The following is a 72,089-nucleotide window of genomic DNA, read 5'->3' as shown; positions in this document are numbered from 1 at the left end:
AATGTATCTTAGAAATGACTGAAAATTTATTTTTTTAAAAAGTGGAATGTTCCAGTAATGGTACAATTGTTTATATTGAATGAACTCTACTGCAGATAACAATTATATACTGGAAGGCCTCCAAAAGGCGGTAGAAACTGGGGATTTAGAATTTGAGAGAGGGAAACTACATTAGGTAAGATATATGACTCATAGGCTTTGCCCCTGAGGGTATTACTGTATCTTTGCAGTACCTGGAGACCAGAACTGAAAGTGGAAAGCTATGTCTTACTGACCCAAATAGTCAAAAAAGGAATTTGGGACTACCAGTGGTTGGAAATTGAGGAGGGAAAGAAATTCTACAAAAGAGTGAGCTATGAAAGGTGAAAGCCCGAATCTGCATAAAAAAATGCCTCTTACATCCATGGCTCACTCTTTTAAATTTTATTTTTATTTATTTAATTTTTTCCAGTTTTATTGAGATGTATTGAGATGTTTATTGAGATATATAAACTTGTATAGTTTAAGGTGTACAACGTAATGATTTGAAGTATACATTGCAAAATGATTGCCACAATAAGTTTAGTTACTGTCCATCACCTCACAGTTACAATATTTTTCGTGATTAAAACTTTTAAGATATACTCTTACCAACATTTAAATATACAGTAAATACAGTATTGTTAACTAAAGTCACCATGCTATACATTACACCCCCAGAACATTTTATAATTGGAAATTTTTACCTTTGATCACCCTCACCTTCTTCCCTCACCCCCCACCCCTTGCCTCTGGCAACCACCCACCAACCAATCCGTTCTGTTTCTATGAGTTCTTTTTTTTAAAATTCTGCATATAAGTCAGATCATGCAGTATTTGTCTTTCTCTTATTTCACTTAGTATAACACCTTCAAGTTCCATTCATGTTGTCACAAATAACAAGATTTCCTTCTTTATTAATGGCTGAATAATATTCCATTTATATATACTACGTTTTATTTACCCATTAATCTGGCAATGAACACTTAGATTGTATCCATGCATTGGCTATTGTAAATACTGCTACAGTGACCATGGGGGTGCAGATATCTCTTCGAAATAGTGATTTCATTTCCTTCAGATATATACCCAGAACGGAGTTGCTGGGTCATATGGTATATCTATTTTTACATTTTTGAGGAAATGTCATACTGTTTTCCATAGTGGCTGAGCCAATTTACATTCCCACCAACAGTGCACAACTTGTCAACTTGCATAGTCGGTGAAATCTCAGATCCTTCTCAGACCCTGAAAGTAAAATTATTTTAGACTGGTGTAATTTCATGTGTACTGATCATTGGGCTTTTCAAAGAGAACAATGTATACACCTATGATATAGAGTAACATTGTAATAGACAAGTAAATGTATTAAGTTTTGAATAGATTCAATTTATTATATCATTATAGTATAACAATTACTTTATAGGCATAGGTGTCTTTATTTCTCATTTGTAATGATAAGACTTTGGTTAGGTTGCTTTGGTTATAGTAATAGAAACAAAACTCCTACTAGTTTATTCAGATAGGAGAATTCATTGTAAAATTACAAGAGTACCTTACCAAAGCCAAGAACAGTTAAAAAGAGGCCTCAGGGATGGTGGCCAGTAGTGGAAATCAAATCTCACTATCCTAAGCAAAAAGGAGAGTTTATGATTAGCATACCAGGGTATCTTACCAAGCCAAGGGCAGGCTTCATGAAGCGCTTGGAACAAGGGAATAGAGAGCACTGTTAGAAAGCCAAGAATCACGTTCTCCTGATCTCTCATCTCTGCTTTTCATTTTACAAATGCTTCATTGCTCTCATTGCAGATTTCCTGGTTTTTTCTTCCCAAATCACAGGGTGGAACATGGCAGTCCATGCGTCCCCAGTTTATGGTTCCTCTATTCCAGCAACTAGTCAGACCACAATTACTCTCATCTCTAACCCCATATTCCTAGGGAAATTTTAATATCCTATTAAAATTAGAGATGATTTCATTCACTGAGATGGGCAGTAAAACAAGTTATAGAACACTAAGAGACAGAGACCAGTTAATTTTTTTTTTTTACTGCTCCTTACTTGAGGTGAAATAGCTTTCTTAGATTTAAGGGTGGATGTAAAGAGATGTCCTCACAACCCATAATCACACTATGGAGAAATGACCAAGTGCTTCGAGAGAGAGATGTACTAATCCTTGTTAATATTTCTCTTGGGACAGAAATGATAGGCCTGGATAATGCTACTATCTTATTTGAGACAAGTTTTTTTATTTATTGTTATAAGTATGATTTAACTCTTGGGAAGACATGCACAGGTCTTGTTTTGAGTAATTTAAGCACAGAAGATAACACTATACTTGTTAATAATTGTTTTTCCTAAGAAAGAAAAAAAGGGATTAATTACATGGAGAGTATTTAGGAGAAAGGTGAAAAAAAAGATTAGGTGGTGGGTGTCAGAAATCCCTGAAGAACCATAAGTAGAAATTTGGCCAAGGGTTTCTCAGATTGGAGAGGAACTCTGATTCATCTAGCTTGAGTCAGCTGCCTGTGAACATAGCTGCTCCCATTTTCATCATAGTGGAGTGAGGTGTGAGGGGCTATTCTGAGAAACAGACACAGGACAGGGGAAAGAATATTATTTTCTGGATTCTTCAGAGTGTTCCAGGCTCCCCTAGAGAAGTAAAATTATATTATTTACCAAAATCATGACATAATAAGATTTAAATGGTAGATGATTTATGTATTTAAAATTCAGAAAAGCTGAGAGAGGTATTCTACCCAGCCCTATCCACATTGAAATAAAACTGAAAATATCAAAAGCATAAGGAAATGCTGTAATGTTTTATTTAAAAATATATTTGTGCTGAAGATTTCTTAAAGTATTTCTCCTGTATGTTGAAATACATTTGTATTATTTTTTATGTCCTTTGATGAGATACAAGGAGTTGAGCTTAATTAACATTCATGATATCATTTTAGTTCTTTCTGTAATTTTGTTTCTACAAATAAGAATCAGCAAGGGAAGTAGGACCACTCTATGGTAAAGAACAAAAAAAGCAATATTAGCATGGACATGTTAAGAAACTCAGAAGCTGGTGATTTCAGTTTTAACTTTACATGATTTCAGTGTATACAAAGTTTTTTTGTTTTTGCTTGTCTGTTTGTTTGTATATACAAAGTTTTAAAAGAAAAAAGTCATTCCATATCATGTTGAAGGTTTTGTATTTCAACCTCTGTATTTCTTCCTGAAAATATTTCCTTAATGCTATCATCTGTTTTATCATCATTAAGAGTCACATTCAGTACAGTTTCAGTACATTCTTCTAATGGAATGGTTGACAGGTATGAAAATACTTTTTCAATTAGAGGTTCCCTGAGAAAAGACATTGGAGAGCTCCTTTTCACTAGAGAATCATCAGAAAACCAGCCATCAGCTGCTTCAATACTTTGGCTGTAGCAAGAATCAGATGGTAATGTTGATGAGCTTAAGATAACACTGGTGGGATTGATTGCTGAGCTAGTTTCTGAAGGGTCACAAACGACCTTTTTTGTTGCAAGGCTGAATTCATCTTTAGAATGATCTTTAATTGCTGTAAAAGAAAATTAGATTTACTATGAATATTACATATTCATGAGCCAAATCTTAATTATAAGGACAAGGTTTCATTTTAAAATTTAGATTCCTTTTTAGGGTTATAGTGCACAGGATGACGATAGAGTGAAAATTCTGAGTTGCTATCATCATCTGTACAATGTTAAATATGTTAAATTAGCAATATTTTCATGATAATCAAGAGTAGAAAAGTCTATTCTAAATAAAATTCTATGATTTTAAAAGCAGAAGAGTCTAAACAGCTAGAAATCTCATTTACTGAATGTCCTTTCAAATCAGAAAAGGCAGATAGTTTAACTATTTGTAACTAAATATTGCCTTGTTTAAAAATAAATTTTTAAAAATACATGCCTCCTTGAGTAGGCAGATTGCAAAATGTTTGGTCCATAGGGGGAAGAGCCTATGGGTTGGCTTTATACAAATAAAAGTAACAACTAACATTCCTATAGTGCCTTAACATTTACAAAGCAGTTTGATAGATTTCAATATCTCATTTATCCTCTCAGTAATTTGTCAAGGTAGTTATATGCACTACTTTACAAAAGACAAGACTGAGAATTAGAGAAATGACTCACCACAGATTAAATACAAAATAGACTTCAATCTAGATTTTTGTTACTCTAAGTCTCATGCTTCTCCCATTATATTACTTATGCTGACTGTTGATATTAAAAAATGTTAAGTTTTAGAAAACATCGTATATTCACATATAATATCCTAAAATATATTTTATAATATTTTACATATTAACTTTCAATATTAAAGTGTAACATTAATTTTTAAAACTATTTTAAATACCTTATTACATTTTATACTCAGTATTTCTAAAATTATGTAGGAGGATGTTTTGGATTACTAAGACATATTATGCACTATCTAAAGGGTTACAAATCACTCAGATTTTTTGACCCTCCGGCATTACTATATGGCATTGACTATGACACCTTTGGGTATAAATAAGGGACAAAAACTAAAATTTCACATTTTAATTTATGATACTACAAATTTGTTTTTTAAAAATATATGCCCATTCACATGCTAGTAAATTAATGTTTCCCTTGAATTTTCATGGTTTTAAAAATACTTAGATAACATTTAGGAAAGCCTCTTGATTTGGTAAGATACAAATTGCTATAAGTTGATTACAATTTCTTCTAATAAATGGTTGAGAAAAAGTACCTTTTATATATGCTGTTTTCTTTTTTCTCTGCTCCTATATAAAAAAAGTTATTTGTATTTAAAAAACTGAATAGTTTGTATATAATTTCTTTAATATATTTGACTTATATATTTGTATAAGAATAATACATTTCAACATAATAAAATTTGATAGAATAATGTTTTTTTCCACAATATGAATTTATTTCCTCAAAATATATTGACAAAGGAAAAAAATGTTGAGGCATCATCTGAAAAGAAAGTGGACTGATTCAAGAAGGCAGTCTCCAGGACAGGGAGTGAAAGGGTAAACAGAGTTCAACAGGATTACTTCTCTCCATCCTCACTTAGTGTCACTTGGTGAGAACAAAAGTAAGGTAAAAGCCTTACTCATTTCATTAACCAATGACAACAACAAAATGAACTTTGGCCTAAGTCTTTTATAAAAATATGACTATTCTTTTGAAGCAAACAAAACATTTGCTGAAACAATTCCAGATGTGTTGTGGGAAGTGTGGTGTAGTAGTTTTCAAACTTCAGGGTATCGCAATCACCTGGTGTGCTTGTTTAAATGATGCTTCTTGGGCATAATACAGACCCTACTGAAACATTATCTGGGAGTGGAAAGTATGCATTATAACACACTGCAAGTAGTTCTGATTCAGAACCACTACAGACCACTACAGAAACACTGAGTCAGTGAACAGAGTGTTTGGGATGGAGCGGGTGAAGATGAGGCTGGAGAGATAGTAACATTTTTTCTTGTGTTCTGGGGGATCAATGTTAGTCCTCTGTGCTGATCTGCATTGTCCTGTTTCCCCTAAAAGACTTGCTTAGGGTATGCATATACATAGGATAACATATAAGCACTTTCTTCATAACCAACTTTACTTCGTCACTTCCACCTTTTGTTAATATAAATGCCAGTATAGGCTGCTGAACTCACCTTGCCTGGATTTAGACCCAATTCGATTTGTGACTCCTATATAAATTACATTAGAATATTACTTCTCAGACATCAGTGTGCCTATGTATTATCTGGGGGAGCTTGTTAAAAATGCATATTCTGATTCATTAGGTCTGGGATGGGGTCTGAGGTTCTGCATTTCTGTCTTACAGGCTGCCAGGTAATGTTGATATTGCTAGTCTGGGAACCACAGAATAAAGCCCTAGACTGATTAAAATTCTACCAAACTAAGAGAATGACAAAATGGGCATTCTTGTATATTACTACATATAAGTAGGTAGAATTTTTCTGGAGGGCAATTCAACAAATCTACTTTTAGAATTTATTATGCCAAGTAAACAATTTTAGATTTGTGTAAGTATTCAGTTAGTAGTATGCTCATCACAACATTGTTTAACATTTTTAAAAGTTGTAAACTTAAAATTCTAAAAGTAAGGAAACAGTTAAATGTATTTCAATACATAGATATTAGTACAATGGATATTCTTTGAACTATTAAAAATGATGCAATAGTATCAGAAGTAAGGACTCCAAAAATACGGGACATATTAAAAGACAGAGGAACAATCTTGAAGGGGTCCACTCTGGTTAAATTTGGAGAAATTTAAGCATCAAAATAATTACAGTAATGGACTATAATCTGTTGAATAAAATAGAAATCCAGGAGTCTACACTGATAGTAAATAAATTTAAAAAGGAAGAAGGGAGAGTGTCTTCTTTACAGTAGAAGCCAAATGGCAAATGTGGATGGGAGTGGTAGAATTGGGAAAAAAAATCACAGTTTTTGCTATAGTTTTGTAAAGATTGGCTCAGGCAAGGATAATTTCTATAGTTAGTAAGTAGAGTTTGATGAAAAGAAGGATATTAACATGGTTTGATAGGTTCACCACAGATTATTTACTAATTGCTAGGGTAAAAATAGGAATAATATAACGGGGGAAGAACAGACATCATCTTGTGCGATTAAATAAACTCAGTGGTGAAGAGTAGAGAAAAACTGTATGCCTTTATTTTATTTTATTTTATTCTGTCTATAATTTTTTTAAATTAAATTTATTGGGCTGACCTTGGGCATTTTTCTTATAAAGTTATGCATATGTCTACCCAAGCCCCACTAATTTCATACTAAGGTATTTTGCCAAGAAAAATGAAAACGTGTTCATTAAGAGCACCTGACTATTTAGAGCAGTCTTATTCATACTAGTCCAAAGTGGAAAACAACTCAAATGTCCATCAACAAGAGAATACATAAACTAAACTAATTGTTGTATATTCATACATTGAAATACTATTTAGCGAGAAAGAGGGAGAAAGAATGAATCCCGAAAACTTGTGTTAAGTGAAAGAAGCGAGTTATAAAAGATATATATTATATGCTTCCATTTGTATGAAATCTAGGACTAGATAAAAACTAAACTTTATTGACGGAAATCAGGAAGGGCTTAACTGGGAAGGGTAGAGGAATTGACTGGAAGGGGACATGCGGGAACTTTTTCAGATGATAAAAATGTTCTGTATCTTGTTTTGGATATTGGTGGAATGTATATACAATTATCAATGTTCATTGGGTGGAACATCTAAGGTCTTTCTAATATGGATAATTATACATCAATAAAATATTTAAAAACACATGTACATTTCACTTCAGCGGTATTAATTCTCCAAATCCCAAATCCATAATCCCAATATAATAATGTAAAAAACATCAGCAAACACAAATTGAGGGAAATTTTACAAAATACATGACCAGCACTCCTCAAGACTGTCAAGGTCAGGTAAAACAAGGAAAGATAGTCACAGAGCAAAGAAAATTAAAAAGACAAATGCAATGTGGCATCTTGGATTAGGTCTTCTTTCTAAGATTTTTATTAAAAATATGGCTAACACCCATTATTATATTAGCTTCAAGGGTACACCATAGTTATTCAACATTCATATACCTAAACAAGTGATCATCACAATATATCCAGCAACCATCTGATACCATACTATGCTATCACAATGTTATTGACTGTATTCCCTGTGCTGTATATTATATTTCCATGACTTATTTGTTTTATACCTGGAAATTTGTACTTCTTATTCCCCTTCACCTTTCCCCCCTTTTATAATTTTTCAATTACATTGACATTCAATATTATTTTGTATTAATTTCAGATGTATAGTGTAGTGGTTAGACATTTATATAATTTACAAAGTGATCCCCTGACTAGTACCCACCTGGCACTATACATAGTTATTACTATATCATCGACTATATTCCCTATGCTTTATTTTACATCCCCATGAGTATTTTGTAACTATCAATTTGTGCTTCTTAATCCCTTTACCTTTTTCACTGTCCCCCAAACCCCGCCCATCTATCACCCCAACAAATCTAGTACCCATCTGATACCATACATAGTTATTACAGTATCATTGACTGTTGGATCAGGTCTTGAAGGAACAAAGTATATTCCTGTAAAAACTGGTGAAATCTGAATAAAGTCTGGAATTTAGTTATTAGTAATGTACCAATGTTGGTTTCTTAGTTTTGACAAATGTACCATGGTAATTTAAGATTCTAACACTGGGGAGACTAGGTGTAAGAGAACTCTAGTATCTTTGTAACTTTCCTAAAAATCTAAAATTATTCCAAAATAAAAAGTTTACTTAAAAAATCACATTGCAAAAGCATAAACATATAAATTTTTCTGTAATAAAAGTTAATATAAGATGTACAAGGCTTTTAATGAAGGTAATTATAAAGCTCTATTGAAAGATGTTAAAGATAACATATATAAATACAGAGAAATATCATGTTCATGGATTAGAAACTTAATATAGTAAAGAATCAGTTTTTCCCAAATTGATCTAAAACTACACTGCAGTTTCCCCTCAAAATCCCAAAAGAATATTAGGAAATGCTTCTAGACAGTTGCGCAAACATATGGAAAAAAGTGAAACTGGATTCTTATTTATACCAAACACAGAAATCAATTCCAGATTGATTAAACACCGATGTAGTCAAAACTATAAAACTCTTAGAAACAGTATAGAAGGGTATCTTTATGACTTTGGAGTAGGGAAGGAAATAATGAATCATAAAAGAAAGGACTGAGATATTATGTTCCATTAAAAATAAGAGAATTTTTGGTTCATCAAAACACCATAAAAATAGTGAAAAGGGAAGCCACAAAATAGATGAAGATATCAAAATTAACATAACTGATGAAGGATTAGTTATCCAGAATAAATAACTCTTATTTAAAGTTTTATAATAAAAAAAAACTAATAGAAAAAGAGGTGATATTTGAAGACACATTTTATGTAAGAGAAAATCATAATGGCCAATAAACTTTAGAAAAGACAGTCACCTCATTTTTTAGCCAGAAGATACAAATTAAAACTATAGTGAGATATCAAGAGAATGAGAAGACTAGTCACAGATTGGATAACAATGTTTGCAAAAGACATATCTGATAAAAGACTTTATTAAAAATATACAAAGAATTCTTAAAACTCAACAACAAGAAAATGAACAACCTCAATTGAAAATGAGTCAAAAAAAAAAAAAGATTTGAACACCTCACCAAAGAAGATATACAGATGGCAAATAAACATGATAAAATGTCCAACATCATATATCATTAAAGAAAAGCAAATAAAAAAAATACCACTATATTCTTATTATAATGGTAAAAATCCAAAATATTGACCTCAAATGCTGGTGAGGAAGTGAAGCCACAGGAACTCTCATGCATTGCTGGTGTGGATGCAAAATGATATAGCCACTTTGGCATAGTTTGGAAGTTTCTTACAAAACTAAACACCTCTTATTGTTCCATCCAGAAATTATGATCATTTACCCAAAGGAGTTGAAAACACATGTCCACAGAAACCTGAATTTTATAGCAGCTTTATTCATAATTGCCAAAACTTGAAAGTAACCAAGATGTCCTTCAGTAAGTGAATGGATAAATAAACTGTTATGTCCATACAATGGAATATTATTCAACGCTAAAAACAAATGTGCTATTGAGTCTTGAAAAGTCAGGGAGAACCTTAAATGCATAATACTAAGTGAAAGAAGCCAATCTGAAAAGACTACATACTATATGATTCCAACTATATGATATTCTGAAAAAGGCAAAACTATAGACACAGTAAAATTTTCAATACTTGCCAGGGGTTAGAGGGGAGAGAGGGATGAGCAGGCAGAGAACAAGATTTTTAAGGTAGAGAAACTATCCTGTATGATACCATAATAGCGGATCTCTCTCTCTCTCTCTCTCAGTTCTATGGGTTTTGACAAATATATATATTAATATTTTGACTATGTACAGAGGGTGCCAAAAAATGTATACACATTTTAAGAAAGTAAAAAATTTGTATTAAAATTGTAATAATATATACCGATAACAAAAGATGAATACAAATCACGTTTTACTTTTGTAATTACAAGAGGTGCTCAAAGTAGTTACCATCAGCATAATTTTAATACAGCTTTTTCCTTTCTTAAAATGTGTGTACATTTTTTTGGCACCCTCCGTATGTGATATATATACATTCCCCCCACCAAAACCCTTAGAAAATGTATAACACCAAGAGTGAATCCTAATGTAAACTATGAACTTTGAGTGATAATGATGTATCAATACAGGTTCATCAATTGTAGCAAATATACAACTTTGGATGTTGACAGTCGGGGAGGATATGGGGGGCATGCGTATGTGGGAACTCTATACTTTCTGTTCAATTTTGCTGTGAACCTAAAACTACTAAAAGAATAAAATAAAATCTATTAAGGAAAAACTATAGTGAGATACTATTACACATGTATTAGATTGTCAAAAATTTAGAAACCTAAAAATATCAATATTTTTTGAAGATGTGGAACAATCCTAGCACTTATGTGTGCCTTAGGTAAATGTATGTTGATACAGTTATTTTATAAGACAATTCGAAATTATCTAATAATATTGAACATGCCCCTAAGTCAGCAATTCCACTGTTAGGTATATTCCCCATAAAAATAACTGAAAACAATCCAAATGTCCATAATATAAAATTTGACATATTCATACAATGAAATGCCATTTGAGTATATGCCAACTTGGATTAGTCTCTGAAATGTAATATTGTAAAAAAGGGAAAAGTATATTAGACATGGAGCCTCAAAACATATAACATTTAATAATATATTGTTCAAGGATCTATGACATTTGTGGTAAAACCATAAAAAAAAGCAAGGAAATGGTTAATTGCAATGACAGGATAGTGAGTCCTTCAGTGAAGGGTGAGAGGGTGGGATATAAGAGATGAAGACTCAGGATACCTCAAAGGTACTGGTAATATTCTATTTCTTATTTGGGGGTGGGTATAAAAATTCCATTTATTCTTTAAACTGTGGTGTGTGTGTTCTTTTGTATATGTATTGTATTTCACAATAAAACTTTTTTTAGAAACCAAACTCTAGATCTATATTATATTAAACCATATTTTTGTTATAATTTTCATCCTCCTGTTCTACTTCTTTAAAAATCACACTCCCTGACTTTAACTTGTGCTACAAAATGACAATAATCAAAACAGCATGGTATTAGCAAAAAGACACACAGACCAATGGAATAGAATTGAAAACCCAGAAATAAACCCACATACATATGGCCAGATAATTTTTGACAAAGGAGCCAAAAACATACAATGGAGAAAACAAAGTCTCTTCAGTAAATGTTGGGAAGATTGGAAAGCCATGTGCAAAAGACTGAAACTAGACTGCTATCTATCACCATATTCCAAAATTAACTCAAAATGGATCAAAGACCTAAACATAAGACCTGAAACAATAAACTGCATAGAAGAAAGCATAGGTACTAAACTTATGGACCTTGGGTTCAAAGAGCATTTTATGAATTTTATTCTAAAGGCAAGGGAAATAAAAGCTAAAATAAATGAATGGGACTATATTAAACTTAAAAGCTTCTGCACAGCAAAGGAAATCATCAACAAAACAAAAAGGCAACCAACCAAATGGGAGAAGATATTTGCAAACAACACCTCCAATAAGGGGCCAATAGCCAAAATATATAAAGAACTCATACAACTCAATAGCGAAAAAACAAACCATCCAATTAAAAAATGGAGAGAAGACCTGAAGACACTTCTCCCAAAAAGACATACAAATGGCCAACAGCTATATGAAAAAATGCTCAACTTCACTAGCTATTAGGGAAATGCAAATCAAAACCACAATGAGATACCACCTCACACCTGTTACAATGGCTATCATCAAGACAAATAATAAATGTTGGAGAGGTTGTGGAGAAAAAGGAAACCTAATACACTGCTGGTGGGAAAGTAAATTGGTACGGCCACTATGGAAAACAGTGTGGAGGTTCCTCAAAAAATTAAGAATAAAATTACCATATGATCCAAAAATCCTCCTGGTTATCTACCCAAAAAATCTGAAAACATTTATCTGTAAAGATATATGTATCCCAATGTTCATTGCAGCATTATTTACGGTGGCCATGACCATAAATAAACAACCAACGTGTCTTTTGGTAGATGATTGGATAAAGAAGATGTGGTATATATACACAATAAAATACTACTCAGCTATAAGAAAAGATGAAATACTGCCATTTGTGACAACATGGATGGATCTTGACATTATTATGCTAAGCAAAATAAGTCAGACAGAAAAAGTCAAGAACCATATGATTTCACTGATATGTGGGATATAAAACTGAAAGTAACAAAGGAATAAGACAAACAAAGAAAAATTCATAGATGCAAACAACAGTTTAGTGGTTACCGGAGGGTAGGGAAGGTGGGGGTGCTGGAAGAGGAAAAGGGGGATCAAATATATGGTGATGGAAGGAGAACTGACTCCGGGTGGTGAATACACAATGTGATATATAGATGATGTAGTATAGAAATGTACACTTGAAACCTATATAATTTTATTAACCATTTTCACCTCAATTAATGTAATTTAGAAAAAGAAAAAAAGAAAAATTTTCATCCTCCTGCTTGTCTGTTGGCATAGGAGAGAAAGAGGCCAATACCCAGTCAGAAATTGAGATAAGAAAAAGAGGGACAATATGAGTCCTTTATGTACTGAAACTGATTGTGGCTGAGGTCAACACTATCTTATTCTTTTATACTATGTTTTCATACTATGTTTTATACTATCTTTTCTTCTGAATTAAGTTCCTTTCACTGACTATCAAGAGTCCTAAATAATGATTTGTGTTTACTTGTACATTATTTCTCTCTCCAACTAGACTATAATTCTTGTGAGCACAGAAGCTTCTGGTCTATCTCATTAACTACCACATTTCCAATTGCCTCAAACAGTGCCTGGGACATAAGCACTTATTGCATATTTGTTGAGTGAATAATAAACAACCTAATTAAAATCGAGTGCTCCTATATTTGTACTTCTTCCATGATAGCACTCAGGACATTTTTGTAATTATCTCTTTGTATGTATCCACCATCAGATATGAAGACACCATTATACTGATAGTACCTAGCAAAACTCCGTGTGCTAGGTCCTCAGTAAATTCAATTAATATTAAATGCATACATAGAAACAATTTTTTCTGCAATGCAACCTCTATTTCTAACTATTCTTCATTTTTGCAAGTCACAACTATTAATAATAATCTTTAGAATTAATTTGATCATTAAAGCTGCCTGCTTAAAACCCTCCAGTAATAATAACAGTATACTTCTTTGGTGCTCATTATGTGGCCAGGCACTATTCTGAGTGTTTTTTATATATTAATTAATTTAATTCCCATAACAATTCTATGGAGATGAAATCATCTTCATTTTGCAGATGAGGAAATTGGGACACAGAGAAGTTAAGTAACTTGCCTAAAATTACTCAGCTAATACCGTGTTTCCCCGAAAATAAGACCGGGTCTTATATTAATTTTTGCTCCAAAAGACACATTAGGACTTATGTTGAGGGGATGTCATCCTGAAAAATCATGCTAGGGCTTATTTTCCGGTTAGGTCTTATTTTCAGGGAAACACGGTAGCAGTAGTGCCAGGATTCTAACCTCTGCATCTTGACCATAATCCCATAATGCCTCGAGTGGGTCTGTAGAGCCTATTGAGTAAAATCCAAAATCCTTAAACTGCAAATGAGGCTGCTCACAATGTCACCTCCGGGATCTTTTCCCACACCACTTCCTTCTGCAAGCCCTAGGCTCCAAACATTATAACATTTTTCTGAACACATTATAACACTTGCAGTTACTTCCTTTCATAGCTGCAAGGCTTTGAACATAGACTGTCTTTTGTTCTCTTTCCTCCTGGCAAACTTCTATTCATTTCTCAAAACCCTGCTAAAAATGTCTTCTCTGCAAAGCCTTTTTAATTTATGCTCCCTTGTCTGCATTTCTTCAATTTTGTGGCTTTTATCATACTATGTTATAATGTTTAGTATATATGTTTTTCTTCTCTACTAATTTCGGGATCATCTAGTTCCAGACTCATGTCTTATTTGTTTATGTAGCCTCCGTGCCAAAACTAGTGCTGCTATACTTAAGGCACTCAAAAAATGTGTGTTAAACAGATGAATAAACACTAAGTTTAACATTCAAGATATAAAATGAAACTTTGGCATTCTATCACTTTGTCACTATTTATTTATTAATGTTATAAGACCACGAAAGTATTTGTTTTGTTTAGCCATCATAGTTTTAAGTTTTACTGGTCTCTCCCTTGTTTTGCTTTGTCTATGTAGCACTGCTTTGATACTTACATAACAAAAAGTTAATTATGTGTCTGCCTTGCCCACTTGTACTACAGTTAGCACCTTGAACATAGGGTTCATATCTTACTATTCTCAATGGAGGGGCCCAAAGCTTGGAATATAATAAAGGTTGAATAAACCCTTGTTAAATTGTATTTAATTTCAATTTGTTGGCTTGGTTAGGTTATCTGGTTATCTGAGTATCCTCTTATCTCTAAATCTCTTTCCTCTGATATGTCTGGCAATTCTATTTTGTTTCTCTTATGTCATTCATCTTCATCCCTGTGACAATCCCAATATGAGGAATGTAGGTTCTAAGGCTAGAGATACTGCAAAGTAAATGTTGAAGGAGACATTTTCACTTAATTTTTCAGTTTCTTAAAGTATAAACTCTAACAAGTTTGGGTAATTTAAATTTAGCTCATGTTATTGTCCCTCAGATTTAAAAATAACAATGGATACTCTTTCAAATTGAAAGACGACAATGCAAATGATATGGTGTCATAAGAAATTATTTCAAAAGATTGCTATAAAATATTGCACTCTAATACCTGTAATTGGAATCTTCCAGTATGAAAATTTCGAGAAATAAAAACACACTGAGAATGAGATTTAATCTTCTCCTTTGATGGTCTTCGCCTGCATCTCTCATCAGTTGATTTAAATTTGGAATTTTGAAATATTTTTCTGAAAAATATTTTATGAATATTATTACACATGAATTATAAACAAATACAATTACTTTGTTTCCAATAGTTACACATAAGTGTTTAAAAATCAGAATAAATATATTACATACTTATTTTTAAAAGCACAAATCAACATATATTTCCTTCTCATGTTACTGATTTCATTATACCTATTTTATTCATAGAATGTAAATAAAGCTATTTCTTATGCAGGGTTAATATTTCCAGTTTGAAGATTAACCATGAGTTTTTTGATACCCTTCTTTCTGGTTGTGAGATAATTAATCAACTTTAATATTAATTAGGTTTTTCATAAATTTGCCTTTAATGGCAAAGGAAATTAAATGAAACGAAACTCAATGGTCATGTTTATGTTTAATAATATCTCTGGCAAAAGTAAGTGGAAGAAAACTGAATTGAAACTAATGACTTGTAAAGAAAGAGTACCTGTGATCTTTATCCATGCAACCACAAACAATTTTGAAAGAAAATTTAAAATAATAGAGTAGCAAGTAAAACCCCAGATGACAAAAGACAGTTAAGCATAAGAAAATGTAGTTTCTAGGTCATTCTAAACTTAATGATTTAAATATTAATGCTAATTGCCATTTCTTCTTTCAGAGGTGCTAAAAATTTTCCAAATTAATTCAAGAGTTCATGTTATATTACCTAATGAGGTATTAAAAATTAGGATTCATTTATTCACTAAATTGAATTCACTTAATGAATATTTATTGAGTACATACTATGTGTCAGGCATTGCACTGGGTGTGGTATATATAGTGGCAAAGGAAAGAAAAGCACAGCCACTACCCTTATAAAACTGTCATTGCTCTCATGGAGCTTAAATACTAGTAAGGTAGACAGTAATAAAATAATCTCGAGAAAATGAAAAATTACAAGTGTGGAAAGTGTTATCAAGGAAAACTACCTGGTACTATGTGAGTACTATATAACAAAGGGAATTGATCTGGTTAGAGAAATCAGGGAAGGCTTTTCTGAGGCAGGGGTGATTGAATTGGATATCTGCAGACACAGTACCATATTTCCCCGAAAATAACACTGGGTCTTACATTAATTTTTGCTCAAAAAGACGCATTAGGGCTTACGTTCAGGTGATCTCATTTTTTTCATGTACAACAATCTACATTTATTCATGTACAAAAATCTACATTTATTCAAATATAGTCATGTCATCATCTTCTGGAACAGCATCATAACCCTCCAAACCCTGAATTCCAGCTTGTATTTCTTGCAACTCCATTTCCTGTAGAACCATTGGCCCCAATCTCTCATGTCCAGCAATAGAGCTCTCCTTAAATGAGCACTTCTTGTCCATGTAGCCTGCTCATGGTGCACTGGCAACACAGCTGTCACTGATTTTATCCTATGAATTCTTCACCCAAGTCCCGACCTCTTGCAAGCTAGGCTTCACAAAGTTTCTACGCTGATTTCTCTCCATTCTATTTTCAATGTAGTCATTGATTTCCATGTGCAAATGGTCCTTGAAGGGTTTGTTTATTGCAATATCAAGAGTCTGGAGATAGGCAGTCATTCCTGCGGGAATCATTATTTTATCTATTTTTCTCTCTGCTAGGAAGTTCCTCATGTCTAGCATGGTGAGTGCTGGCTGAATCCCAGACTAGCAGACCTCTTTGGCCACCTTGCAAAACAAGTGGCAGCATTAAATCGACCCACTTCCTTATAACTACTTGTGTGCACCAGACTCTTTCGGTTTCAAGAACATAAATGCCTGGAACACGGTCAACCTTATCTTTCTTGCCGTTACTGATGGTTAGAGCTGGGGCTTTTTTTCCATCCAGATGACTTGCCAAAATACAGGTAACTTTTGTAACCAGTGGAGGGAATGTAGATTGACGAGTCACCCCTCTGATCAATTGTCATTTGAGATCCTTGGCCCATAAACACTGCAGTTTCATCCATAGCAATCATGTTGGAGAGTTGGTATTTTAAAAAGTCAATGCCATCAACAAAGGACTTGAATGCAAGTGCACATTTAATAACTTCAGTATCTTCCAGCTAGAACAGTGTTGTCGATCTTCTTAGAGGCAGTTCATGTCGCTGAAGGAAGCCATCCAGCCAGTGTTGTGATGCTTTGAATTCTTCTAGGGATATTTCAAACTGTGGTGCCATTGCAAGGGCAAATCCTTGAATATCTGCCCTGCAAACAACCAAAGCCTTTGTTCTGCTGTCAGCAATCCATTCACAGATGATGTTTTCCAGCTCAGGAAATAATGGTTGCCGACCTGATCCACACTTGCGCTTCTTAGCAGTCCCTCGTCCACCTATTGGCTGAAGTTATTATACTCTGCTCGCCATTTTTGGACCATTCAGAGATCCAACTTCTCTTTGCAGAAAGCTGTAAGATTCTTGGCCTGGGAGTCCTCCATGATTCCTTTCTTGTACTCGACAGAATAGCTCTTTCTTTTTTCACTCATCTTGTCTGGGGGTCAACATATTATTCCCTTTAAATCTACCATTAAATCAAGTGTTAAGTGAAGACTTATGAGACAGGAGTGGCAACAAAAATGATAACAGTTAAGAATGAAGGTCCACACAAAAGCGACAAAAAATTGCAGACACCAAAATTCAGAAAACGTTTCTTTATTTCACATGAGTGCATTAAGTACGTCTGTTACAACACACAACATATTGAATTATGAAGATTCGTATTAGACACAACCATGTCCATTTGTTATCAAGTGTGCATGTTATTTGTGCATTGTGTCTGTACTCTGGTCATTCGGCAATGTCTCGAGTTCATCTGTTTACATAGGCGTCCAAAGGTGCCTGCCTGAGTATTTACAAATACTTAATTATAATTTATATTATCATTTATTTTAAGTATTAATGTCAATATTATTTATTTGTATTTAATTATATATTAATATCATTACTTTATAATTCAATAAGTCTGTCATGTGTTGCAATGGACATACTAAATGCATCCATCTGGCTGCCAATCTTAACTGGGGCTTATTTTTGGGGTAGGGCTTATATTACAAGCATCCTGAAAAATCATGCTAGGGCCTATTTTCTGGTTAGGTCTTATTTTCAGGGAAATACGGTAGTAGTTTTAGGTAGAGTGTGGTGGAGGAGGAGAGATGTGGGTGTATGTATATTCTTGTCAGAGAGAATATCAAGTCCAAAGACCTAGTGACCAGATTAGAGCCATGCAGCAGAAGCACAGAAAGCAAGAGGGAAAGTGGGAGATGAAATTGGGGAATATGCATGGTCAGACCATGTGGGGACTTAAAAGTCATGTCGTTTTGTCTTTATCCTAAAGCTATGGGAAATCCTTTATAATATACTGGGGATGGGGTGCAAGGGTGGGTGACTTAATTAGATTTGCGTTTGGAAAATGTCTGGCTGAAGTGTGAAGAAGAGATTAAACGAGGGCAATAGTGAAGGTAGCAGGTCAGTTATAACTCCTACTGCAGCGGTCTGTGTGGGATAATGATTACTTAGATGAGGTCATGGCAGTGCTGATGGAGAGAAATGAATAGAGTTGAGCAATTTATGAGATAAAATAAATAAAACTTGAGGATGGTTCAAAATTAGTAGGGATGGGAAAGAGAAAAGGAAGTATCAAGTAGGTCTTCCATCTTTAGATGAAAAAAAAATCCTTCCTTGACCCCACATTCTCCATTTATCAGCTCCCCCTCACACACACTCACAAACAGCTTCTTGAAAGAGCTGTCTATACTTGTCTCAATTTTCTCCCCTCTTGTGTTTCATTCAAAGGTAACCCATCCCTCCACCAAAACTCTTTAAGGCCACCAATAACTTCCATGTTGCCGAATCCAAAAATGATTTCTCTATCACCTTTCTCAACTTCTTAAGCACCTTGAACATAACTGGTCATTGCCTCCTTCTTGAAACATTTTCATAATGTCATAATTTTGACTTCTTTGACACATTTCCCAGATGTTGTTGATTCTTCCTACTCTTTCACTAGATTTTTAAATGTTGGTAGGCTGAAAGGCACAGTCCTAGGTTCTCCTCTTTCAATCTTAGGTTCTTCTCTTTCAGCAATCACTCGCTGGTCGATCTCATCCAGTTCTGTGACTTTACATGACCTAAATCGTCAGCCCTGACTTCTCTCCTGAAGTTCATACATGTATATCCAACTACCTATTTGAAATTTCCTTTTGGGTTTCTGTCTAACAGGCTTTCAAAATTACATCCAAAATACAACTTCTAGTTTATCACCATTCCTTCAATTTGTTCCCTCCTCTAATCATCTCATCTCAGTAAATAGCTTGATTAACTACTTCATTGCTCATGGTAAAAATGGAGGTGATAGCATTAATTCTGTCATTTCGCTTATCTTTCCTTACCTCATCCAATTCATCAACAAGTCCTGCTAACTTTACTTGCTAAGCATATCCCCAATCCAATCCCTTCTTTTCATCCCTTCTACTTCCATATAAGTCCAAGACACTATCACCTCTCACTGGGATTGTGCAAAACCTCATAACTTGTCTCTGCTTTCACCCTGGCTCCATTAAAATTCAGGCTTCACAGAGAAGAAAAATCTTTTAAAAATATGTAAATCAGAACTCTCATACATTGCTGGTTAGGGGGGAGTACACCCACTTTGGAAAACTGGCAGTTTCATTTTTTCATTCTGGAATATAAAGTTCTTTTTAATTAAAGTATAACTGACATACAATATTACATTAGTTTCAGCTGTACAACATAGTGATTTGACATTTATAAACTTTACGAAGTGATCACCACAGAAATCTAGAAACCACCTGTCACCACACGAAGTTATTGTGATGTTGACTGTATCCCCTGTGCTGTACATTACGTCCCTGTTGACTTAATTTATAACTATAACTTTATATCTCTTAAACCCCCCTTCACCTTTTCTGCCCAATCCTCTGGCAGCTATCAGTTTGTTCTCTGTATCTATGAGCCTGTTTGTTTTGTTTTGTTTGTTTGTTTGTTTAGTTTTTTAGATTCCACATATAAGTGAAATGATACAGTATTTGTCTTTCTCTGACTTATTTCGCTTAGCATAATACTCTCTAGGTCCATCCATGTTGTCGCAAATGACAAGGTTTTATTCTTCTTTGGCTGAGTAATATTCGTGTGTGTGTGTGTGTGTGTGTGTGTGTGTGTGTGTGTGTGTGAGATCTTCTTTATCCAAAGTTAATCATATGTTCCAGCAATTTCACTCTTAGGTATTTACCCAAGAGAAGTGAAAGCATACATACAAAAATATTTATACAAGAATGTTCACAGCAGCTTTATTCCTAATAGTTAAAAACTGGAAATGACCCAAATGTCCATTAACAGAAGAATAACCAACAAACAAACTCGGATATATTCATACAATGGAATATTACTCATCAATAAAAAGAACGAACTACAGATAAATGCAACAACATAAATAAACCTCAAAAATATTATGTGAAAAAAAAAGACATAAAGTCCATATAGTTACATTTATGTGAAGTTCAAGAATAGGAAAATTAATCTATGGTGATAAAAATTAGAATAATTGCCTCTGGGTGGGAGGTGGGGAGTAATGCCTGGAAAGGAGCGTGAGGGAACTTTACAGGGTGATGGGAAAGTTCTGTATCTTGACTGGGATTGTGGTTACATGGGCACGTGTTTGTTGAAATTCATCATCATACATTTAAAATCTACACACTTTTTTGTATGGAAATTATACCTCAAATTTTAAGAAGTGTTATAAAAATGTAATTCATCTATAGGTGACATTATTGAGTTTTTAAAATGGGGATAATATTACTGCTATCTTATGGGGCTATTATGAAGTCTAAATGAGATAATATATAAAGCACTTAGAATAGTGCCTAGTACGTAGTAAGCACTAATTGTTAGCTAGTATGATGATGATAGTGTTTCATTCCTCTGCTTAAATTCTGATAACACAAATAATAAAATCCAAACTCCATATTCTAGCCTTCAAACTCCTCTGTGATCTGGCCCCCACCTACCTCTTTAATCTCATCATTATTTTCCTCTCAGTACAGTCTATTCACACTGGCCTTTCTATTTACTGAACAATGCTAACATCATTTCCACTTGGGGTCTTTGAACTTACTATCTCTTTGAAAGCTCTTCCACAAGGTCTTCACATATCTGTCTCCTTCTTTTCACTCAGGTGTCAGAATAAATACTGCCCACTTGAAGAGGCATTCCCTGACCACTTTATCTATTTGTTCGTTATCTGTCTCCTCCCAGTGTCACTGCAAGTGAATGAGACAGAAACCTTGTCTGATTTGTTCACAGAACAATGGCAGGCACCCAACAAATATTTGTTGAAAAAATGAACAAGTGAATAATTTCTAGTTTCTGACTTGTGCAAGTGGATAGATAGTATGTATTCATTTGCTGAGAAAAGGAGCACAGGAAGAGTGTGTGGGAAGATCATGTTACAATTTGTATATTTTTAACACCCAATAAAGCAAATGATTAAATAATTAAAAACACCAAATTTTAGGATTGAAAGGAACTGAGATGCCAAGTATCTTTTCTTCTGTGTCTGGCAAAAGACAACATTTACATCATACCAAAACATTCTGTCAGCTCTTTCCTTAAGCATCTTCTCAACAAAGGGAATCTTCCTGTCAGTAATGTTTTTAACCTCTAAATTAGTAGTGAAAATTTTAAAAAATTTCTAGCTTTATATTATCATTCAAATGTATGTCTTCTAGAGAACACAACAGATCTCATTATTTTTTAAAATGTTAATATATGAAGATTGCTATTATACTACTTGGACAATTATACTACCAGGACTTCTATTTTCAGGCTACTTTAATCATGTAAAGCTTTCCCTCCCCAATCAAAGGGTCTATATCCACATCCAAAATTACAGAATCAATACTATTTTAGTTATTTAAGTTTAATACCATTTGAAAAAGTCTTTCATTGGATTTTTAAAAGAAAAAAAGTAAAATATTCTAATATACCTTACCTTCGTTTGCAAATCAGGAACCACAAAGCTGATGCCAAAGCAAAGAAGCCAATTCCCAAAGTAACAGCACCAGCAGCCAGAAAATAAGTTAAGTGATTAAAAAAACCTATACAAATAAATTAAACAAGAATATTTCATGCATGTATCTTAATTCTCTAGGTAAAATTAAATGATATAATATTTCAAATGACGCTACATAGAGTAGTGTTAAGACATTAAGTAGGAAGTTGGGAGACCTGAATTCTGCTCCTGTGCATTTCTAATAAAGTTCAAGACCCTGAGTTTGAGAATTACACAGGGCCTCATGCTGATTGGGGCCCAGGGTGCATTTCTCTGACCCTACCAGGATTTGAGACCTAGATTTTTTTGTTTTTATACAGCTGTCACCTCCTTTTTCTTATCTAGTTTTCTCCTTTCCCAGTTTAGCTGTGAATTTTTGTTACTTTTCCAGTATCATTCCAGTATCATTCTTTGCAGTCCTCCAACATAAGACACTATCCATTTTAAGGTTTTGATTATCAGTCACTACAAGGAGGTAGATGAGGGCAATAAAGAACAAGTAGGAGGAATTAAAAAAAATCTTAGGAATCTTGAAATGTTTTATCTATACTTAAGAACAGTGAAAGATCATAGCCAAAGCTAAATAAAAGCAATATCAAATAATAGCATATCACAGCTTTATAATTGGAAAAGCCTATAGGAATTATATGGTATAACTCCTTCATTTTAAAGATGTTAAAATTGAGACTCAGGTAAGAGAATAACTGAACTAAGTAAGGTTAGGTAGCATATTAAGGCCAGTCTCCTGTTTTTTTCTATTATCTTAATACCAATCATCTTTTTTTAGTTTCAGGTGTACAAAGCAATGTAATAGTTGGACATTTACACCCCTCACAAAGTGATAACACCTCCAATTTACTACCCCTCTGACATTGTATATAGCTGTCAATATACTATTGACTATATTCCCTATGCTGTAAGTGGACACTTCGGTCAACGTTGCTCAAGCACTAGTTTGCTATATTCAGAAGTGTCTGGATGCTGATGGTAACCACTTTGAGCACCTCTTGTAACTGCAGAAGTCAAACGTGACTTGTATTCATCTTTTGTTATCGGTATATATTGAGTATTACAATTTTAATACAGTTTTCCTTTCTTAAAATGTGTATACATTTTTTTGCACTATATATATATATATTTTAAATTATATTTGGCATTCAATATTGTTCAACTTTAGCTTCCAGAGCATAGTGCAGTGGTCAGGCATCTACTCAGTCCATGAAGTGATCTCCCCTGATAAGTCCAGTGCCCATCTGGCACCCCACATAATCTTTACAACATCACTGATTATATTTCCCATACTGTTAATACCAATAATCTTAATACTGGTATGTATTTTTAAAAATTAGGAATAAAGAAAGGAAATTACAATCAGATTGGTCAAGTACTCATTAAGATTCTGAAATCTGCTACTTAAGCATAATGCGAGCTGTAGAAAGCCTTTGCAGAAGGGTGTACAAGAACTTGAAAGGCCTTAAGAAAACTTAGAAGTATATTATTTGGGAAAAAAGCGTTTAAAAGTATAAAACTAATGGAAGGTCTTTATGTGTAAACATATTATAAGTTCCACTAAGGATATGACATGATAAAGAGTTCTCATACTTTTGTTGTTTCCTAAGTAATTTTGAGCTTCCAAGACAGTGCTTCTCAAATCTTTGTTTTCTTTGGGTTCAGAAATGTTTACATTTGGGAATTAATTAATGGTACCTGTTATATAAGGCTATTTATCAAATTGATACTCATAATACAAAAAAACCCACAATAAACAAAAAAACCCTACAAAACCTCTAAATGCCCCACATTAGGAAGTCAATTAAATAGGCTATGGGGATATTATAATTGAAAAATATAGTATTCTTTTACTATTTAGTGCAGGGTTTCTTAACATCAATACTAGTGATCTTTTGAACCAGGTAATTTGTTGCTGGGATGCTCCTGTGCATTGTACTAAAGATGTCTCCAGGTATTAACAAATGTATTCTGGGGGGTGGGTAAAATTGCCCCCAGTTGAGAATCACTGGCATAGTGGTATAAGGAAATGTCAGATAGTGTCAAATGATAAAAGCAAGACAGATAAAACCTATATTTCAAAAAATGTAAAAGACATAGTTGTACTCAAATATTAAGGGTTTCTATAGACAAAAGAAGAAAAGCAACACAAAGAAGTAAGTAGGGGCTACTGAGATCTGGAAGCAGGAATTATTAATAGCTAGAAGAAGCAAAGAAAATCATTGAGACAAGGCCTCAATCCATCCTCTGGCGCAGTGAATGACTCTGCATTACCAAAATCTCTGAGACAAAAAAGTACTGAGCCACCAATAAAAGACCAATTCAAATGGACTGAGGAGGAATCTTGGAACTAAAAAATTAAAAAATTTTAAGATGGAGTAAACTCTTTCTTGAACATAATTAATGAAATGAAAGATAATACTGAGAAATTCACCAAATTACATAAGGAAATAAATTTATGATAAATAGTGATACTTGAAAAAGATTAAGAGTATATAACATAAAACTAACAGAGGTTCCAAAAGTGAAGATAGAGAAATAACAGAGAAACAATATTCAGAGATACAACCTAAGGTTTTTACTTTAAAACAGTTTTAAATTCATACATAGTAAAATTTATTTTGTGCACATGTTTGCAGTGCTATAAGTTTGACAAATACAAAGAGTTCGTAATCACCACCACAATCAACTTACAGAACACTTCCCTCCCCGCCAAAAAAATTCCTTGCCCTGCCTTTAAGAGGCCAAGCACCAACTGCGGGCAACCACTGATTATTTTTGATCCTTCTTCTTCAACCTTATACTTTAGTCTTTCTAGAATTTCATATAAATGGTATCATATAACATGTGGCCTTCTGAGTTTGGCTTTTTTCACCTAGCATGATGCAGTTGAGATTCATCCATGTAGTTTGTATCTTTTTATTGTTGAGTAACAGTCCATTTTATAAATGTACCATTTTGTTTATTCCCCAGCTGAGAGACATTTGGTTGTTTTCAGTTTGGGGTTGTTAGGAATAAAGCTACTATACACTTGCATACAGGTATTTGTTTATACGTAAGTTCTTTTCAGTAGAATCAGGTAGCAAGTGTATATTTAAATTGATAAGAAACTGCCAAACTGCTTTCCATAATGGCTGTGTGTCTTGCTCTCCCACCGGCAGTGTATGATCGTGCCAGCTGCTTGGTGTCATCACCACCACTTGGTATTGTCAGTGTTATTTCAGCCATCCTAATAGATGTGCAGCGGTATTTCATTGTGGTTTAAATTTTCATTCCCTTAATGAATAATGATGTTGAGCATCTTGTCATGTGCTTACTTGCCATCTGTATACCTTCTTCAGTGAAGTATTTGTCTAAATCTTTGCTAATTTTTTAGGATTCTTTATACATTCTGGATACAAGACATTGGTCAGATATGCGATTTGGAAATATTTTCTACCAGTCCATGCCTTGTCTTTTCAATTCTCTTAATAGTGTTTTTCACAGGGTAAAACATTTTAATTTCAGTGATGTCCAATTTATCAATTTTTTCTCTTATGGATTGTGCTGTGGGTCCTATATGAGAACTCCTTGCCTAACCCAGATCACGAAGATTTTCTCCTATAAAAGATTTATAGTTCAATACACAATGTGATATATATAGATGATGTATTACATAATTGTACATAATTGTATATGCAATGGTTCCAACACCGTCTGTTGGAAAGAATATCCTTTCTTATTTAAGTTGCCTTACCATCTGTGGTGGCATGGGTGGACCTAGAGGGTATTGTGCTGAGTGGAGTATGACAGAGAAAGACAGATGCAATATGATTTCACTTATATGTGGAATCTAAAGTATAAAATAAACAAAACAGGAATAAACTCATAGATACAGAAAACATTTTGATGATTGCTAGATGGGAGGGAGGTTAAAGGGTAGGTGAAAGAGGGGAAGGAATTAAAAAGTACAAATTGGTTGTTACAATGTCGTCATGGGATTGTAGGGTATAGCATAAGGAATATAGTCAGAATATTGTAATAACTACGTAAGGTGTCAGATGGATACTACACTAATCAGGGGGATCACTTCTTAAATTACCTGCCCTACCACTATGCTGTATTCCTGAAATTAATATAAAACAATATTGAATATCAACTGTAATTGAAAAACTTTAAAAGGGGTTTAAAATTGAAGGGGAGTAAAAAGTTCAAATTTCCAGGTATAAAACAAATAAGTCATGGGGATGGAATGTACAACATGAGAAATATAGTCAATAATATTGTGATAGCGTGGTAGTGTCAGATAGTTACTGGACTTATCATGGTGATCACTTTTTTGGGTATATAAATGTTGAATAACTATGGTCTACATCTGAAACTCAGATAATATTGTATGTTAGCTATATTCCAATAAAAATCTTAAAAAAATAAAATTTTAAAAATCAATTAGCTATATTTGTGTCAGTCAATTTCTGAACATTTCTATTTACAAATGAGGAAACAGATGAGGCAAAATGAGGTTAAGTAACCTGCTTAAAGGCACACAACTGTTAACTGACAGAACAGTAATAATTTTAAAGTTGCTAAGGTTCTTCCTTATCTAGATTGGGTGAAGAATAGAGACACTGAATATCTTTAGATTTGTTAGAAAAAAACTGTTAAGTATGAATGCTAAATATATAAGGGTTTCATAAAAGAAAATATCTAAGTGGCCAATAAACATAAAGAAAACTTCACTGATAATCAGGAAAGTGCAAATTAAACCACAATGAAATAATACAACAACTCTATATGATGCCTAAAATGAAAAAGATAGAAAATATCAAGTGTTGCCAAGGAGGCAGAGTAACCTGAATTCTCATTCACTGGTGGGAAGATAATTTTGTACAGTGCTTTGGAAAACTGTTTGGCTCTATTAGTAAAGCTGAACATATGCATGTCCTATGACCCAGCAATTCTTAGACACATACCTAACTGAAGTGCATCCATACAAGTATGTTCACAAAAATATGTACTAGAATGTTTATGCATCACTATTTGAGAAAGCCACATATTAGAAACTGACCAGTTGCCCATCAGTAGTTGAATGGATAAATTTAAAAAGTTAAATTTCTGAAAACAAAGTATTCTATAACAATGGGAAAGAATAATTACAACTATGCACAACAATATGGAAAAATTTCATAAATGGTGTTCTGCAAAAGAAGGCAGACATAAAGTTCAAACACAGACATCAGGGGGAGTTCAAAGAAGCTGATAATGTTCTGTTTCTTAAACTGGGTGCTGGTTACACAGGTGTGTTCTGTGCAAATTCATCAAGCTTAGCAATTATGACTTATGAATAAACTAGATCTACACGTCCCAGCATGAATAGAACTGCAAAACCAATTTTCAGTGAAAAGCAATTTCCATAAATTTATATTCAATTATTCCAATTACGTACTGATTCTATTTATGCACATTAAAAAAAAAACACAAAATAATATCATTTAAAAAACATTAATGTAAAAGAAGTATTAAAATACACCAAATACATATTAGTTGTATCTGGGGAGGAAATGAGGGGAATGGGATTATGGATGGAACACAACCTTAGACTTTATCTGTAATATTTTATTGCTTTAAGAAATTAAAGATCCGAAACTTATAAGACCAAAAAATATTTATTTAGTAGGTGATACATGGGTGTTTTTTTATTCTTTGTCCTTTTTTATTTTCACTTTTCTGATTTTCTTAAATATTTAAAAAATATAAAAACAATATGATCTCAATTTTATAAAAAAAGAAAAAGGGAGAAACATATTTGTATAAGGAAAATAATCAATATTAGTTACACCTGGGGTAAGGATTTAGAGTTATAATTTTCTACTGCAGAGTTTTCTGTTATGTCCAAATTTTCTACCATGAGAATCTTAGAAAAATTAGAAACAAAAATTTTGAAGCTTCATATGCAATCCTTGACTGCTTCCTTAGATGCTACAGATCTCCTTGCAGCACCTTCTTTGTTGTTATCACTCTGTTTACAGCCCATCAAGTTTTCTCCTCCTGAAGTTCTCTGTCTCTGTCCACCTCTTTATCCTTTTTTTTTTTTTTTTTTTTTTTAAATTCTCCATTAGAGAAGAAAATAGGTGTGATTAGAAAATCATTTCAGTCCCTGGTTTAAATGGGTCATTTACATCTCAGGGGAATTCCAGTGAGGTATAAAGAATCTGAAAGTTTCCAAAGCACTTTACCAAGAGAAAGACAAATTACATATTTGTTAAATACCTTCAACAAGTTGCACTTTCTCTCTAAGTCAAAATGAAAAGGCTTACCTTTGAGATCATTAAAATCTCTCATTTTGATGTTTTAATCTATATATATTATAAAGAAACACTATATACAATGGTAGCATTTTTACTTCCTTGACTATGCCCTTAAGTATCCTATCCAAAGTAATGATTACTCTTCACTTTCAAAAGGCTCTATCATCTCCCCCTGTTTCTTTGTTTTTAATTACTATCATAAATAATCTTTACTTATTGGTTTATTGTATAGTATCTCTTCCCTTAACTAGAAGATAAGTCATTTTCACCATGGTATTCTCAGAGTTTAGAATGACTGGTTACTCAAGAAATGATTGAATAATCAATGAATGAATGATAGGCACTGTGCTAGATGCTAGCATCACAAAAATGAATAATGTAAGTATTTTGTTTAGTAGTTAGGTCATAAACGTGAAAAAGAATAAATGCAATTAAAAAGTGTTATAGGTGTTATAAGGGAAGAAATAAGTACAAAATGCAGACATGGGAAGATCTATAAAAAGACAGGGAAAAGTTAAAAAAAAAAAAAGGCTTCATAGTTTAGTTGAACATTGTTTGAGAACTTTGTATTGCCAAACCCCTGCCAAGAATTCAAAGATAAGTAACACATGATCATGGAGTTTACATTCTGGAGGGGATAAAACATTTAAATGGATATATTCATTAAAATATTCTGAGTTCTATGATAATGACCTGTTGACAATGCTAAGACAACAGAGGCAGTTTGACCAAGTGCAGGAAGTTTCCTAAAGATAACACCTAAGCTGAATCTTACAGAATGAGTAAGAGATAGCTAGCCAAAGACATTAAGTCTTAAACCAGGTTATGACTCTTCGATCTTAAAATAGACAAAATTCTCTTTTACTCACAACACTCTCCAGCTTACAATTGATCCTTTTCTTAACATTTGCAGCCAAACTCTTAAAATGAGAGTTTCTACTTCTTCACAACTTCTATTTCCAAGGTCATTAATAAATTAATTAGCACAAAATCAAATGGTCACTATTGATCACTCTCCCACCTTGGCATCAGTAACCTAAATTTACCAGGTTTTCTTCCTTTTTCTCTAGCTATATCTTTATTTCCTTTGTAGGTACCTTTTCCTTTGCCCCTCTATACTTTAACATCTAGATTAGATACAGATATATCCTTTAATCTAGATCTAGGTAGGTGTGTTAAAGAATATATGGATAGACATATAGATACACAAAGAATATACATATAAATAGAGATGATTATATATAACTTTAACCAGAATTACTAAGTATTTGTACCAGGAATGTTTTCAGGCTATTTTTTGCAATTATCACAGAACTACAAGTCCTGTTTTATTTTTTGAGTGTTCACAAATTACTTGTTTATTATACTTCTAGGGTTTTGCCAGATTTCAGTCTCAGGTTTACTCCAATTCAACAAACATCTAGTGAACACCAAATATGTGTGAGATACTGTTTTAGGCACCAGATGAGAATAAATAAAAATAAATCTAAAAATAAATAAAAATCTATTTAAATAAGAATGAATCCTTGCCCTGAAGGTTTAAATATCTATAATGAAATGTAAGCAAGGCTCATATGTAACCAGTATAAAAAGTTGACCATAATGATTTTTTTGTTTGTGTCTGAGCTGATTGGATATAAGACTAAATCTGTAAACTTGAAATAGTTACTTATTATGTTGATTGGATTTTAATGTTCTTATTTGAAAAACAGGAGTCATATTATCTATCTTGTAGAATTAGAATAAGAAATAAATAAGATAATGTTGAAGGGAATTAATAACATAAATAGGAAGACACCTCAAACTTATGAGGCTATAATGCAAGATTCAACAGCTTTATATAATCATTATTAAACATACTGCATTCTCTGACAATAATGCAATTAATTTTGGAATGAATAATCTAATATATACTCTAAAGCTCCCATACTTGTGGAAATTTAAAAATCACTCTATAAATAACTCATGCATTAAAGAGGAAATCAATGGAAATTTGAAAATACACAGAAGTAACCAATAATGAGAGCATTCTGTATAAATACTTGCAGCAACAAAGCTGGAGCCAAATTCAAGGGAAAGATATGGTCCTAAATACAGATATTAGAAAATAAATCTGAAAAATAATGAGTTTGGCATTCAAATTACAAATTGAAAAGGATGAGCAAAATAAGCCCAAATAATGTTGAGGAAAGAAAGAAGTAAGGAAATTAATAGAATAAAAATTAAGATTTTTGGTAAAGACTGATAAGATTGACAAATTGTTAGCAAGATTAGCCAAATAAAAAAAAGAAGGCACAAGTAAACAATATTAAAATGAAGAATGAACATAATTACAGTTATAGCAGAGATTAAAATAGGAAAATACTTTCAACAACTTCATGCTACTGTTTTAAAACTTATACTAAATTATATACACCTAAAAAATGACTTACAAAAAGTGACTCAAGAAGTAACAGAAAACCTAAATGAATATGTATTCATTAAATTTAATCTGCAGTTACAAAATTTCCCCAAAAGAAAACAGCAGGCCCCCATAACTTTACAATTTCTACTATATACCCATGATTCAAGTATTTCTTATCTTATACAAGCTCTTGCTGTTTGTTCAAATACATTTTCCTCTTCTTCCCAGGCAAAAAGCTATAGTACATGTCCGAGCTTCCCATACCATGAGGTGAAGCCCTATGACTGAGTTCTAACCAATGGAATTTGAGTGAAAGTGATGTCACAAAAAAAAGCTCCCAAGCACCTTTCTCCATGTTCTTTCTCCCTTTAGGCTTGACTGGGATGGAGATGATCCCTAGGGAACTTTGGAAACCATGTATCATCATAAATATAATTGACATTTATAGAAAATTCAACCCAAATAAAATGAAAACACAACACATCAGAATTTGTGGGTTGCCACTGAAGCAGGGGCAAAAATCTATACCAAAACTGCCATAGTAGAAAAAAATGTGTGAATGATCATAAAAACTAGAATAAGTAGAGCAAATTAAGCCCAAAGTAAATAAAAGAAAAAAATATTAAAAACCAAAGTTAAAACCAGTGAAATAGAAAAGAGAAAAACAATAGACAAAAATCAATAAAAGCAAAAGTTGGTTCTTTGAGATTTATAAAATTGATAATCTTCTGGCTAGACTGATCAATAAAAAGAAAAAAGGCACAAATTACCAAAATCAGAAGTTATAGAAGTGACATTACTACAGATTCTACAGATATTAAAAGAATAGTAAGGCAATATTATGAACAATTTTATGCTAGTAAATTTAACAAGTTACATGAAACGGAAAAATTCCTTAAAAGACATAAATTTCCAAAGCTTATTTAAGAAGAAATGGGTAACATAGACACATATCTACTAAAGAAATTGAAATTGTAGTTAAAATTCTTCCTACAATGAAAATTCCACGTCCGGATGGCTTCACTGGTAAATTCTACCAAATATTTAAGGAGAAAAATAATATTAATTCTACATAAATGCTTCCAAAAATCTGAAGAAAAATACTTTTCAATTCATCCTATGAAGCCAGCATTACCCTGATACCAAAACCAAACAAGAGTAAGAGTGAGAGGAGAGAAAAAATTATAAATTGAATCATGAACATAGATGCAAAAATTTTAAACAATATTTTAGCAAATTGAATACATTATATTAAAAGGATAATATTTCATGACCAAGTAATGTTTATCCCAAGAATACAGGGTTGGTTTACCATTTTAAAATCAATCAATGCAATTCACCATATTAACAAGTTTGAAATGAAAACCCATGTGATCGATATGGATCTATACCAGTAGACATGAAAAAATTTGATAAAATCCAACATCCATTCCTGATTTAAAAAACAAAAACAAAAAACTGTCAGCAAACTAGGGTTGAAGGGAACTCTATTCTACTTATCAGGTTCTTCACCCTGATATGGGCCATTTACAAAAAAAAAAAAAAAAAATCAGACTTGATGGTGAAAGACTGAATGCTTTCCTCCTACAATCAGGAACAATACAGGGATGTGCACTCTCATAACTTCTATTCAATTCAACACTGCACTGAAGTTCTAGCCAGTGCAACCAGCCATGGGAAAAAACCCCACAAAAAACGGCATCTAGATTAAAAAAGAATAAATGTTTATATTCTAAGCATTACTGTCTGAATGCTTTTGTGCCTCCCCAATTCATGTGTTGAAATCCTAATGTCCAATGCAATATTGATGTCCAATGAGTTTTAGAAGGCGAGGCCTTCGAGAGGTATTTAAGGTCATGAGAGTGGAGCCCCCATGAATGGTATTAGTGTTCTTATGAAAAAGACCCAGCAGAGCTCCCTAGCCCCTTCCACTATCTGAGGACACAGCAAGAAACAAGAAGAGATCTCTTCTGACACAATACTTGACCATGCTGGCACCCTGATCTCAGACTTCCAGCCACCAGAACTGTGAGAAATACATTTCTGTTGTTTATAAGCCACCAAGTTGGTGGTATTTGATTATAGCAGCTTGAATGTACAAAGCCCACAGAGTACAGGATCATCTATGTAGAAAAACCTGTGAAACTTTAAATAAATTAGTAGAACAATTGAGTTTATCAAGATTGCAGGATACAAGATCAATGTACAAAAAGACAATTTTCTTCTGAAACTATAAAACTCCTAAAAGAAAACAGCTTTATGATATTACTCTTGGATATTATTTTATGAATGTGACACTGAGAGCAAAAATAGACCAGTGGAACTATATCCAACTAAAAAGCTTCTGTGCAGCACACAAACAAACAAAAAAACATCAACAGAGTAAAAAAGGAACATACAAAATGGAAAAAAACATATGCAAACCATAAAAGGTTAATTTCCAAAATATAAAGGCTAAACCCAATAGTAAAGAAAACTAATAACCCAATTTAAAAATGGGTTAAAGATGTGAATAGACATTTTTCCAAAGAAGCCATTACATACAAATGGCCAATAGGCATATGAAATAATGTTCCACATCACTATCCATTAGGGAAATGTAAATGAAAACCACAACTCAGACCTGTTAGGATGGCCACTGAAAAAAAGACTGTGTTAGTGAGAATGTGGAGAAACTGGAATTCTTGTACACTGTAGGTGGGAATGCAAAATGGTGCAGCTACTATGGAAACCAATACGGAGATCCTCAAAAAACAAAAATTAGAACTACCCTATGATCCACCAATCCCACTACATCTACCCCTTGGGGGTTTGGAATGATTAAACTAATTAATGAATGAAAAAACATATTAAAAGCTGGAAAAAGTTATCAAATATGTTATTAATCTTGTGAGAGTAAAAGTTAACCTCCTTAATTTTCAAAACAGATCCTATACTTTATTATTTGTATACCTATCTTCTGAAATATACTGTTTTTCCTTTAATAAATAATAAATGACTTTGTATCCTTGTCAGATAGTTATCTTGAACTGATTACTATCAGGCTCCTCACAAAGTCAATGCAAGCAAATGACACTTGAAACAGTAAGAAAAACTTGAAATAGTAAGACTATATAATCAAATATTACTTGTAATAAGTGATACTATTAGAAAATATATCTAAGCTACAATAGATTAATATTTCTACAAAAATGCTTTTAATTTAATGTTATATTTTAATATTATGTCTTTATCTTTTAGCAAGAATATATAAAGAAATGATTATATAGGGAAATAATCACCTAAACATTAACTATATTATCCATCATATAGTTTAAAGTGTCCTTTATGTAAGAATTCTGTGGTAAGTTCTCTTTGAATTCAATATCAAGAAACATTCTTTTTACACCAACTGACAATGTGTTCATTTGTCAGGTAGGAATTATATATCCAGTGTTTCTTTGCCTTGAATATTATAAAGTTCAAACTAAAGTTCATGCTTGATTATGGGATTATGGGATTATGGGATTATGGAATTATGTTAACTCCAATTTTAAATTTATGACGTTTCCATTTTTCTTTCCTACGTTTTAGCTTTTATATTTTTATCAGTTCTATTATATGTGACTTTTACTGAAAGCTATTGGAAATCCTTTCTGAAAGTAAGAAAGGTATACGTTTTAAAAATTAGCTGGAACTTTGTTAGTCCTCCAAAGAAAAGGGCCACATATTATTCACTCTTGTGTCCCTTGACACTTTTAGACTTATCCCTAAATTTTGCTTGTAGCATATTACACAGTAGGGATTTAACTATAAATGGCTCATACTACCATCTGAAGAATTGCTATTTAATGAGTCAGATTAATTAATTCCAGGGTTATTTACTGAGCACTTATCATGTGCCAGACACTGTCCTGAAGACAGTGATACTTCCCCTCTTAAGAAGAGAGTCCTGGGACTCATATTTTAGTGGGAGGGGACAAATAATAAACACATAAGCAAATAAGATACATATAGCAAATAACAATAAGACAAGCAAATAAACACTTCAGCAAATAAGATAGGGTGATGAAGGTCTTGAAGAAATCACCTAATTACCAGGTGGAAGCTGAAAAGGATACCTCAAGATAATGTGTATTTTCATACTATCAACCATAAAAAGATCTGAATTGTCCATTTGAAAGGGATACTGCTTATATTTGTCACCAATTCAATCACTGGGAGCATTTTTTTTTTTTTTTTTTTACAGTGCAAGGAGGTCTTGTTTAAGAATGTAGAAGCGCCTCCATACTGTGGCATATAAAACTGAAAGCAACAAACAAACAAGACAAACAAAAAAACAAAAGATCATGGACACAGACAACCATTTAGTGGTTACCAGAGGGTTTGGGGAGAAGTGGGTGGTAGAAGAGGGAAAAGGGGTGGTGTATGGTGATGGAAGGAGAACTGACTCTGGGTGGTGAACACATAATACAACATATAGATGATGTATGATAGCAATGTACATTTGAGACCTATATCATTTTGCTAATCAATGTCACCCCAATAAATTTAATAAAAACTAAAAAAAGAAGGTAGAATCAGATGATGTTGAATATTATACTACTAGAGCATAATAACATAAAAAATTATGTTATTAAACTCATTGTACCAACAACAAAATAGTCTTTTGACTTTCACTAAAGTAGTCTTCTAGTTTAATCCCTTAAATTTCCTCTGCATTTTCCTAGATTCTCGTCATTGTAACCTTCCCTCCAAAAGGTAAGAGGGTTGTAGGCAAAAAGATAAACGTGCATCACCAGCTAGGATAAGTACTTAAGTATTAGTTTCCCTGGCTAGAATTAGACAAGTTGTGATATCATTGAGGCCATTGTTTGCTTTTCTTCATGCAGTTGCAGCATTCTCTGGTGGGCACTAATTTATTTAACAGCTTTGGAGTAAAGCTTTTATAGTTTTTTGAGAAACAGCATTTAGCACAGGAATAAAATGTATGGTGCTTCATTATTTTCATTGAATGTCAACTTCACAGAGCATTATGTTAATGTTTATCTTCAGATTTAAACAAACATCTGAAAGATATGCAACTACAAAAGTACAAATAATACTGACACTACTACTAATAGATGGTAATACATTATTCTGGAAAGTCTTCAATTTGAATTTTAAGAGGAAAACAGAAATTTCTCATGCAATTTAAATTCTCTAATTGTGTCTATCCTTTTGTATGTTTTGACTTCCATGTACATTTATTATCCACTCAAAAAAATTAAAAAGCCAACTGGAAAAAGTAAAATGAGTTATTTAAATATTTTTTCTCCAAAGGGACAAAAACTTATTTTTCTAATGAGTGATACAAAATTGATGAAATACTATAATTTATGAAGCAAATAGCAAAGATCCTTAGTTCTTATAGGATACTTTGCAACCCAATCACATAAGTACATATTGACAATGTACAGAACATATAAGAAAAAACTGGAGATGAGTGTTATTTCTGAAATCTATTCCCTTCTAATTATACATGTTGCTGCTTCCCAAGGAGACCTGTAATGAGTGAAAGGGTCTCAAGAGAACAAAGACAAAGTCACGATAATGGGATTAAGTGGAAACCCCAAAGCCCTGAGATTCCAAATCAAATAGGGAATGTTTGTCGGGGAGTAAATTACACGTGGCTATCACATCAAGAATGCTTATTATACCAAAGAACTGAAGAGGGGGTGGGACTTAAGTCAGAACTTAATGGATTCGTAAGCTACGGGTAAATATAAAGGAGGGAATCAAATGCTTATGAACCAAGAAGGGGACTCTAGTTACTAAGTTCCTACCAGAGGAGTAATTACAGCTGCTGTCAAGCATAAGGTAAGTGCTTAGCCAGCCAAGGAGAGAGTCAGTCACCAAGGCATTTTTACGCTACTTTAAGATCTCTTGAGTAGCTGCTACTGTTTGGCAGTTTCAAGTTTGTAAATCTCTTTTATCCTAATTTAACATTTTATCTAAAACTGGTGCTCCGATTACCATCTAAACTGTGTACTTTCCTGAAGTTTCCATGGTAAACTGTTTACTGAGTTGACCGAACTCCACTTTACATCACCATGAAATATCGTCACTGTAAGTACTGCTACTTTTGTATTCCATTCCTTTCTAATCCTGATAAGAAACTCTAAAATGGAATACGTAATAATGTTATTTAAGCTCATTATACATTCTGAAATGATCAAATATGACAACAAATTAATTTAACCTCTTAAAAATGGGCAGAAGAACAAAAGGGAAAAATAGACTAATCTGTTCAACAACAATCTGAAACTTCAAGCCTTAGAGAATCAGATCAATACAATTAGCACAGCTTATTACAAGCAACCTTATAGGTATGTCTGTATACATGAAATATGTTTTATATAATTCCATTCACAAAACTACATATGTGAAAGATTTTCTTATATTCAGTGTTGTGATACAGTTTTTATAAATGCTGTCTGATCCAGTGTTGAGGCGCTAGCTAGAGCCTGATCAGTTCCCTTTCTTGAGCAGCCAATTAAGTCCTTATTTCCAGCCACATCCTTTATAGGGCTTTTATACTGCAGGCCACTCTGCACTCACCCTAATTGCCCAGGGCCAGGTCTGAGACAACCATGGACAATCTCTATGTAAGAGAGAGAGATTCACACCCTGCTGAAATTATTCCAATCTTAAACCTGCTTACCATGCCCCACCCCCATTCCTTTCCAAAGAAACCAAAACAGAGGCCCATGATTCCCCTCTCTCCCTCTGCCTCTTGACCAAACCTAGTGCTTGCTCTAAGTGGGTCTGTGTGGCATGCTGTTTCTCTCCAAGGAACTCTAAGTATAACAAACTGTAAAACTCTTTCTGGTTTCTCTCTTTTTATCTGCATCTGGCCTCACCATATTTTGTTCAAAGTAATATGGTTAAAACAAGCATCAATAATAGTTGTCAATGGGCTCTGTATTCTATCATAGACAACTATTTTCTTTTTTTTTAATTAAAGTTTATTGGGGTGACAATTGTTAGTAAAGTTACTTAGGTTTCAGGTGTACAATTCTGTAATGCATCATCTATGTATCACATTGTGTGTTCACCACACAGAGTCAGTTCTCCTTCTATCACCATATATTTGATCCCTTTTACCTCCATCAACCATCCCCCCGCAACCCTCTGGTAACCACTAAACTATTGTCTGTGTCTATGAGTTTTTGTTTCTTCATTTGTTTGGATAGACAACTATTTTCTATTACTTTGGAGCTGTCACAGTCAGCAAAAGCTACGGGTATGTAACCCCAACTACAGTTTTATTACAGCACAGTTCCAATGAGACATTTATTCAGCCAATATGTCCACGTATGTGGACCTGAAACTTACCATCTGATATTTTATTATCAACAAAATTCTATTCTTAAGGTTGATTTTTTTTAAATGAAACTATTAATAAAGAAAAACCTTTCAAATAATTTAAATTACCTTTGAAGAGATTATTTCAAAGGAGTAACCATGCTGGATAAGCAAGGCAATAAGGTAGAAATACTAACTGAAATCTAACACTTTTAAAAGTATACACACATGAAGAAAAACACTTTCCTTGCTTGCTACCATCTTTTGCACTCTGCTAAAAACTTTTGGCATTGAGAGATGACTATAAGGAGATTACACAAAAAATGACCTATATGCAAGAAAACTTGATACATTGCGTACGTCAAGCCAGGAAATGTTAAATTAAACAATTTAATAAATGAAACTGCCAGCATAGTTATAATACTTGATTTTTATTTTTTTGGTTATACTGTGATCCCCATCAGGAAGTATAATAGTTTATTAGCTGAGATAGTGTTGGGGTTACTTTTTAAATATGCTATTTTCACAAGTATCCTATTATTTGTACTAGAAGTAAATCTAGGGTAACATAGTAAAAACAGTCTAAGAAACACTAAATATGAGGGTTGGTGACATACTCATTTAATGGATTCCACTTTGCCTTTGTTGATGTTTCCTATCTTACCCCCAAGGAAGAGCTCCAAAATCATTACAACTTGAAAGGGGAGAGGTTTTACCCATTATCTTTTTAATGTTAATATTCCAATGATATCACACCTTATCTTAGATGTAAAATAAATCCAAGATTGATAGTAAATTAGGGTGTACTTCTTACTAAGAGCATTAAGTATCTATAACTAGACTAAGTTTTCATCATAAAATATGATGGGCGTAAAGAATCAGGCTAGGAATTTCTTCTAGGTAATGGGACAGTTGACAGCTAGGCATCTAATTAAGCATGAATAGAAGTAGAATAGAGGAAACAGGCATGTGTTCCACAGTTAGACTGGCACCACAATCAAATATTAATGCATGCTAAAAAAAATGTAAAAAGGGGTGTCTAATTATTATTGCACATTATCACATTAACATTAAAATAATATTTTTTATTGGCTAGGGACTTAACATCAGTCTAGCTATAATCTCTGATTATTATTTCTAGTTTACAAAGAAACTAAGACGTAATGAATGTATTAGACATCATCAGTGCCCTGCCCATATCCCCCTGACCCACCAGGCTACCTGCAGCTTCAATGGCAATTCCCATTCATGCAACGCCAATGGCTTCCTATTTCAACCATTTGTCTTTCTGCCTGAGAGTTTTCTCTAGCAGCAGGAGCATACTACTCTAGGGAAGGCCTACCAAGGGAAGTAGCAGAGAGTTAACACTCCCGAGTATCCCTCAACCACCGAGGGAAGGGAATTAGTAGATAAATATCCCAGTTTTTAAATAACTCACTGGAATAAGTCTGAGTGCTAGTCTATGTAGTCTCTCAGAGGTTCACCAGTAGAATTAGGTTCCCATGGCCCTCAGTGGTAACCTGCTCAACTAACACACTTTTTATTGGCTTTCTTCCCTTCCTTGTCTCACTTCATCACCATGCTTCACAAAGAATCTCACAAAGAACGAAGTAATTGGGTTCTTTGTAACCCAATCTTTGTCTCCAGGTCTTAGTTGTGGGGGAACCCAATTTAAGATAAAGAAGTTGCTTTAAGTCATATATAGCTAATAAATAGTGAGCTTAGGTCCATTTGACTATACATAACTCACATTCTATTATGAGTGTATTTATACTACATCCTAACTTGAGAGTATACCACATCCTAACTTGTTTTGAACTTTCTTTTTTTTATTCATTAGGCACATTAGATCATTAGATAGGCTCACAATAAAATTTATGTGCTGCATAAACTCAGAGAAGAGTGGGGATATAGAGGTTCAAGAGTAGAATATTAATTTTGAATACACATTCTTGATAGTGAAAAAAATGAATTGCATTTGGAAAAACATTTGATTTTTTAATATGTAATATGTAGAATTGGTTGCTTTTGTACATGTTGTATGCTTTATTCTTTTGTAGGGTTCAGGAATAGATATTACTTTGTATCCCGAAAGTGTTTACACTTCATTACCATTACAGCTCCTGCAAAAATAAGGTCCTACATGAAGGAGAGGCTCTTGACCTTTACCTTAATTAGCACGTGGTAGGAAATTTTCTTTCCAGAAACTGTTCAGATATAAGGAATGGGGAAAAGGGTTGCCTCCTTTTTCAAAAGGCCATTTTGGAAGGCCCAGAATAGAGCAACTTTTTCAATTTAGAGTTACCACTTTCTTCATCCTTTTAAGAAAATTCAGGCCCTTTCTTACAAACAGGGCGAGGGGCTCCTCCCTGCAAGCCAGGGGAGTCAACTAAAGCACAGGCTCTTCCAGGAATTCTAGGTCAGAGAGGGAAGTCATTGACTCGCAATCTCCAAAGCCCAGTGGGTGCCAAAGAAGCGCGAGAAAATGGGTGACACGTCACTAACTCAGACCTCCAGCAGGAGACTACCAAAGCCGCCAATCTCCAAAGAAGCGAGAGGAGCAGGGACATTTTTTCCCAGAGGATTTGAAGCTTGCTGGAGCCGCAGGAAGGATGGAAGACAGACAATCTGGCAAAGGCAAGTGAGGAGCAGGAGACCGACAAGGCCAGCTGCCGCAGAGGTGCCGCTCTTCGGACAGCCTGGTGGTCAGGCACACGCTCAGTGCTTCTGCGACTGGAAACAGGAGCCGGGCAGCTGGAAAGGGGAGACTCGCAGGTGGAAGTTGGGCCTAGCAGGCACCTAGAAACCAGCCCCTGGGCGGTAAGCTGTGCGCTATGGCGTTAGAAGCTGCATCCTCATCCGGAATGGTGGCTCAAGTTGGCCCCAGCCCCTGGGCTGATGTAATCTGAGGGAAGGGGACCAAGCTTTCTGCTGTGCTTCCGGCGGGCCTCTTCAAGTCAGTTGCTGCAGTTCCTGTTCTGGCTTCTTTCTTTTCAGGTAACCCTCTTCCACAGCACGCCACACCCCACAGTGTGCCAACCTCTTCCAAGTCCCTGTTTTGGGGAGCTTGGCCTTTGTCCTCCACTCCTACCTACCACCACTACCACCACCACCACCACCACCACCACCCTGGTGAGAATGAATAGCCCTAACCTGGGTTTCCCCAGGGCACACAGTATATTTTAGTCACTTACTATTAGCGTTTAATTCAGCAATGTGTAGTAGGTTTATTTGTGCATCCAAGTCCTGAAAGAAATTAAAGATCAAAAGTTTGATTTTGGTTTTTGCCAACTTTGGCATATTAATTTTAAGTAATTTTTTTCAAGCAACACGTGGCAATGAGCAGCTGTATGTCAAATACTGTGGAAATGAAATACGTTTTTTGCTCTCAAGGAGCTTCCAAGATAGGTAAAAATACTCGATTCAAATATATCAATACTTCATATATATTCAATTCAATGAGTACTTATTAAACATCTATTATGTATTAAGCTCTGTTCTAGGTTTTGGTCATAGGAAGTTGAATCAATCTTCCTCCTAGAGATTTGAGCTCACAGTCTTGGTGGGGGATAGGGACAGAGCACAAAACAATTATCTTTAAGGGTATAAGATAAACACTGGTAAATGCTACTACACAGATTCAGAACAAGTGGGAGTGTAGGAGACCATTTTATGTATAGAGGGAACTGGAAAGGCTTTGTAGAAGAGGCAATATGTGAAGTACACCCTGAAAAAGGAGGGGTTATGTTTATAGGTGGAGTTCTGGCTTAAGGTTTGTACATTCCAACAGATCTCACATGAGGGCTTTGCCCCATTTTTCTCTTACTTTCTCTTGCTTTCCAATCCACTTTGCCTTCAACCCACCTAGTCCTTGTTCTGTATTCTTGGAAATAGCCTAGGTCAGGGTATATACACTTACAAATGATAATTACCTCTTACTAAACTTATTTCAAGACAATACTTGTCAAGAAAGAATTTTCATTTTTTTAGAATTTGTTTTAGTCAAGTCAACAAAGCACAGTCCCTGTGGCCCATGTGCTAGAACACAGAATTAGCCTCACTATGTAGAAACAGATGTTTAAAATTGTATTCATTAAAAAGAAGATTCCACCTGTAATAGAAAACAGAAAGTGGATGCAAAAGGAATGTTGTAAGCTGATGGTAATTGCTGTTGCTTTCCATTCCTTTGGGAATGTATATTTGTGGGTAAATTCTCGCTAACAGGAATATGCTTCTGGTTTTCGTCTCTACTGATATGGGTTACTAGTTATACGGAAACACAATCAGTCTAGCCTCAGTAGGAGGGTAGCAGCCATGAAAAAAAAAAGAAAACCTCTAGGATGGGTACCTTCTTACGAGTATCAATAAACAAATTTATCTGGGGCAGAAAATTGATGACTAGCCTATATTAGTAACAGAAATGAACATTTACTGGTTACCTTCTATGTCAGGTGCTTTACTGTACGTCAATATATCTATGAAGAAGATATTGTCCTCATTTTATAGATGAGGAAATTGAGACTGAATGATATATTAAATAACATGCCCAAAGTCGCAACTACATTGGAACCCAAGTCTCTTAGGTTCCTAAGCCAACATACATTTTCCACTACTGTCTTTACAACAGCGGAGGCACATAGAGGTTAAAAATCCTGCTATCAAGTAGAATATCTGGGATGTAAATCCAGGTTTGTCTGATTTCAGAGCCTATGCATGTCTATATACTTTGGACCTTTGCTTCCAACTTCATTTAGCCCCATTTATGGCATGGAGGAAAAGAAGAGAACATCTAGTGAAATATGCAGAGTTCTAAGTTATAATTAGCAAGCCCAGGCTAGCATTTAGTAACTATAAACAGTTCAGAAAAGTATTATACAGACTGGCTAAAATAAATGAATCATTTTAGCATATATGTGAAATGTAGATTAACTTCTTTATTACTTCTTAAACCATATTTTCGTTAATCCAATAAATATTTGATTACTTTGTGTGAGACATAGGCTCAATCAGAAAAAAGTTCCTATCTGCATGGAGTTTACATAGTGGTTGGAGATGGGGGCAATAAACAAGATAAATATAAATCAAAATACGTTGCACATTAGGTTATAAATATTAAATAAAAAAGTAAAATAGAGAATGAGGATAAGAAATGTGTGGCAGGAATTGTTGCAATTTTAGGTAGGGTGGCCAATGAGGACCTTACCTGAAGATAGATAAAAGAAAGGAGCCAACCCAATATCTGAGAGGAGTGCATTCCAAGTATATTCCAAGAGATGGAATATCAAGTATAGAGGCCCTGAAGCCAGTGACGCAAGAACAGAAAATGGGAGAGGTAGATAGCATTGAGGTTGGAATGATAAAGAGAGGGAGTTCAAATCATGAAGGGCCTTGTTGATGATGTAAGAAACGTCCAAATCTGTAAAGAATTTTTATGAGAGTTTATTTGAGCCCAAACTGACAATTGCCGGAAAGCAAGAGCTAAAATACTCCAGAGAATAATAGTTTTTCTGTTTCTTTTATGCATTTGAAATTAAGGAAGATTACATGAAGGTGGGAGAAAGCAAGGCAGAGATTGAATTACAAGATTATGTGCTTTCTTAAGGGTGGTTACCCCTTCAAGGGATATTAGTTTTGGCATTTCAAAGGTGTGTTAATGTAGATGCACAAGAACAAGGCCAGAACTTGCTAAAAACCTTTCACTAAACAAGTTATAGGCCTGGGATGTGACTACCCACCTTGACCTGTCCAGTTAGGAATTTATAATTTATTACAACACCCCTTTTTCATCCATAGCCTTGTGGTCATAATAAAGACTTTGACTTTTTTGAATAAGATGGGAACTGTTGAAGGATATTGAACTGATGATGAGTAATTGATCTATCTTTTGTGTGTGTATGTGGTAAAATACATATAACATAAAATTTACCATCTTTACCGGTTTTAAGTGCACAGTTCAGTAATATTAAATAAATTCACATTGTTGTGCAGCTATTGCCACCATCACTCCCATAACTCTTTTTATCTTGTAAAACTGAAACTGTACACCTATTATACAATAACTACCCATTTTCTCCACCCCCTAACTCCTGGCAACCACCATTATACTTTCCCTTTTTATGATTTTGACTAAGTACCTCACATAAGTAGAAACATATAGTATTTCTTTTTTTGTGACTGGCTTGTTTCACTTAGCATAATATCTCCAAGGTTCATCCATGTTGCAATATATTGCAAAATTTTCTTCCTTCTTAAGGCTGAATAATACTCCATTATGTGCGTATACCACAGTATCTTTACTCTTTCATCTATTGATAGACACTTAGGTTGTTTCTGTATCTTGGCTATTGTCAATTATGCTGCCATGACAATGGGTTTACAGACATCTCTTTGAGATCCCGCTGTCAAATCTTTGGGATATATACCCAGAAATGGAATTGCTGAGTCATGTTGTAATTCTATTTTTAATTTTTTGAGGAAACTTCATACTGTTTTTCACAATGTCTGTGTCATTTTATATTCCCACCAACAGTGCACAAGTGTTCCAGTTTTTCTACATCCTTGTTAACACATATTTTCTGTATTTTTGATATTATCCATCACTGGGTGTGAAGTAGTATCTCATTGTACTATGATTTGCATTTCCCTAATGGTCAGTGATGTTGAGTTCTTTTCATGTGTTTATTGGCCATTTGTATATCTTCTTTGGAGAAATGTCTGTTCAACTGCTTTGCTCATTTTTGTACTGAGTTGTTTGTTTTTTGTTGTGGTTGAGTTTTAGGAATTCTCTATGTATCCTGGATATTAATCCTTTATCAGATATATTATTTGTAAATATTTACTCCTATTCTATGGGTTGCTTTTTTACTCTGTGAATATTATCTTTTGATGTACAAGAAGGATTTGATGTACAAAAGGATTGGTTTTAATTCTTCCTTAAATGTTTGGTAGAATTTATCAGTGAAGCCATAAGGTTCAGGGCTTTTCTATATTGGGAGATTCTATTTTGATTACAAATTCAATCTCCTTACTATTTATAGATCTGTTCAAATTATCTGTTTCTTCATGATTTAATCTGGGTAGGTTGTGTGTTTTTAGGAATTGTCCATTTCATCTAGGTTATCCAAAATTTTGAGGTACAATTGTTCATAGTACTACCTTACAATCCTTTTTATTTCTGTAGAATCAATAATAATATTCCCACTTTCATTTTTTTATTTTAGTAATTTGCGTCTTCTTTATTTTTTCTTAGTACATCCACCAAAAACTTTGTCAATTTTATTGATGCTTTTCAAAGAACCAACTTTTGGCTTCGTTGATTTTTTTAAAATTAACTTTATTGGGGTGACAATGGTTAGTTGAATTACATAGGTTTCAAGTATACAATTCTATAATATATCATCTATATATCACATTGTGTATTCACCACACAGAGTCAGTTCTCCTTCCTTCACCATATATTTAACCCCTCTTACCCTCTTTTACTATCCTCCCTCCCCCCTTACCCTCTGGTAACCACTGAAGCATTGTCTGTGTCTGAGTTTTTGTTCCTTTGTCTTGTTCCTTTGTTGCTTTCAGTTTTATATCCCACATCAGTGAAGTCATATGGTTCTCGACTTTTTCTGTCTTATTTCACTTAGCATAATAATATCAAGATCTATTCATGTTGTTGCAAATGGCACTATTTAATCGTTTATTTTGGCAGAGTAGAGAAGTTACCATGGATGCCACAGAAATACAAAGGATCATCCAAGAATACTATGAGGATTATATGCCACCAAATTCAATAACCTAGAAGAAATGAAGTTCTTAGAAACATATAGTCTTCCTAGACAGAATCATGAAGAACTAGAAAAATCTAAATAGACCAATCAACAGTAAGGAAATTGAATCAGTCATCCAAAACCTTCCCAAAAGCAAAAATCCAGGACCAGATGGCTTCACTAGTGAATTCTACCAAACATCAAAGAGGATTTAACACCTGTCCTCCTCGAACTCTTTCAAAAAATTGAAGAAGAGACAGTACTCTCTAACTCATTTTATGGGGCCATCATTACCCTGATACCAAAACCTGGTAAGGATAACTCGAAAAAAGAAAATTATAGACCAATATCTCTGATGAATACAGATGCAAAAATCCTAAACAAAATTTTAGCAAATAGAATGCAACAATGCATTTAAAAGATTATACATCATGATCAAGTGTGGCACATCCCAAGGGCACAAGGATGATTCAATATACACAAATTGATCAATGTGATACACCTCATAAACAAAAGACAAAAATCACACAATTATATCAATAGAGGCAGAAAAAGCATTTGACAAAATATGACATTCATTTATGATTAAAGCACTTAATGAACTGGGTATAGAAGGAAAATACCTTAACATAATAAAGGCCATATATGACAAATCCTAAGCTAATATCATAACTAATGGTGAGAAACTGAATCCCTTTGCTCTAGGTTCAGGAACACGACAGGGTTGTCCCCTGTCACCACTGCTATTCAACATAGTATTGGAAGTCCTAGCCAGAGCAATCAGACAAGGGAAAGAAATAAAAGGCATCTGAATTTGGAATGAAGAAGTTCAGTTGTCACTTTTTGCAGATGACATGGTGCTTTATATACTTTTTGATTTGATATTGTGAGAGCTTGATGTGTTTTAGTATGTCTCTTCTAATATTTGAAAATTACCGTTATGTTTCATTTTACCTCAGAAAAATTAGATTCAAAATAAGTGGTTCATAATCATTGAGTAATTAAACTTAAATTTCTTAAACATTTTTTGCTTTAAAAAAAATCTACCCTGTATCAATCCCCATCTTTTAACAGACCTTGACATTAAATCAGTTTAAAATTACAGTAGCATACACACACATTTATATATATGTAAGTATACATATACATACACTATAAATAATAAAACATATCAGACTGAAATATTTGGTGTATTCACAATCTCCTGGCCAGTTTGAACTTTTATGTAAACAGTTAATGCAGAAATATTTTAAAAAGGAAAAATAATCATGCTGGAGCTGGTTCAAGACTTTACTGATATAGTTGAAGCATTTTGAAAAAGAATGAGGGAGATTACTTGCTAACATTTTATTTTATTTACTCAAACTTCATGTTAAAACTTTCACTTACTTTTTGTTTTCCCACAAATACATTCACTTTCCCAGTTTCCATATAAATGTTTGCACAGATCAGCTATTTGCTAAAATATCCACAAGATGGTGCCATGGTTAACATGTTAACATGGAAATTTGAGAACTAGAAGGGGAAGTTTTTGACACACCATTATAGATGAGAAAATTACCATCAAATTTTCATTTATTTGCTATAATAACACTCATTTATGCATTTCAGATGTTCGAATTATTACATTTTAATATCAAAATTTCTTATTCTTTGTAAACATATTTCTTCAAAGGGAATATTAAACAATAAAATGATATTCAAAGTTGCAAATAAGGACATTACAAATTAATGGATATGTTTTTAATGATCTCTTGTTCACTCTTTACTGCCAAGATGAAGAATATCCAAATGGCATCCCATTAACGAGCATAAGTTAAATTTATATGCAGGTCAGGTCTTTGCTATGGACTGAATTGTGTCATCCCCCCTCCAAATTCATATATTGATGACTTAACCTTCAATGTGTTGGTATTTGGAGATGGGACTATGGGGTGTAATTAGGTTTAGATGAGATTATGAGGGTGGGGCCCTCATGATGGGATTAATACCCTCAAGAGACACCAGAGATCTCTCCCTCCCTCGCTCCCCCACCTTTCTCTCTTCACCATGTGAGGACACAGCCAGAAGGTGGCTGTCTGCAAGTCAGTAAGAGTTCTTACCAGAAACTGTACTAACATCCTGATTTTGGACTTCCAGCCTCTCGAACTGTGAGAAAATAAATGTCTGTTGTTTAAGCCACCCAGTCTATGGTACTTTGTTATGGTAGGCTGAGCAGACTAAAATAGTCCTTAACAAAGATAATTACCAAAATTAAAATTACAGAAAACAATTATTAAAAAATAAAGCCTATTTACACAGTAGATGGAAATTGATATAGCTAGTAATAATTAACTATTATTTATAGTTAACTATATATAATTGTTAATATTTAAGGCAATTGAAATTCACCATAGCTGTAGTAATAATGGTTATGTTGATGAAATATCTAATATAATCAGTTGAAGGGAGTGGTCTGAAGGAAGAATTTAGAGGAGAACTTGATGAATGGTGGAGAGGATTTCCAAAATAGCCACATGTGTACAGCAAGAATACATTGAAATTTAAGAAAGCAGATAAAGAGGGAAGCTAGGAAATGGATAAAAGTGAAGTCAAAAACCTGACTGTGGAAAGAGGTAGTGTGAAAATGTCTCTAATTGGCTTCCCTACAAACATCTAAAAGTTATTTAAAAAAAATTTTCACTAACCTCATCTCTTTGCATTTTTGTATTATGGTGTATTATGGTGCAATTATTATTAATTAGCTCTGTTTGAAACCTGAAGTCTTCTTTGATCCCTAGTTTTATAGTTGACATGACTTATCCATCACAAGATTTTGCCAGCTTTTCCTCTATGTAATAGATCTAATATGTTTTCTACCTCATTTCTGAATTACTTAAAAAAAACAAAATCTTACAAAAAACCCTGAATTACTTGTTTAAAAACTTATATACTCTCCCAGATTTTAACCAAGTAGCCTATTTCCAACATACTCTATTGCTTAAGAATTACCTTCCATAAATTCTCTTTTGGTGACCTAACTATTTGTAAATCTTGTTTCCTTTTGGACTTATTCTGAACTTTGCAACACTTCAGTTACTGCTTCATTTCTTTCTATAGTCATTTCTCATTACTCATCATCAAATTTTATGTTCATTTAAAGCAGAAACACTGGTAAAAAAAACCCTGTGATAACTATGGGTAATTGATATCTTTTTTAAAAAGTTGTTTTGAAATAATTTAAAACTTAAAAAAGAGTAGCAATTCTATAATAATAAATCTATATATTTTAAATTTATTGGGGTGACATTGGTTAGTAAAATTATGTTTCACACTTGAACCTATAATTTTACTAACCAATGTCACCCCAATAAATTTAATAAAAAATTTTAAAAAGAGTAGCAATTAGTTCAAAGTTTTGTATACCCTTCATTCAAATCCACTATTTTTTAATGTTTTGCTATCCTTTCATTATTATTTTTTTCTTTTGCTGTCTACACACATACATATATGCATTTTTTCAATTTTTTTTGTTGTGGTAAAATACACTTGAAATAAAATTTACCCATATTAACCATTTTTAAGTGTACAGTTCAGTGGTATTATAAGTACATTTATAATGTTGTACAACATTCTATAGAGAGCTATCCATCTCCATAGCTCCTTTTATATTGTAAGACTGAAACTTTATATACCTGTTAAACAATGACTCCACATTTCCTCTCCTCCCAGCACCTAGAAACCACCATTCTACTTTCCGTCTCTATAATTTTGACTACTCTAAGTATCTCATATAAGTATAATCGTACAGTATTTGTTTTTTGTGACTGACTTATTTCAATGAGCATCATGTCTTCAAGGTTCATTCATGTAGCATATTTCAAAATTTTTTTCCTTAGTAAGCCTGAACAATATTCCATTGTATATAAGTATCACATTTTGTTTACCCATTTATCTGTTGATGGACACTTGGGTTGCTTTCACATTTTAGCTGTTGTGGATAATACTGCTATTAACATTGGTTTACAAATATCTCTTCAAGACCCTGTTTTCAATTCTTTTGATTATATACCCAAAGTGGAATTGCTAGATCATATTCTGAATATGAGATATATATCCTATATAAAATATATGTCATATATATATAAGATGTATATATAAGATATATATCATATATATAATTATACATGATATATATGATAGATATGTATAATTTTCTGAGTCATTTGAGAGTGAGAGTTGTAGACATAATGCCTCTAAAGACTTCTGTGTGTATTTCTTAAGAACAAGAAAACATCTGCTTACATACCCACAATACAATTACCAAATTTAGGAAATTCTACATTGATGCATTTGCATTATCTAATGTACAGTCCATATTCAAATTTTGGTGGTTGTCTCAGTAATGTCCTTATGGCATTTTATCCTTGATCTAGGATCCAATCTAGGGGTACACATTGCATTTGTTGCCTTGTCTCCTAAGTTGTCTTTAATTCAGAATGTTTTTTCAGATATTCTTTGACTTTCATGATATTGATATTTTTGAAGAGTATAGACCACTGGTTTTGCATAATATCCTTTGATTTGTGTTTGTTGTTTCCTCATGATTAAATTAAGGTTATAATTTTGGCCAAATACTACATAATGATGATGTCAATTTGTCCCATTACATGTGTTATATTGTCAGTTACATTGTTGGTTTATTTTTCCTTTAATACTTTTTTAAAAAAATCAGTAGATGTATGTATAGTCTCTTATTTCCTCTTATTTCTTGAATAAATGGTAGCATATTATATTTTCTTTTTACAGTTTGCTTTTTCATTTTACAGTATGCCCAGGAAATCTCTCCATTTCAGTTCATACAGATCTTCCTCATTCTCTTTTACAGACGCTTACTCTTTCATGTGGATGCATTATAATTTATTCAACCAATCTCCCATGTATGAGTGTTTAGGTTTTTCTCACTATTCTGTAATTACAAATAATAGTACAGTAAATAAACTTGTACATATGTATTTTCATATTGTTAGAGATGTATTTTGAGGGTACATTCTTAGATATGGGATTGCTGGTCAAGGGATAAATACCGGCGGTGCCAAAAAAATGTATACACATTTTAAGAGATGTTATCTATGTATTACTTTTCAAAGTTGAATTGAATTACAGTAGCAATGTGTAGTATGACGTTCACTCAAAATATGGCATTAATCAAATGAATGCTAGCGTCACCATGAGACTGGCAAGACAGTCAAAGAAAATGGCAGAAGCACAGTTGTTTGAGGAGCCCAAGATCACTTTGAAGTGGTATTTGAATTCGAGAACGTTGTGGAAGTACAACAACAATGGAGGCATGAGTATGCAACAGAACCTCCAACATGCCTAAATATTGCATGCATTTGTGATAAGTTTGAGATACATGGTACTGTATAAAGAAATTGAAATGGCATGCGCAGCGATACAAGTGGACACTTTGGTCAACGTTGCTCAAGCAGTAGTTCGCCATAATCATAAGTGTCTGGATGCTGATGGTAGCCACTTTAAGCACCTCTTAGACTTGCAGAAGTCAAACATGACTGTATTCATCTTTTGTTATCGGTATATATTGAGTATTACAATTTTAATACAGTTTTTTCCTTTCTTAAAATGTGTATACATTTTTGGCACCCTCTGTATATATGTAACTTGTTAGGTATTGCCATATTCACCTCTATAGGGGATGTATTTTTTTTTTTAATTCCCATCAGCAATATATGTGAGCACTTGTTTCCGGAAAGCCTCACCAACACAATGTGTTGTAAAGCTTGTGAAGTTTGGCCAATCTGACCAGTGAGAAATGGTACCACTGTGTAATTTTCAGCTTGAAGGACTTCCTTTAGTATTTCTTGTATTGTGGGTCTACTAGTGATGAGGTCTCTCAGTTTTTGTTTATCTGGGAATGTCATGTTCTTCAATTTTGAAGTATGGTTTTGCTTGATGTAGAATTCTTGTTTGACAGTCTTTGTTTTTTCAGCACCTTAAATATGTCACCCCCATTACTTCTGGCCTCCATGATTCTCATTAGAAATGAGCTCTTAATCTTATTTAGGATGTCTTTAATCTGATGAGTTGCATCTCCTTTACTGTTTTCAAGATTCTTTCTTTGTGTTTCGATAGTTTGATTATGAAGTGTCTAGGTATGGAATTCTTTGAGTTTATTCTACTTGGAATCTATTCTGCTACTTGGATATGTAGGTTAACGGTTTTAATCAAATTTGTGAAGATTTTGGCCATTATGTCTTCAAATATTCCTTCTGCCTTTTCTCTCCTTTTCTTCTGCCCCACCTTATGCATATGTTCTCTGAGACTGTTCATTTTTGTCAATTCTTCTTTCTTTCTGTTCCTCAGACTGGATAATGTCAATTATGCAGTCTCATATGCATAATGGTATATGTGTATAAAGCATAATGGTAGTCCCAGGAGAAAAGGAGAAAGAGAAAGGAACAGAAAAAGTAATTGAAAAAATTATGGCCAAAGACTTCCTAAATTTGATGAAAATATTAATCTATGTATGCATCAAAAAGCTGAATAGACTCCAAACACAGGCTTCGACAAGCCAGGCTATGGTTTCTTTGGCAACACAATTTCCTAAAATAGGTTTCTGATTTACTTCCAGACAGTTCTATCTGCTAATAATCCCGTGTTTCCCCGAAAATAAGACCTAGCCAGACAATCAGCTCTAATGCGTCTTTTGGAGCAAAAATTAATATAAGACCCAGTCTTATTCTACTCTAATATAAGACCGGGTAATATATAATATAAAGTAATACAATGTAATATAATGTAATATAATGTAATATAATATACCGGGTCTTATATTAATTTTTGCTCCCAAAGGCGCTTCAAAGCTGGTTGTCTGTCTAGGTCTTATTTGCGGGGAAACACGGTCTCAGTCCAAGTTGTTTTCTCCAGAATAATTTACTTATATTTCTTTGCCTGTACAAGACCCATCCCTTTCTCATTTAATGTCAACTATCTTAAGTCCATTTACATTAATAACAGGCTTGGGTGAGAGGGCATCACCATTAATGTGTAGTCTTTGCAGCTGGTCTAGCTGTCATTTTCGGGAAGAGAAGTGTTTTAATTAATTAATTTTTTGTGTGTGGGGTCTTTCGGTTTTTACTGGATTCAGAAAGAGCTGTAAACACTTATTAATTTTTTTTTATTAAGGCAACATTGATTTATGACATTATATAAGTTTCAGGTATACAACATTATAAATCGACATCTGTATGTAGCACATCTTGCTCACGACTGAAAGTCTAGTATCCATCACCATACAGTCGAAGCCCTTTACTTGTTTTGCTCTCCCTCTACCCCACTTTCCCTCTGGTAATGACCAATATGCTTGCCTCTATAAGTTTATTTTTGTTTTGGTTTGTTTGTTCATTTATTTTGTTTTTATATTCCACATGAGTGAACTCATGGTATTTTGTCTTTTTCCATCTGACTTATTTCACTTAGCATAATACCCTCAAAGTCATCCATGTGGTCACAAATGGAAGGATTTCACCTTTTAGTATGGCTGAGTAGTATTCCATTTTGTATATATAACACATCTTTATCCATTCATCTATTGATAGGTATTTTGTTTGCTTTTCTTAGCTATTGTAAATAACGCTGCAATGAACTTAGGGGTGCATATATATTTTTGAATTAGTGTTTTCACATTCTTCAGATAAATATCCAGAAGTGGAGTTGCTGATTCATATGGTAGTTCTACTCTTAATTTTTTGAGGAATTTCCATACTATTTTTCATAATGGCTATTTACTAATTTAAATTCCCACCAGTGTACAAGGATTCCCTTTTCTCCACATCCTCGCTGACACTTGTTGTTTTTCTTTTTGATAGCCATTATATTTATCTGTTAGATAGTCATTCTAACAGATAAACATAGATAGCCATTGATAGCCATTATGTTTATCTGTTAGATAGCCATTCTAACAGATGTGAGGAGATATCTTATGGTTTTGCATTTCATTTCTCTAATAATTAGTGATGTTGAACAATCTTTTAATATGCTTATTGGCCATCTGTGTATCTTCTTTGAAAAAATGTCTATGCAGATTCTCTGCCCAATATTTAACTAGGTTGTTTGATTTTTGTTATTGAGACGAATGAATTCTTTATATATTTTGGATATTAACCTGTTATTGGCTGTATGATTTGCAAATATCTTTTCCCATTTGGTAGGCTGTCTTTTAGTTTTTATTGATAGTTTCCTTTGCTGTGCAGAAGCTTTTTAGTTTGGTATAGCCCCATTTATTTCTTTTTGCTTTTGTTTCTCTTGCCCTTGGAGTCAACTCCACAAAAACATCACTATGATCGACGTCAAGGAGCTTATCATCTATGGTATTTTTTCCTATGTATTTTATGGTTTCAGGCCTTACATTAAAGTCTTTAATCCATTTTGAATTAATTTTTGTGTCTGGTGTGAGATAGTAGTCTAGTTTTCTTCCTTTGCACGTGGCTGTCCAGTTTTCCCGACACTATTTATTGAAGAGACTTTCCTTTTACTACTGTATGTTCTTGGCTCTTTTGTCATAAATTAGTTCTCCATTCATGTGTGGGTTTATTTCTGGGCTCTCAATTGTATTTCATTGATCTGTTTTTCTCCCAGTACGGTAGTGTTTTGGTTACTACAGCTTTGTAGTACAGTTTGAAGTCAGGGAGTGGGATCCCTCTGGCTTTGTTCTTTTTTCTAAGGATTGCTTTGGCTATTCGGGCCTTTTGTGCTTTCATACAAATTAGGGATTGTTTTGCTCCACTTCCGTGAAAATGTTATTGGGATTTTTTTAATTAAAATTTATTGGGGTGACAATGGGATTTTGGTAAGGATTGCATTGAATCTGTACATTGTTTTAGATAATATGAATATTTTAACAATATTTTAACAAATGTTAATTCTTCCAATTCATAAGCATGGAATAGCTTTCCATTTCTTTGTGATTTCTTCAATTTCTTTCAATAGTGTTTTATAGTTTTCAGAGTTTCAGTCTTTTTATAGTTTTCAGTCTTTCATTTCCTTGGTTAAATTTATTCCTATGTATTTTGTTGTTGCAATTGAAAATGGGCTTGTTTTCCTAATTTCTCTTTTGGATTTTTTTATTAGTAGTGTTTTTATTATCAGATTTTTGTGCATTGATTTTTTTTACCCTGCAATTTTACTGTTTTGTTTGTTTATTTATTTATTTATTTATTAGTTTCAGGTGTACAAAGCAACATAATAGTTAGATATTTAAACCCCTCACAAAGTGATAACCACCCCCCCCAAGCTACTACCCCTCTGACATCTTATATAACTGTTACAATACCACCAACTATCTTCCCTATGTTGTACGCCATATCCAGTGACCATGTATACCTATATATATAGTTACAGTTGGCATTCAGTATTACTCTACTTCAGCTCTTTAGATGTATAGTGCATTGGTCAGGCATCTACACAGTCTGCGGCATGACCCCCTGATAAGTGCAGTGCCCATCTGGCACCTTACATGATCTTTACAACATTGTTGCTTATATTCCCCATACTGTATTAACGATCAATTTATGTTTCTTAATGCCTTCACCTTTTCCATGCTGACCCCAACCCCATTCCCATCTATCACCCTGATTGATCTAGTACTTATCTGGCACCATACCTAGTTATTACAATATTGTTGACTATATTCCTTATGCTATAACCTACATCTCCATGACTACTGTATAATGCCCAATTTGTTCTTCTTAATCCCTTCCCCTTTTACCCGTCCTTAACCCCCCTCCAATCTTAAAGAAGTCCCTCTAAGGTTCCTTGTAATACTGGTTTGATGGTGATGAACTCCAGGTTTTTCTTGTCTGGGAAGCTTCTTATCTGTCCTTCAACTTTGAATGACAGGCTTGCTGGGTAGAACAATCTTGGTTGTATGTCATTGCTTTTCATCACTTGGAATATTTACTGCCACTCCCTTCTTGCCTGCAAAGTTTCTGTTAAGAAATCAGCTGACAGTCTTATGGGGGCTCCCTTGTAGATAACTAACTGCTTTTTTTCTTGCTGCTTTTAATATTCTCTCTTTGTATTTAACCTTTGGTATTTTAATTATGATGTGTCTTGGTGTTGTCCTCTTTGTGTTTGTCTTGTTTGGGACTCTGTGCTTTCTGGGCTTTTACGTCCATTTCCTTCACCAGGTTAGGGAAGTTTTATGTCATTATTTCTTCAAATAAATTTTCAATTACTTGCTCTCTCTCTTCTCTGTCTGGTACACCTATAATGAAAATGTTGGTATGTTTGATATTGTCCTGAAGGCCCCTTAAACTCTCCTGAATTTTTTGGATTCTTTTTTCTTTTTGCTGTTATGGTTGGGTGTTTTCTGCTACCTTATCTTCTACATCACTGATTGGATCTTCTGCTTCATCTAATCTACTGTTGATTCCCTATAATATTCTTTGTTTTCTTTATTGTATCCTTTATTTCTGAATGGTTCAGGTTTTTTTTGTTGTTTCCATCTCCATTTTTATGAGATAATTGAGCATTCTTATAACCGGTTTTTGGAACTCTGTGTCTGATAGATTGCTAATCTTTGTTTCACTTAGTTCTTTTTCTGGAGCTTTGTTCTGTTGTTTCATTTGGGACATGTTTCTTTGTCTCCCCATTTTGGCTGCCTCCCTGTGTTTGTTTCTATGTATTAGGTAGGGCTGCTATGTCTTCCTCTTATTAGAGTGGCCTTATGTAGTAGGTGTGCTGTGGGTTTCAGTGGCTCAGTCTTTCTGGTCATCTGAGCCATGCACTCTAGGTGCGTCCCTTGTGTGGGTTATGTGTGCCCTCCTCTTGTAGTTGAGCCTTGGTTGATAATTGCATGTCAGTATGAGGGACTGACCCTTGGGCTCACTGGTTATGAGGACTGGCCTTGACTACAGTGCAAAAGTTGTTGTACAGATTCTACAGAGCAGGATCTGCCTCAGCAGGACTCTGGTGCGTGCCCAATCTGCCCCCGGGTGTATCATACTTGGAGACAGCTAGGTGATTCTCCAGCTTGTTTTGAAACTGGCTACTGGGGGCACCAGCTCCAGGACCACCTTGGAGGGGATCAGGTGTAGGTCTAGTTCAGCCACAGCTGATTCCCCAGCCGGGGCCACCTCACGGGAGCCAAAAAGAAATCCACAGAAGTCTGCCTCCCATGCTGTGCTTGGAAGCACCTTGAGAGGTTAAGTCATGAACCAAGGCTGGCTGCTGCTAGTGCCAGCTTAGTGCTGCTCAGCCAGAGGTACAGGACATGCTCAAGCCAGATGCTGCTTGTCTGGGTTCTGTGAACCTTTGAGAGACCCTAGGAAAATGCAGTCTAAGCCAAGGCAAGCAGTTTGCATGAAAAAGCCACTGAAAGCAACCTGGGTGTGCCCGAAAGTTGGGCGGGGCCAGGTCTCAAATCACCAGGGTGGGGTGAACAAACTGCAGAGATTCAGAAATGGTGGCTGCCTGTATTCGCTTGCCAGGAAGGGGGAGGGCTCAACAAAGAAACAGTGGCCTATGCCAGCTGCCCTGTCCGGGGCAAAGCTGCCTCTCCAGCCCCTGTCCCAAGCTAGACAACTCAGTTCCCACCACTCCCCACCCCACACCCCGTATGTCCCTCCACCTTTCCAGCTGCTGCCCCAGTGCTGGAGCTCAGAGCGAGTGATTCCACTGGTGGGTAAGTCCACACACAGTCCCTTTTAGAGGAGCACCTGTGAGTGCAGCCACACTATCTCACTCAATCATAATCTCCGCTGTTTTTCATAACCAGAAATTATGGGGACTTCTTTCCCTGGCACTGGAATCCTGGGTGGGGATATCAGGGTGGGGCTGATATCTCTCACTCCTTTAGGGGGTGGAGGGACTCCCACAGCTGAAATACCCCTCCTGATCTTTAATGGTCACACACGGGTGTAGGACCAGCCTGTGTTGCATCCCTGACCTTCCTACCAGTCTGAAGGTGGCTTCTTCTGCAAGTCTTTAGTTGAAAGACTCCAGTTCAGCTTGATTTTAGGCAATTCTCAATAACGCTTGTTTTGTAGATTAGTCATAATTTTTATGTGGTTATGAGAGAAGGTAAATACAGCGTTTACCTACTCTGCCATCTTGGTTGTCCTCAGGATATTTCATTTTTAATGTCATAAAGAGCATTCAGAAAAACCTCTTTGTACAAGTATCTTAGCATAATTGACCTATTTTCATTTAAAATTTTTGCTTGGAGTAAAATATACATGCAGCAAAGTGCTCAGATCCTTGAGAATACAGGCTGACAAACCTTCACAAATGTGTTTTGTTGATTATTTCTAATAGTTTTTGGTGGAATCTTCAGGGTTTTCTATATATAAAATCGTCATCCACAAATAGTGACAGCTTTACTTCTGGAAGAGAAGTCTTAATTGAAAAACGTTGAGAAAAATCTGGAGCCATATACTCTTTTGTTTGGAGGAATATAAGCAGTTGGAGTTTTCCAACACTGCTGGGTATGAGTCCACTTAGATTGTTGTCCACTGGCAGAGAGAATCTCTCTTAACAGAACTGAATTCTCTTTCACCTCTGCTTGAAAATTGGCCAATACTTGACTGAACAGATTTCATTCTTGTAATATCTTGCTGCAAGCAGCAAGGAATAGCCAATGCACACTACATCTTGGTATTTTCTAACAGCTTCATCTAGAGCTCCAGGTTCTGTCAGTACATAATTTTACTTTCAAGGTGTCAAGAAATAACATTTGTACTGAGTGTTTCGCCACAGCATATGAAGATAATTAACTTTCCAGCATGCAATTGTTTCCTTTTTATCTACTGCCAGACTACTAAGCAAATACACATATTTAAGTCATTTTGTTATAGTAGAGTCACCCATTTCTGATGTTAAATACTCTATCAGTCAGAGTTTGAACCAGATAACAGAAACAACAGTAGATATTTTAAGCAGTAAGGAATTTAATACAGGGAATTAGGTCCTTACAAAATTTGGGAGGACCTGAAGGAGCAGCTTCTTGAATAATCATCCTGAAATTACTATCAGAATAAGTCTGAAATGATACACTAGGGGACACCGATTACTGAGGCCAGTGCATCTGTGCTTTAAGAAGCTGTTGCCAATAAAGAAGCTGTTGCCAACGTCTCTTATACCCAAGAAGGGAAAGAATGAGTGTCTAACATAGCAAACTAGAGATTACAAACTAGAGATTCAGAGAGAGAAATATTGTCATTTCTTCGTTACTCACAGGGTAATGGACACTGCAATGTTTTTTCAGAAAGCTGAAGATTTACAGAACTTGCTTTCTAGATGCAACACAACTAATTGATGTCTATCTCACTTTTGTCTTTCAAATCTCACTTGGAGATATCCTATTTGTAGGAATCTGATTTATATCCAGAACCCTACCTGCAAAGGAGTCTAGATGATTTTTTTTAAAGCTTTCCAACCTCTCCAAATATATGAAGAGAAAAATGGAGGGTGAGAGAACTATCCAAAATATCTACCATAGTCCATTAACATGGCTAATTTCAATAATGTTTCTTTACGCTACTAAACTAACTTCCATTTGATCATGTTGTATTTTTAATACAGTTAGCTAATATTTTGGGTTTTTACACATATTTTCATAAATAAAATTGTCTTGTAATTTTCTTGTACTATCCTTATTTGGATACTGTGTCAAGGTTATTCTTGCCTCAAAAAATATTAGTGCTCCCTGTTTTCTATTTGTTTTTTTTTTTTAACCTAGTGTTAAATAGCACTGAATTAACAAGAAAGCTCTTCTTTCTTCAATTCTCTATTTTTAACTCTTCTCATTAAATCTAGATTGAAGTCTCTACTTGATTCTACTTTGTCTTTAAACCTTCCTTAATCCAGTCTCCTTTTTAAAAAATTTTATTAAATTTATTGGGGTGAAGTTGGTTAGTAAAATTATATAGGTTTCAAGTATACAATTCTATAATACATCATTTATATTGCATTGTGTGTTCACCATTTAAAGTCAAGTTTCCTTCCACCACCATATATTTGACCCCTTTTACCATCTTCTGTTACCTCCCTTACCCTTTCCCTCTGGTAACCACTAAACTGTTGTCTGTGCTATGAGGTTTAGTTTGTTGCTTTCAGTTTTACATCCCACATATGAGTGAAATCATACGACTCTGGACTTTTTCTGTTTGACTTATGTCGCTTAGCATGGTACTCTCAAAATCCATCTGTGTTGTCACAAATGGCACTATTTCATCTTTTCTTATGGCCAAGTAATATTCCATTGTATATACGAGGTATGATCAAACAATACAGTGACTATTTAAATAAAACAAAATTTATTACAGTAAAAGATACATTGCCATTAATTCCCCTCAAAATACTCCCACTCATTGACACACTTATCCCATCATTCTTGCCATTCTCTGAAGCAGTTCTGGAAGTCCTCTTCGGTGAATGTTTTTAGTTGCACTGTTATGGCTGCTTCAATGTCCTGAATCATTTTGATTTTGGGCAACAGCCAGAAGTCACATGGTACCAGATCCAGTGAATAAGGTGGATGAGGACACACCATAATGTTTCATTTGACAGAAATTGCTGAACCAGAAGTGATATGTGACATGGAGCATTGTCATGATAGAGGATGATTTACAGCACACTTTAAAACATACCTTCTCTCAACCGTAGCTCACACCCTACTGACTGCACTGAACAAGTTGAAACTTGTCACACACTGTTACTAAGGTTCAATGCACTGCTTCCCATATTGAAGTTTCCTGTCTTTCCATTGGATGGCACTCAGCAGTAGCATTCACCGTATTTTGTGATTACAATGGAAAACTCCATGTCACACATCGTTTCTGGTCAAATAAAAATATTATGGTATATTCTCATCCACCTTATTTACTTGGTCTGGCACCATGCGACTTCTGGCTCTTCCCCAGTGTCAAAATGACCATGAATCAATTCAGGACATCGAGGCAGCCACGACAGCACAACTAAAGACACTCACGAAAGAGGACTTCCAGAACTGCTTCAGAAAGTGGCAAGAACGATGGGATAAATGTGTTGAAAGCGAGAGGGAGTATTTTGAGGGAGATTGATGGCAATGTGTCTTTTACTGTAATAATTTTTTTAGTTTAAACATTCACTATATTGCTTGATCATACCTCGTACTTATAAAGTACACCACGATAAGTCTGGTAAACATTTGTCACCATACATATTTATTGTGATATTACTGACTATAGTCTCTATGTCATACATTACATTCCCATGACTAATTTTATAACTGGCAACTTGTACTTCTTAATGCCCTTCAGTTTTTATACCCTCACCTTCCTCCCATCTAGCAACCATCAATTTGTTCTCTGTATCTAAGAGTTTGTTTCTGTTTTATTTTTTTGTTTGGTTTTTTAGATTCCACATATAAGTGGACTGAATTTTTATTATTTGGTGACAGTGTTTCCTCCCAGTACTTTGAATGTGTCATTCCACTGCCTATTGTCCTCTGTCATTACAGATGTGAAGTCAGCTGTTAGTCACATTGTTGTTTCCTTATACTTGATACATCTTTTTTTCTCTTGCTACTTTCAAGATTTTCTCTTAGTACCTGTGGTTTTTTTGAGTTTCTTATAAGCTCAAAGTTAATGTTTTTTTCTTTTAATCAAATTTGGGAAGTTTTCAGCTATTATTCTTTGAATAATTTTTCTGTGCCTTTCTTCCTCTCTCTTCTACAACTTCCTCTACATGCTGGTATACTTGTTGTTCCACAGGTCTCTGAGGCTCTGTTAATCTTTATTCAATAATTTTGCTCTGCATTTTTAAGTTTGGATTATTTCTATTGATCCAGCTTCAAGTTTACAGATTCTTTTTTGGCATTTAAATATGAAGTTGAGCCCATCTAATAAATTTTTCATTTTGATTATTTTACTTTTCAACTCTAAGATATCATTTGCTTCTTTTTAATAATTTCTATTTATTGATATTTCCTATTTATTCACTCATTGTCATCATATTTTTCTTTAATCTTTAAACATGGTTCCCTTTAATTTTTAAAATTATGATAAGAATTATTATTTATGATACCTGCTTTGAAGTCATTTTATACTAAATCCAATATTATGATCACTTAGATTCAGTTTCTGTTGACTGCATCTTTCCTGAGTATGTGTCCTACTTTCCTGTTTGTGTGTGGATGTAAGCAGCCTAGGCAAGAACTCCGCATAGTCTTACTATTCAGCAGTTTTTCAAGAACACTTCTCAATTTGTTATTTCCCTCTCGTCTATTTCCAGAGCTGTGAAATTGTTTTTAACAATTTTGTCCAGTTTTATAGTTGTTTTGTGATGAAATATCAAAATTTTCATTCTGCCATATCTAGAAGTCCTTCCCTCTTAATTCTGTATTTGTAAAAATTAAAAAAAAAAATTAAAAAAATAAAAAAAAAATTTTTATTGGGGAATATTGGGAAACTGTGTTCTTCCAGGACCCATCAGCTCCAAATCAAGTCGTTGTTTTCAATCAAGTTGTGGAGGACGCAGCTCACTGGATCATGTGGCAATCAAACCGGCAACGTTGGTGTTATGAGCACTGCGCTCTAACCAACTTAGCCAATCAGCTAACCCCAAATTCTGTATTTTTAACACCACAAAGTAAATATTATTGTTGTTGCTATTGTTGCTAACAAGTGATTTTTGTTTAGATTTATTTCTGTATGTTTATATACATTCATTTCTTATGTGCTGTAGACTACCCTGCTGAGATCATTTTTCCTATTCCTAAAATTAATTCTTTAGGAGATTTTTAGTTTAGGTTTCTGGTTAGTAAATCTAATAAACTTTGTTCATCTGAAAGTATACTTTTTAAAATACCATTGTTTTTGAAATATAATTTTGCTATACAATTTTAGGTGGTTATTTTTTCTGAGCATTCTAAGATATTATGTCATTTCTCCTGCTTCCATGATTGCTTTTGAGAGGTCTTCTCTCTGGCCCTACATATTATTCATTTATAAGTGACCTGTCCTTTTTTTGGCTACTTTAAAAATGTATTGTTTGGCCCCATGATGGAGCTGGAGGCTAGGGGCATGGGCAGCTTTCCCCCTCAAATTCCGACATGATGGTGGCACCTAATGACAGGCCACTGCAGGTACTAAAAGCACAGCAGTGTGTGCACCAGTATCACATTATCATACAGTTAAAAGCGTGGATTCAAGTGAAGAGAGTTTCTCTGATTCAGATGGTGATAGCTCTTAATGGAAGCGCAAGTGATAGAAATATTTTAACTACCCTCACCCCCCCAAACCAGAGCCTTTCAGTTTGACCAGAGTAGCCAGAAATCACCCATTGCTGGAGGGAAGAAGGTTAACAACATATAAGGTGCTGTGCTGCAGGAGTAGAACCAAGATGCAGTGGCCTCTGAACTTGGTATCTTGGAAATAAAAAGCACTATTGACAAAAGCAGACAATTTGAGACTTACAATTATTTGCTTGCTAAGAATCTTAAGAGGAAATCTCAAGAACATACAAAAGAATTAGACAAAGAGCTACATGAATATATGCGTGGTGGCAAGAAAACCAGCTGAAAGGAAGAGGAAAATGGGCAAGGTCATCTCAAGTGGAAACAACCTGTCAAAGAGGCTAGGGGACAAACTAGAAATGAACTATAAAGCCAATATGAGATCACAGAGGATGATTCTCAGAAGAAAGCGGCTGATGAAATTTCTTTCAGGTTTCAGGAACCAAAGAAAGATCTGATAGCCTGAGTAGTGAGTATAATTGGAAACAAAAGGCAATTGAACTTGATGGAAACTGCTGAAATTGAACAAAATGGTTGCCTTTTTATAATGAATGGTGGTGGGAGAAGAACACCAGATGGAGATTTCCTGACTCTCCTGAAAAACACTCCTAGTATCAGTGAGGAGCAAATTAAGGACATTTTCTACAATGAAAATCAAAAGGAATATAAAAGTAAAAAATAGCTGCTAGGAAGAGAACACAAGTGTTAGGAAAAAAAGATGAAACAAGCTATTAAAAGTCAAAATTTTCAAGGTGATGACACATCAAGAGAAAGTTTTGCAAGTGACACAAATGAGGCCCTGGCCTCTCGTGATGAATGACGAGAAGGACATGGAGAAACAAAGTTGGTAGCAGAGAAAGCCATTGAGGTTGATCATTCTCATGATTTGGACATTTTTTAGTACATTTTAGTACATTGTTGAGGAATAAACCTTTCTAAAATAACATTGTAATAAACCATTTCTATGGAGATTGCTTCATTTTACTTTGCACTGATAAACATGAAAATCTGGAGAGAGAACTATTTTCTTGTTTTAAATAAAACTTGAGTATGTGGGGAAATGAGTGCAATTGATATAAATATTTAAAAATTTCTCATGCCTGACAGAATACATAAAAGTATGTAGCAGAGGATTTAATTTCTCAATCTGTTGCATGTGCTAATGATTACTAGGTGATAATCAGTTTTGTCCAGGTTAGTATAACATGTCATTCAAATGTTTGTTTTCTTTTTCTTTCTTTCTTTTTTTTTTTTTTTAAGATTTTATTGGGGAAGGGGAACAGGACTTTATTGGGGAACAGTGTGTACTTCCAGGATTTTTTTCCAAGTCAAGTTGTTGTCCTTTCATTCTTAGTTGTGGAGGGTGCCGTTAAGCTTCAAGTTGTTGTCCTTTCAATCTTAGTTGTGGAGGGCGCAGCTCAGCCCCAGGTCCGGTTGCCGTTGCCAGTTGCAGGGGGCGCAGCCCACCATCTCTTGTAGGAGTCCAACCGGCAACCTTGTGGTTGAGAGGATGCTCTCCAAGCAACTGAGCCATCTGGGAGCTCAGCAGCAGCTCAGCTCAAGGTGCCATGTTCAATCTTAGTTGCAGGGGGCACTGCCTACAATCCCTTGTGGGATTCGAGGAATCGAACCGGCAGCCTTGTGGTTGAGAGCCCACTGGCCCATGTGGGAATCGAACCGGCAGCCTTCAGAGTTAGGAGTATGGAGCTCCAACCGCCTGAGCCACTTGGCCGGCCCTGTTTTCTTTTTCTGATTTATCTTTGCAGTGAATTATGGCTGGTTTCAAAACATTCCATTAAAATATCCTAATAAGACACATAAATTGTTAAGCCATTACAAATACATTCAAATTTAGTTTGTCTGCATTCTAAGAACTCTTAACAATTTTAAGGATAGTGATTAAAATTCAAACAGATTTGTACTGATGGCTCTTTTCACTGCTTTGCTAGTCTAGAAGTAAATAAAAAAGAGAAGCTTTTCAAAGAGGTATTCATTTGTAACTTTAACTTTGTTTATGACTTTTTATTAATTAACTCAGTAATACACTAAATACTGAATGTAACCCATACCTCTGTAATTACCATGGACATTTAAATATTATTGAGTGGTGGCCTGCCTAAGACTGTTTTACGTTATGTTAAGAAAGTTAGGAAACAACCAAAGTATTCTTTGGTAGATGATTGAGTAAAGAAGATGTGGTAAGTGTACGCAATGGAATACTATTCTGCCATAAGAAAAGATGAAATAGTGCCTTTTGCAACAACATGGATGGATCTTGAGATTACCATGCTAAGTGAAATAAGTCAGACAGAAAAAATCCATAACAGTATGATTTCACTGATATGTGGTATATAAAACTGAGAACAACAAAAGAACAAGACAAACAAATGAAGAAACAAAAACTCGTGCTCGCTTCGGCAGCACATATACAAATGAAGAAACAAAAACTCATAAAAGAGACAATAGTTTAGTGGTTACCAGAGGGTAGGGGGTGAGGGGGATGGTAGATGAGGATAAAATGGATCAAATATGGTGGTGGAAGGAGAACTGACCCTGGGTGGTGAACACACAGTGTGATATATAGATGATGTATTACAGAATTGTACACCTGAAACCTATGTAACTTTACTAACAATTGTCATCCCAACAAACTTTAATTAAAAAAATAAAAGAAAGTTAGGTATCAATAAGGTCATATCTGCAGGAATTTTCAAGTTATTCATTTTTATTGAAGGAATAAGGCTCTCTAAAGGTAGGTTACTTAAGATGTTCCAAGAGTTGACTATAGTTTACAACATATATTAAGCAAAAATATGTAGGAAGCAATTACAAACTATTCACAGACAGTGTACTTGAACTTTTTCAGTAGATCCTGAAATGCGGCGGATGCTGCGGAGGTCGGCGCCATGACCTTATACCGGATGTCCCGGTTTCTCGGTCGCGTTCCGGCCACAGCGTGGAGAGCGGCAAGATCACCCCTTTTGTGTCATTCTTTGAGGAAAACAAGTTCCTCTCAAGGTGGAAATCTGAACCTATCAAACAATCTCTTAAGAAGCCAAAGTTACCACAAGGTCGTTTTGATACACCAGAAGATACCGATTTAGAGAAAGACGTACTGACAAAATTTCCAGACGATGTTAATCCTGTTACCAAAGAGAGAGGTGGACCCAGGGGCCCAGAACCTACCCGATATGGAGATTGGGAACGAAAAGGACGCTGTATTGATTTTTAATCTACGTGTTCATTAACTTCAGTATCTTTTTCTGAATACATACATCTGAATTAACTTATTTCTGATTACTTTTCTGTATATCCTTTGATCATCTAATTTCTATAATGTGTTTAAAAGTACATATGGCTTCGGAAGAAAATATGCTGTTGTAAATTAGGAAAAGGAAAATATTTCTGCATTGTCACATTGGTTTTAATTTAAATGTATTGGGGTATACACGTGATGATTATACCTGCAGACTTTTCTTTCATCATGTTTTAGTTTAAATTAATTACTTATAAAATGCAAATATACATAAAGCAACTTTTGTTAATAATTATGTTGCCATGTGCTAGGTAATATTGGCTTTTTAAATGTGAGGTAACTAGTGCATTATATTTCAGAAGGCCATAGTAACAACATAAAATATTTTACTTGGAGCCAGATTACTTGAGTACAAATCCTGGCTCTACTACTTTCTGGCTTTATGACCTTATGTTAAGTTCTTTTACTTCTCCGTGCTTAAGTATCCTTATGTGTAAATTGGAGATAATATGAGTTCCAGCTCACAGGGCAGTTGACAAGATTCAGGGAATAAGTACATGTAAACCACTTGTAATAGCTCTCACCTCACATAGCTCTCACCTCAGTAAGTGTCATCTGTCCTTCAATCATGACTGTGTTTTTCTGAGTCTCTAGGCTGGCTTCCTAGGGGGAAAGATTAAGAAACTGAAATTTTAAATACTTGAATTGAAATTGTTTCATATGACTATAATAACATTAAAAACTCATTAGTTGGAATATTAGTGATTATTTGTATAGATGAACTGAGCTGAAATATACATTAGTTTGTAAAACATAAAAATTCAGGCACAGAGGGCAAATAAGAGAAAAGCAGGGCATAGAATTCACCAGCTTAGTCAGTTTTGATGACTCAATAGTTTCTGCCCTATGGCCTTTGGATAACGAACTGGGTCAGGAAAAGTCAAGTCCAGTTTACAGATCTGGAAAGATGGGAACTGCTGGACCTCCCTTAAGGCGTCCTTTGCTGTCCTATGACCTCACTCAGTCACAGAGATTGGGCCTTTAGCCCCCAGGCTATACTTAAATTACTTAGAAAGAAAGGGTTTGCAAAGTCTGTAGGAGACAATGCAGTGGGCGGATAATTGTGATGTGAATAATAAGTGCAATGAGAACATTCTAGGGAGATTTATTTAAGACAATAAACTTTTTACAAAGTATATTCTCCCAAGAAACAAAGTAGCTAGTGCAGAAATTGGGACTAGTCCTTCAGTCTTTATACCAGTCTCTCTAAGTCAACATTGTTCTTTTAATTGCAGTTACTGTGTATCCTCCTAAGGAATAACCACATTCCTAAAAAACTATGCTACAATTTAGTCAACCTCCAATTAGCCCAGATTAGTGAAGGTTTTTACTACGTTAACATTTCAGAAATACTGTGTTAAATTATTTTATATTGTATAGTTTTGCTTGGGTTCCACACTAATCATCATGATTTGTGACAGAGAAAAGACAACTTACAGACTTCAAAAACTAATATAAAATATGTAACAACTGAAATGCATGGTTATTGAAGTTGGATTTAAGGATCTAAGTGGGAAAAGAAGAGGAAAGAGGTTTTTGGTTACTATTTATTCATAAAGAATGCAAAAATAAAATTAGAGATTTGGCAGTCCTTAAAAAAATATACCTTTTCCCACCTGTGTTGTTTTTCAAGTTTCTCGGCAATATACATAGGAGTGGATTTTTTTTGTTTTTGTTTTGTTTTGTTTTTGCTTATTCTGTGCGGTACATTTTATGGTTCTTATATCTGTATACTCCTGTCTTTTATAAATTCTGGAAAATTCCAAGCTGTAATCTCTTTGAACATTATATATCCTGCATTCTTTTTTGGAATCTTCTTAGACATGTTAGGTCTTAAATTCTTTTTCCTACTTTCTTTCTTACTCTCTTTGTACCTCATTCTTGGAAATTGCCTTATATCCATCTTCCTTTTTATTTCAGGTCTATTCTCACTTTTCTGTATCTAATCTGTTGTTTAACTCATCAACTGATTTTTTAAAATTTATTTTTTTATTTCTTAAAGTTTTATTTTAAATCTGCACAGTTATTTTTTTGTATCTTGTTTATTGATAATTTTTTAGTATTATCAATAATTTACTTATTTTGTGTTTTTTATCTGATCTTCTAAAGTATGAAGTTCCTGGAGGTCCAAGTTTATTGCTGTTTTGCTGTTACTCATGGTGACTTGTTTTCTTGTGTGTTTGGTTATAGTGAGTTTATATAATTTATTGAATTCATCATATAGAATCATGAAAATCTAAATTGGGATTGTTGGGATAACTGCTTCTTATAATAACCAGGGGTGCTATAACTGTGGGGCTGCTTTAGCCCCATTCATAAACTCAAGTTAGTTATTGGAGTCTCAAATTTCGCTCTTTCACTATGGGGCAGGATCCACATTCTGCCTCCCGGCATCGGTGTTACTATTGGCTTTTAACTCCAATAGAAACTCCACTTCAGAATTTAGTAACCCCTCACAATTCAGATTTCATATCACTGTATCTATTTTGGCTCTTAGAAATTTCCTTCACTTTATTGAATAACCCACAAAACTTTAAAAAATACATGCTTGTTGTATTTTATCTGGGATATCATTATAATGTAGAGGAAAGCCCTTTAAGTACAGTGTAGAGTCCAACTTTTTGTTGGAAGTAGATCTTTCATGTATTAATTTTTTCATAATAATTTTTGAATGGTATAGTACATTCCAAAAATAAATTTATTTTGATTGTGAATGTATTAAATTTATGAATTAATAAAGGGAGAAGTTGCATTTTTCTATGCTTATATAGATACTTTTTCTATTTAATTGGTTTACTTTATGTCCATCAGGTTTATGCTTTTCAATATAAGTCTCACATATTTCTTATCAAATTCATAACTAGACATTGTTTGGATTGGTTTTTTGGTGGTGGTTATCATCATAATGGTTTCATTATGATACATAGTAAAACCTCATTTTTGCATGTTTATTTTCTAACCAACTACCTTAGTAAAGTTTCTCATGTTTCTTCCTTTCTAAATTAGTGCCTTTTACTTTGTATTTTTATCTCTATGCATTGGTTATGCCTATTACAAACCTACATGTTTTTATACCAAAACCTTCCAAGACATAGGATATGTATATCTATCTACCCTGTTTCCCCGAAAATAAGACCTAGCTGGACAATCAGCTCTAATGCATCTTTTGGAGCAAAAATCAATATAAGACCCAGTATTATATTATATTATACTACATTATATTACATTACATTTCATTACATTATATTATATTATAGACCCGGTTTTACATTATAGTAAAATAAGACCGGGTCTTATATTAGTCCGGCTAAGGTCTTCTTTTCAGGGAAACATGGTATGTAGCACATACTGAAACTGGAAATAAAACAATTGACTACAGTTATCCATGAGCAGATGTTTTAGTTCTTCAGAAACTATTGGAAGGGTATGGTATGCCAACAATAAATTAGTTTTAGATTTGTTTTATTTTTGGACCCAGATTCGAAATGATTAAATTAGTTGCATCTTGAATTTGAGCTCTAGAGAGACTCATGGGTTGGAATCTCAAAAGGGTATGCTTAGCCCTCCTCAAAAATGTACCATATCAAATGATTTTAATATTTTCACTAAATGTCTATATTTCTTTCAGGTACAGAAAGAGGTGGTTTAGTCTTCAAGAGCACTATTAAATGACCTTGTGTATTTCTTTTCTCCAGAGTAACATAGTGTTCCTTAACCTCTACTCTTAATTCCCATTTCCCAACCCCTTCATCATTTTTATTATTATCCTGGAAGCTTTCTCTAAAAGCCCTGTTTTTCTGAGGTTATAACACTTATTGTTGGTTCACAATCAGTGTAATAAGTATCTACCCAGTATAGAGAGGAATAATTACAAATATTTGCCATTTGTTATCGTCCATTTCTGGATGCTAAGATTTTATTTGCATTTTTAACAGTTTTACTTAGACTTATTTTCTGGTTGTGATACTTTGTTCTTTAAGTCTTTTCTAGTCATACTTGCACATAGCCTGCTTTCTTTTTCTTTTTTTTTAAGGCATTTTATTTTTATTTCGTTATTTTTTAGAACTCAGATTCTTGTTTTTAAGTGCTATTTTTTTCTTTTTTTAATATTAGTTTCAGGTTCACAAAACAACATAATGATTAGACATTTATACCCGTTACAGAATGATAATGCCCCTTCCAGTCTACTATGCCTCTGACATCGTATATAGCTGTTACAATACCATTGACTACATTCTCTATGCTGTACTTTATAACCTATGACTATATATATTTAATTATAGTTGACATTCAGTATTATTCTACATCACATTCAAGTGTACAACACAGTGGTCAGGCATCTACACGATCTATGAAGTGATCTCCCTGATAACTCTGGTACCCATCTGGCACCCTACATAAGCTATACAACATTATTGATTATATTCTCCATACTATATTTCATATCTCCATGACTATTTTGTGCCTGCCAATTTGTACTTTTTAATCCCTTCACCTTCTCCCTCATCCCCCAATTCCCCTCCCATCTAGCAATCATCAGTTTTTTCTCTGTATCTCTGTGTCTGTTTTGTTTTCTCGTTTATTCTGATCTTTAGATTCCACATATAAGTGAGATCATTTGGTATTTGTCTTTCTCAGTCTGACTTATTTCACTTAGCATTATATTCTCTAGGTCCATCAGTGCTGTTGCAAATGGTAAGATTTCATTATTTTTTTTTATGGCACAGTAATACACCATTGTATAAATGTACCACAATTTATTTCTCCAGTCGTCTATTGATGGGCATTTCGGTTGTTTCCATATCTTGGCTTTTGTGAATAGCACTGAAATAAACATAGGGGTGCACATATGTTTTCAAATTAGTGTTTTGGATTTCTTTGGATAAATACCCACAAGTGGAATTATTGGGTCCTAAGGTCTATTTTTAATTTTTTGAAGAACCTCCATACTATTTTCCATAGTGCAAACTGATTGCACCGATTTGCAGTCCCACCAACAGTACACAAGAGTTCCCTTTTTTCCACATCCTCACCAACGCTTGTTGTTTGTTAATTAATTGATAATAGCCATTCTAACAGGAGTGAGGTGTTACCTTGTGGTTTTTATTTGCATTTCTCTGACGATCAGTGATATTGAGCATCTTTTCATATGTCTATTGGCCATCTGTGTATCTTCTTTAGAGAAATGTCTCTTCATATCCTCTGCCCATTTTTAAATTGGATTGTTTGTTTTTTTGGTGTTGAGTTGTATGAGTTTCTTTTATAAATTTTGGATGGTAACCCCTTATCAGACGTATCATTGGCAAATATCTTCTTCCATTCAGTAGGATGTAATTTAGTTTTGTTGCTGGTTTCCTTTGCTGTGAAAAAACTTTTTACTTTGATGTAGTCCTATTTATTTATTTTTTCTTTTGCGTCCCTTGCCCAAGGGGATATATCAGTAAAACTATTACTAAACCTAATATCTGTGAGTTTACATGCTATATTTTCTTCT

At 34.2% G+C, this 72,089-nt stretch overlaps 2 protein-coding genes and 1 pseudogene across 2 annotated transcripts; 2 read left to right on the top strand and 1 right to left on the bottom strand.

Moving 5' to 3' along the window:
• Positions 1 to 3,192: 3,192 nt before the first annotated feature.
• On the bottom strand, positions 3,193 to 25,455 carry C9H1orf185 (chromosome 9 C1orf185 homolog). Its single transcript, XM_033114489.1, has 6 exons — positions 25,383 to 25,455; positions 22,159 to 22,264; positions 15,042 to 15,177; positions 13,993 to 13,995; positions 4,790 to 4,823; positions 3,193 to 3,587 (listed from the first exon to the last, which is right to left on the bottom strand). The coding sequence occupies exons 1-6, from the start codon at positions 25,453 to 25,455 to the stop codon at positions 3,193 to 3,195; spliced, it is 747 nt and encodes a 248-aa protein (XP_032970380.1).
• Positions 25,456 to 41,078: 15,623 nt separating this feature from the next.
• LOC117027068 (phosphorylated adapter RNA export protein-like) lies at positions 41,079 to 64,180 on the top strand (annotated as a pseudogene).
• Positions 64,181 to 66,167: 1,987 nt separating this feature from the next.
• LOC117027267 (succinate dehydrogenase assembly factor 4, mitochondrial-like) lies at positions 66,168 to 67,062 on the top strand. The gene is given in 2 exon segments (XM_033114837.1): positions 66,168 to 66,300; positions 66,303 to 67,062. Coding segments are annotated over 2 exon segments (324 nt in total). The 5' UTR covers positions 66,168 to 66,185; the 3' UTR covers positions 66,512 to 67,062.
• Positions 67,063 to 72,089: the final 5,027 nt, after the last annotated feature.

This window comes from Rhinolophus ferrumequinum, chromosome 9 (assembly GCF_004115265.2).
Source record: "Rhinolophus ferrumequinum isolate MPI-CBG mRhiFer1 chromosome 9, mRhiFer1_v1.p, whole genome shotgun sequence".
Lineage (NCBI taxonomy): Eukaryota > Metazoa > Chordata > Mammalia > Chiroptera > Rhinolophidae > Rhinolophus > Rhinolophus ferrumequinum.
This window is presented reverse-complemented; position numbering and strand designations above follow the sequence as displayed.

Excerpts from the sequence above, each read along its gene's own strand:
- C9H1orf185 (XM_033114489.1), bottom strand. The coding sequence starts at position 25,455 with ATGGCTGAAATAACACTGACAATACCAAGTGGTGGTGATGACACCAAG. Across the intron at positions 15,178-22,158 it reads TTCCTGATTTGCAAACGAAG|AAAAATATTTCAAAATTCCA; the intron begins GTAAGGTATATT and ends AATATTTTTCAG. Across the intron at positions 3,588-4,789 it reads GAAAACAGCATATATAAAAG|CAATTAAAGATCATTCTAAA; the intron begins GTACTTTTTCTC and ends TTTCTTTTACAG.